The following is a 60948-nucleotide window of genomic DNA, read 5'->3' as shown; positions in this document are numbered from 1 at the left end:
GCTGTTTTGCATGGTGTGATCAAACTACAGATCTTGAGATTGTTCAGGACTGCCCAGCTGTGCCCCGTGTAAGCCCGGGGGTCTTTAGAAGGAGGCAGGGAAGCTGACAGTAGTGGAGATGAAAGGACAGAAGCCCATCTCAGTGGAGAAAGGCTGCTACCTGCTGGCTTTGGCCTTGGAGTCGAGTTTCCAGGAACATTTGGACAAGATCCGTCCTGTATCCTTCCTTTGCAGGGATCCCTTCCAACACCCTAGGAGGGAGTCGGGAGATGAGTTCTCAGGGCCATATGCGTCTGTAAAACTTGTAAACTTGACTGCAGTGATGGGGGTGCTGTCCCTTTGTGCTCAGACTTTTCTCTGGATAACAGCACACTGGGGTTTGGCCCATATAGAAATGCAGTTGGGGATACGTTGGTTTGCACGTAGTGGGATATCAGCAACACCCGAGTTGCCGCATACCCCAGCTGATAGGAGAGACTAGGGTTATGAAACAGACAAAACAGACAACGCACAGTGGGACATTCTTATGAAGAGAATGCCGATTTATTCAAAGTCAAGCCGCATCTTTTATAGTCTGCTTGGCCCGTCCCAGTATTTTCCCAGTGCTCAAGCAACACCTAAGCTCCTCCAGGGCATGTAAAAAGGGGAAGCAGGGAGGAGGGAACTTGCAGTCAAGCAAGGGGCTAAATGTATCAGGCCGGTGATTGCCCATCCTGTTACACCTTGAGAAACAAGCTAAGCTGTGGAGTTAACCCTTGGGAGACCAGAGCCTACAGTGGGACACATGCATGGGCTTCATGGTCGCTTCCACACAGCAGTGCCTTATTGCTGGAGAGTAGGAACAACTTCTGTGAGTGCTCCTAACAGCCATGGTGTCAAAGTCCCCAGGTGTGGTAACCCCAAGGACTCATAAAACACCTGTGGTCTAAGGTTCATCTCCTCAACCATATCGGACAAAAAGGAAATATATATTTTGAATTGAACAAGATTAAATAATCCATGAAGATGAAGAGATAATCTGAAGACAAGTATTGGCGAGGCTCTCAGGTGAGTGCTGGGAAATGGTTTCACTTCCTGACTGATTCAACACAACTGACATGCCTCATTGAGGATGATTTAAACTCAACACACGATTCTCTGGAGGATGCCAGTGAAAACCTGGCTGATAAATAAATCCAAAGAATAATAGGTGTTGGGGGTCGACGTGATGGCTCCCCTGGATAATCCTCTGTCTGCGGGCTCTGGTATCCCATAGGGGCACCAGTGTGCATCCCAGCTGCTCCACTTCCTATCTAGCTCCCTGCTTGCAAGCTGGGAAAGTAGTAGAGGATCGCTCAAGTCCTTGGGCCCCTGCACCGGCATAAGAGACCCAGAAGAAACTCCTGGCTCCTGACTTCGGTCAACTCAGCTCTAGCTATTGCAGCTGTTTAGGGAGTGAGCCAGTGGATGGAAGATCTTTCCCTCTGTCTCTCTTTCTGTCTGTAAATCTGCCTCCCCAATAAAAATAACTAAATAGACCTTAAAACAAGGAGTAGTCGATGTTATTAGTTACAGCACAAGAAAATGTGAAATAGTCTGAGATCATCTAACTCTTAAAGAAATTTGGAGGACTGTATAGTGGTTCAACAGGTGAGTCCCCTCCTTGCAAGCTCCAGCATCCCATGTGAATGCTCTTTCGTGCTCTAGCTGCTCCAGTTTCAATCCAGCTCTCTGCTTGTGACTGGGAAAGCAGTGGGGTGGGGGGTGCACCCACGTGGGGACCCAGAGGAAGCTCCTGGCTCCTGACTCTTGGCTTTAAATGGACTCAGCTCTAGCCATTGTGTCCATCTGGGGAGTGGACCAGTGGATGAAGAATCTTTGTCTCTCTTTCTCTCCATAAATCTGCCTTTCCGATAAGAATAAATAAATCTTTTATTAAAAAAGAAATTCGGCAGAGCGTTCCTTAAATTTGACACTAATCCTAAACCCTGATATGACATCAGCTATAACAAGCTCTTAGACTAGAATAGATGGCTCTTGAATGAATGGTTGAGTGGTGACAGAATTCACAGGAGACACTGTCATTGGGCAGGCAGGGGAGGCCACACTGGCTATTGGGTTTGAGTTGGTAAGCTTAGAAAAGGGAAAAAATCATTTTGCATGAAAGTTTCAGTAAACTGGCTTACCCATTTTTTAGTTTTGACTGAATCCCCGTGTCAAAAAGGCAAGGAAATCCTACAAAGTGGAATGTAAATAACTAAAAAAGAAAGAGAGAGAAACTAAAAACTCAGGATCACGGTTTAAGGTGAGGTCACTTGGGTTCCGTCCACCTTAGCAGCCGGTAACTATCATTAATTGAGGATTACATAAGCCAGTAAACCCGGCCTTGCCTTGGAGGCCTCCACTTAGCGGAAGGGATGGGATGCACATTCCGAGGAGAAGGTGCGAACCAAGCCAACGCTCTCGGGAGTCTGCGGCTTGGAGCCGGCCCAGCCGCTGTGCGGGCCGCCCACCTGCAGGGGGCGCGCGCCCGCGAAGGACAGAGGCGGCCGCTCTGGCCTCGGTGGCCGCCCCGCCCGCCGCCGTCCCCGCCGAGGCCCCGAGGCTGCGTGGCCGCCGTCCGAGTCGCAGGTAGCTGGGCCGGGCCCCTCGGGGAGCCCCGGGGCGGGAGCCAGTGCTGCCTCGGCTGCTGGCCTGGACCGGAGAGCCCGGCGGCTGCCCGAACGAGCCCCGGGGCGCGGGTACCTGCCCTGCGGCCGAGGAGGGGATGCTGAGGGGGCGGGTGGCCCGGGCGGCGCGGGCTGAAAGACGCGAGGTGCGGGGCCTGTTTCACACAGTGTGGACAGGAGATGCGGTGTCCGAAACGCCTGGGGTCCCTGAGGGTGTGGGGGAGGCGTTTGGGGCGTGTGGAATAGTGGATGAACTCTCGGGGGAGGGGGGCTGGGCCCCAGTGGTTGATGTTTGCCGTATTCCCTACACCTATAACCCCAGGACCATTTTGTGCAGTGTTTTGACAGCATCTGGACTCGAGGCCAGGGGTGGGGTTTTAGTGGCCTGTGGTGGCATCCTGTAGAAGCATCCAGATCTTGAAGCACTGGGGATTTCGGTTTAAGGAGTAGCTCTCCGGCGTGACAGGTGGTTGTCGTGCATCGTGTCCCATGCTTGACATCACTGGGGATCTTCTGTGGAATCCTTGCAGCAACCTTTAGCCACCATGTCTGTGTTACAGGTGGGGAAACTGAGGCTGGGGGCGTCTCACTTGCCTGAGATTGGACGGCAGGCCGAGGGTGAGAGGAGCCTGTGTCTGCTGTCTGTCAGCCCGTGGCTGTCATCTGCCTGGTTGTGTGTGTGTGTGATTTATAGCTGTTTTTCAAGCATGCTTCTTAGGGCTGTACACATGCCAGCCTCTCCATAGTTGAACATTGAAGAAGTATTTCCTCATTAGGGGTTATAGACAGAATGAAGTTGAGTAAGGTCCTCCTTGCCCCATGGAATTGATTTGAAATAGAGCTGAGTTTGGGTGTTGGCTCTCATGGAGACTTTTCTTCCTTTTGCCCTCATAGTGTTATGCAGCAGCATCGAGGGGAATGAGACATTTTTGGATGGTAATCAATTCTGTAGAGCAGACTGAGGCACCTACTGTGGCAGGTAAAGGCTTTCCAGGGCTCCTCTCATTCTTAGAATGGAAATTTCGTATTTCCCATTGTGGAAAGAGCTGGATAGTATAGTGTCCCAGAAGAAGATAGAGGTGGAGGTGGAGACAATAAACAAAATAAATTTAAAAAGTGAAAATTGCATTAGGGGCTGGCATTGTGGTACACTGGGCTAAGCCTCTGCTTGCGAGCACCAGCATCTCCTATCTGCTGCTTCAGATCCAGCCCCCTGCTGCTGTCCCTGTGGCAGAGGAAGATGGCCCAAGTGCTTGGGCCCCGGGCACCCACACAGGAGACCCCGACGGAGTTCCTAGCTCCTTGGCCATCAGCTGGGCCCAGGCCTGGCTACTGGGGCCATTTATTTGGGAGAGTAAATCATCTATTGGGTAGGTGTGTCTCCCTCCTCTGTTGTTCTACTTTTAAAATATATATATGTCTATATATTTTTTTTTCTTAAGAAAATCAGTTAAAAGGTAACCAGTCATCTAGTGAGTTACTGAGAAGGTAAAGGAGTGAGGGGGCACAGGGAAGGAAGACTTGTGCTTCTAACAGGGGAAGCTTCTGGTCAGGCCCCCCTGAGCAGAAGGGAGGGAGAGTAGATAGTGGTGGGGGGTGCGCTGCCCAGTGTAGGAGACAGGCAGGCAAGTGCAGAAACTCAGGAGGACTCAGTAATGCAGGTGGGAGCTGACAGTGCTAGAGGTACTCTGGCCCCTGCTTTATCCAGAGGGGATGTGAACCAAGTCCCCCAGGAGATGCCTAAAACCACAGCAGGTAACCAACCCTGTGTACAAAAGTCCCTGTGTGTCCTATATACATCCCGGTGATGACGTGTGCACCAGGACAGTGACAGGAGCCTCCTGTACTACCAGGGTCATTGGTACCTGCAGGGGCACTTTCAGGAGAGAGCGAGGGAGCAGATTTGATGGGTATGGTTTCAAGAGTAAGTGGGAGAAGAACTGGAGATTGCTGGACAACTGCAGGGAGTTAGCTGCGGCTTTTTCATGTATGTGTTTTGCGTGCATACACTATGTATTATGTACACATTTTAAAGATTTACTTATAAAGAGGGACAAAGAGAAAGGGAAATACAAGTCTCTCATCCACAAGTTCACTTCTCAGATGGCCACACAGCCAGGCCTAGGCTGGGCCAAAGCCAGGATCCTAGAACTCTCTGTCCAGGTTCCCCGTGGATGGCAGGGACTCAAGTCCTTGGGCTGTCATCCATTGCCTCCTCAGGCACATCAGTGTGGAGCTGGATCAGAAGCCAGCACACTGAGAAGGGATGCCGTGTCCCAAGTGGTGGCCCAACGCACGGAGCCACAGCGCCCTTCTGCATGAACTGTTTGAAAGCACTGCAGTCAGTCCCCCCAGAAAATGGTCTTTGTTTCTAACTTTAGCTACTTAGCAGTTAGATGCGGATTATTTTATCAGGGACCGATGGAAATGAAACAAGCATGCTATTGTTAATAACAGTGTGTAATTAGTTTTCCAGTGCCCAGCGAAGCTCACTCTTTTTGCACAGCACATTTCAGGGCTCATAAAAATGCCCCGGTGATTATGTAACGTTGAGACTTAACCTTTGTTCTCACCTTAGCTTGAAAACTTAACTTAGAGCTGCTGCCAACTGCATTTTTAAAAACATAGCACGTAGAATAAGGAACAGGATTTATTTTGAAAGTTGCTTTCTCAGTAATACCGAGAACTGACAGTGCTTGTATGTTACATCTGTTGTAAGAATTAAGAAGTAACAAAATAAAACCCTTTGTCTATAAACATAAAGACTGAAAGTCTTCCAAATAAGTAATGGGGCTTACATTGTGTAGTTTAAGAGTGGTAAAGTGGATAAGAAGAGTATAACTTGAGATTCTTGCCTGTCGTCTGAGAGCTACTGCCCAGCTCCACACATGGAGTAGTGCAGGCTTGCCGACTCTGCCCGAACCGTGGGCATCGGGGCCTTCTCTGTTGTGCCATGACGAGTTTGAGTGATTAGACTGTTTCACAGCTTGGAGTTGTTTTTGCTGATTTTTTTCCAACCCATTCATTTTATCTGAAAGATGACAAGCTCTTCAAGTTTTCACTAGAAAACTAGGGGCCGTGTGTGTGTGTGTGTGTGTGTGTGTGTGTGTGTGTGTTGTGGCTACCCAGTGGCTGTCACAGCTGTCACCTCACACATTCATTCCTTTCTCTTCTGCATTACTTCTTTACTGAGGGACTTTGGTCATTGGTTTGATTTACTGCAGTTTTTGTTCAGGTCCTGCAATGGATAATTTGGATTTTAGATTTCTGATCTGTGTTTGCTTAGCTTAACAGTCTATAAAAACCCAACCTACTTAAAAAAAAATTCTTTTTAGGAGTTAAGAATTTTTAACATTTTTGCATATTTATTTCATATGGTTACTATTTACATATATAACATTTTTATTTGAAAACACTAATATCAAAATGCGGGCATGGCAGTGACTGTAAAGTAGAAGAGTATATGGTGAAGTATGTGGTGGGATTCTGTGAATCATTTATAACTACATGCTAAATAACATGACAGTCACATCGTTTTGTACTCTGTAAACTTCCGCAGAAAAGAGAAAACGTGGCATTTGTCTTTCTGAATCGGCCTCATTTTACTTAGCATAATGATGTCCTGTTGTAAATTGTACATGTTAAGATTTCATTCGTTTTTTATGCCTGAATACTGCTCTGTTGTGTCGCATGTGACATTGCTGTGTGTGGTCATCAGTGCGCATCTGGCGGGTCCTGCAGTGAGCTGGGGTGCTGGAAGCATGAGTGTGCATTGTGTTTTTCAGGTTCTGATTTCACATTCTTTGGCTATATTCCCCGAAGTGGGATACCTCCTTCCAATGGTAGATCTGTTTTCAGTTTTTTTGAGGAATCTACACACTGTGTTCCATAATGGTTATACTAATTTGCCTTCCCATCAGCAGTGTATTAGGCTGCCATTTTCTCTACAACCTCACTAGCATTTGCTAGTGTATAGACATGCACTCTTGCCAACACCATTTGTCTTTTCTTTAGAGAATGTCTCATCTACTTTTTTCCCCCTGAGTTCTGAATTTTTTGTGTGTATGTGTGTATTCCTAAGCTCAAAATACTGCTTTTTTCTGTATTTTTTTTAATTGTAATTTTCAGTGCTTTTTTTTTTTCTAATTGGAAAGAATGTACATCTCACAGTACAGAATTTTCTCATTGATTCCAGGGTCTCAAGGCTTTAGGCTATCCTCGACTGCTTTCCCAGTTACAAGCAGGGAGCTGGATGGGAAGCAGGCCGCCAGGATTTGAACCAGTTGCTCATATGGGGATCCTGGTGTGTGCAAGGCAAGGACTTTAGTCACTAGGCTACTGCGCTGGGCTCTGAGAGGTCTTCTGTCTGCTGATTCACTGTCCAAGTGGCCATAATGGCCAGAGTTCAGCTAATCTGAAGCCAGGAGCCAGGAGCTTCTTCTGGGTCCCATGACACATGAGTACAGGGTCCCAGTGCTTTGGGCCATCCTCCACTGCTTTCCTAGGTCATAGGTAGGGAGCTAGGTGGGAAGTAGAGCAACTGGGAAACAAACTGGCGCCCATACGGGATGCCAGCACCACAGGCAGATTGTCAGAGTGTTATGCCACCATGCTAGCCCCTAGTTTATTTATTTAAAAAGCAGAGTTACAAAGGAAGAGCTCTTGCATTGGCTGATTCACTCCTCCAATGGCCACAACAGGGCAAGGAGCCTCACTCAGGCCTCCCACGTGGGAGCAGGTGCCCAACGACATTGCTGCCACTGCTTTCCCGGGTGCATCAGCAGGGAGCTGGATCCAGAGTGGAGCAGCCAGGACTCAGACCGTCACTCAAGTGGAATACTGGCGTGCAGGTGGGGGAGTCACGTGCTATGCTGCAGGGCTGACCCCTGGATTTACTTTTTGGCTTTTTAAAATTTCTTTCTTACTTATTTTTAAAATTTGCTTATTTTTTTTAAATTTTATTTTTGATGCTGTCTACATGGTTGAGAAGGATGCATACCCATGTAGACCACTGATAAGCTTGGTAAGGGCTTAGGAATAGGGGAAACTGAATGAAATCATTGTTCACAGTTTTCTTTTTCTTCTTCCTGTGTCTGAGGAGAAGCCGTGCCCAGCATCCTAACCGTATTAGCACCCAGGAATGGGGGTCAACCACATGATGTTATCCCAGGGTCCTCATGTGGAGCATGCTCCAAGGGTACTCCTCTTGTGGTTTTGATAGTTCTGAAATGCTGTTGATTTTATTGCTACAAGGATGAGGAAATCCTTTCAAGGTCCATTGGCTGACCTAGTCTACCTTAGAGTCTGTTTTCCCAGATACTTCCTGTCAACACTTGGCTGTGAGAGTTGTCCAATTTGTTCTGCCCAACATGGTACTAGATGTCCTCTGCAGCCCTCAGTAAACTGGTTGTCATGTGCCCCATGTGCATCTGGGCATGCTGTCCACTGCACTGCCTGCAGCTACCGAGGAGGTCCATTCTGACATATTCACTCCAAGTTCAGACCGCAGATCCTGCGGTTCCCCCCATGGTTGGGGTTCTGAGTTCAGCAGTTCATTTGGGGGCAAAGTCCCCAAAGAAACCTCATCTGAGGTGTGACCCCCGACCTGACTCCTGTGTGTGCGAGCCGGTGCAGGGCCTGGCTCAGCCCATCACCCACCTCAGTCTACACACACTGGAAGTTGCAGTTGCTGGGTCAGTTCTGTCTCCAACCCTGTCTCTTATGCAAAGCAGTGGATGCTGTGGCTTAGTCCAATCCTGCCTACCACACACTTGGCCCTCACATATACCAGTGGGAACTGCAGCCCAGTTGGAGCGACCATAGTAACCCCTACCAGGCCTACCCCCAGCCCTGGTTGCTGTGCTTGCCAGTGTGTACGGTAGACTGGTCCAGTCTGTCCTGCATCCCATTTGACTTTTGTATACACCAGTGGGTGCTGCAGCCCAGCTCAGTCTAACCAACCCCACTATCCAGCCCAAACTTACACTGTCAGGTGCTGTCCAACCAGGTGCCCCCCAGCCCTGTGGGAGTGCAGCCAAGTGGGAGCTGCAGCCCATCAATGAGGTGCCTATTTTTACTTCTTAAGCTCAACATGCTAAAACTTAGCCAAATAATCTGTGTTTTCTCTCATTACATTAGGAAGTCTTTTATTTGTTCAGCCTGTTTCAGTTCTATAAGTGTTCTGACTTGACATTATTGCACTAACTTACCTGCTTTGAACTGCGGTGACATTGTCCGACCTACCATCTTTTTTCCAGCAGCCAAGTGGCACTTCTTGAAATCTGTCCCTGGTGCCTCCTCATCTTTTGGCTCTGCACAGATGACAATTTTGCTGAATTTTTCCCCCCCTAAAATCAAAACCCTTGTTTGCTATCAGAGTTTCCCCCCAGCTCAACTTCACTTCACCTCTTTCTCTAGGGTATCCTTGCAGCTGTATTCCCTGGTCCATTCTTGGAGTTTATCCAGCTCTCTGTCAGTTTTCAATCTGTGCTGTTCCCCTTAAGCCTGTGACCTCCTGGGCGTTAATTCAACTCCTCCTCCAGCCGAGTTAGCCGAGTTAGCCGTCACAGCACCCCACCCTTCCTCTGACCTGCAGCACGCTTCCAGCAGTGAGAGCATAGAGGGGCCATGCTGGGAAAGCCTCCTCTTGGGACACCGGCTTCAAATGTTGGAGCGCCTAGGTTCAAGTCCCAATTCTGCACCCAGTTCTAACTCTCAGCCCAATGGAGCAAGGATAGCTTTTTCAACAAGTGAAGCTGTAACGATCAGACATCCACATGCAAATAAAATGAACTCGGAGCGGGTCACAGACCTAAATATAAAAGACAAACTGCAAGAACTGCTACCAGGTAATGAGGGGGCCAGGCAGGCGACTGGGAATTTACCAGCAGCTCTTACGACAGGACACCGGAAGACTGTCAGTGAAAGAAGGGCTTGTTAGGTCAAGCCTTATTGAGATTAGAAGCTTCTTCTCTTTGAAGGATACCATCAAGGTGATGAAGAGCTAAGCTGCAGACTGGAGACCCAGCTGGAGGTGCTGGTGAAGATCGTCGCCAAAGAAATCTCTGCGGGGGATGGCCTTGAGCTGCCACTTGCAATGGTGGCAAACTGTATGGAGCACAGGTTTGAATCCTGCTGGCTCTGCTTTTGCTCCAACTCCCTGCTGATGCATTGGTGTGGAACGGAGAACAGTGCTGTGGTACGACAGGTAAAGCCGTGGCCTGCGACACCAGCATTCCATATGGGTGCTCAGCCATGTCCTGGCTATTTCGCGTTCAGTTCAGCTCCCTAATAATGGCCTAGGAAAAGCAGTGGCAGATGGCTTAGGTGTTTAGGTCCCTGCCAGCCACATGGAGACTCAGATGAAGTTCCTGGCTCCTAGCTCTGACCTAGGTCAGCCCTGGCTGTTCCCAACTTTGTATTTCAAATAAATAAATAAATCTTGTTGTTTTAAAGACAAATCTGGTACTGTAGTGCAGCAGGCTAATCCTCTACCTACAAGCACTGGCATTGCATATAGGTTTGTGTTCCAGCTGCCTCAGTTCTGATCGAGCTCTCTGCTCACGGTCTGCGGTCTGCAGAAGCAGCAGAAGTCGGCCCAAGGCCTTGACCTTGTACCTACACGGGAGACCCAGAAAAGGCTCCTGGTTCTTTGTATTGGCTCCTCTTTGGACTTTGTGTCCATTTGGGGAGGAAACTAGTCGATGGAAGACCCCTCTCTGTCTCTCCTCCCTCTGAAAATAGGCCTTTCAAATAGAAATAAGTAAACCTTTAAAAAAAAAGAAGATATCTGGTAAACTTCAGTTACTTAAGAATGCACCAAGAACTCCTAAAAATGAGCAATAAGACAACTTGATTAAAAACATAAACCTTAACAAACACCTTACCAAAGAAGATAGATAGCAAAGACATGTTATCTGGTCCTAAGAAAATTTAAATTGAAAGAGTGGTGAACTGCAGCCACACACTGGTAAAGAACATTGGCAATGCCAAATGCTCACAAGGATGTGAGTCAGCAGAAGGTCTCGTCTGCTGGAGTCCAGTTCCAGCTGAGTTCGGAACTCGAAGGGTGAGTGGATGAGGTGCAAAGAGAGAGACGGACCACTAGGATTCCATGATCATTGTGGACAGTGCGAGAAAGCTGTCCACTTTATTTATACAGAACCCAGAACCAGTCAAATTCTGGCTCAGACTTTTTACACCATGGTCAAGTGGGTGTTTCTAAGGATAATTCTGCCATTTGTTTCACCTTAAAGCAGGATGTTATCCATCTGGTGCCTTGGTTAGGAATTTCTCAATAGATGGCGCATATCAATCAGTAACGCATTCCTGCTACAATCCTCATTCTCCAGCCTAGTCTTGAGTCAGTTAAGGGAAGGAAAGGCATCACAGAAGGAGGGACCCAAAGATCAAAGAAGGAGGGAAAGAATAGATTCCCACTACACTTGGGGACAGAACACCCTTGATTAGCATATGGTCAATGGGGGCAGAGACAGCAATAATAAAAGGCCTTTTGGCTAAAACATTATCAGCAACATCAACTTCCAAGCTCTCATTGGTAGTAAACATTAACTCCACAGAGGCAGACAATGCCTAAATAGATTTAAATAGATTACAGAAATCTCAGCGGGATTGTCCGGTGTCCATGCAAAGGGAGGCGGAGCTGTATTCAGGTGGTTGTAGAGAGGTCCGCAGGGCCCTGCCATGCAGTGGGAAGTTCCTTGCGGCCCTGCCTGCAATGGAACAATACTCTTCACACCTTCCTGTCTTCCACACCCATCACACGGACTCCAGCACTCATCCATTGCTGGCTGGGTTGCAAAGCAGTGCAGCTGCTTGGCAGGAAGCTTGGTGGTCTGTACACACTGTTGTGTTGGGAATTTGTTTGTAATGCATGAACTTAGACTTAACCGTGCCTGCCGACCCTATGCTCGTGGTCTTTGTTTCTGTACATGGGTGGAGAGTTTGAGAGGCGTAAATGAGCCATGTTTCATCAAGTCTGTGGGAGAGCAAAGGCAGAAGGCCCTGAGCTAACTGGTGTGTCAAGAGGTGGAACCAAGTCCCGAGTGTGTGCTGTCCACGTCAGTGTGGGGGAAGGAAAGGAGAGGGCAAGACTGTGACATTCAGCAGTTTCTCCTGTGACAAGGGACACATTGAAAACCATCCAGTAAAGTGTCATTTACAGTTAAAATTTGATGGGATCAGGATGGTGGCCTAATGGGTTAAGCTGCTGCTTGTGCTCCTGGCATCTCTATAGGAGAGCTAGTTCAACTCCCTGCTGCTCTACTATCAATTCAGCTTTCTGCCAGTGTGTCTGAGAAGTCTGGAAGATAGCCCAAGTGCTTGGGGTCCCTATTGCTCCTGTGGGAGACCCAGAAGGAGTTCCTGGCTCTGGTTCAGTCCTCAAATGGCCACAGTGACCTGAGCTGACCCAGGCTGAAGCCAGGAGCCTCATCTGGGTGTCCCAAGTGGGTGCAGAGGCTCCTGGCTAGACTGTCCTTTGCTGCCTTCGCAGGTGCATTGGCAGGGAGCTGGATGGGAAATGGAGCAGTCGGGACTAGAAACAGCACCCATATGTGATGCTGGCAGTGACTTCATGTGCCGTGCCACCATGCAGCCCTCTCCTCTGCCCCCATTTTTTTAAATGAAAACACTGTTAATTGCCAAGACGTTTCGTGGAACATGGCAAATGTGGAAGAGCCATTTGTTATTAAAACGTGTGCTCCTTAATCACCAACTGCTGTTGATCACAATGGTCTCATAGGTCTCTGAGCAGCCTCTAAATGAGAGTGGTGGAGAAGTGATTCAGGGACGCTGGAGCCCCAGCTCCATTACAGATCCCCTAGGAGTCTGAGTATGGCAGAGTGAACTGAACCAACCCCCAGACCTGTTTAGACTGGTGGCCGGTGGCAGTCTAGGAGCTTTGCTGAAGTGTTGCCTCAAGATCCCATCAGGACTGCTGAGCGCTGGTCTTCAGGTCTTCAGCGTCTTCAGCACATTGGCTTCCCCTTGGTGGGGGGCTTGTTCTCATCCCCACAGCAGAGCCGGTTTGGGGTGGAGAGGGGCCCTGGTTTTCTAAGCACATACCCCCTGCTGTATTTTCCCCTGTTATCAAGAGGTCTGCCTCCCTAAAGTTGTTACCCTCAGCTCAGAGGAGGGGCTGCAGGACAGGAGTCAAAGGCTCCCTGGCAGCCTTGAGGAATGCGAGCTCTAGAAGTTTCACTTTCTTCCCTTCCTAGCAAAGGGCTCATCCTTCAGTCTTGTTTCCAGCAGGTCAGAGGAAATGTCTGCTACCTCCTGCAGTGACTCGTCATGCCATTTGTTGGTTGTTTTTGTGTCCGCAGCATACACATGTCCTTTTTCAAACTGTTGGCTGAGTGGGTCCCTCAGTCTACTTTCCAGTTGCATTGAGTAAGAATATGTAAGGAGCGCTTGAATTTTGAGGATCTGCCTAGGGCATAAATGTAGGCATTGTAATGGAGAAAGACTACAAGGATTTGCATAGCTTTGCATGCCATCAGACCACACTGCAAGGAATTCACTAGGTTCTCTCCGGAGGGGCTGGCCCAGGGAGGAGGCCCCTTGTCCTCCTGTGTATACCTGTGTATCAGGAATGGTGTTTCACGTGAAGGTGTGCAGTGCATGCTGGAACCCATTTAACACATGCATCAGAGTGTGCACGGAGAAGAATCACAGTGGAACTCTGAAAAGCAGCGTGATAAACTTTGTGTATGAATTGTGACTCATGAACAGGACTGGGACTTTGTGGGTGTGGCATGCCAAGTGTCGGCCTGTCTGCTTCCAGTGTGCTTGATCATAAAATAGTGAGCTTGGGTCACATGACCCAGGATGGCCCTTCCAGCTTTAAAATTTTATCAAAGAAGTTAAATTTTCCTAATAACTAATCTTGTGCCTTCATACTCTTTGAAGTGAAATCCAGCGTAAACTTTATGGATGATTTAGAATATTTTGCAAAAGTTGTAGTTCTTATACTTTGAAATAATGCTGAATAAATGGATATGATTTAAGTGTCTCTTTATATAATTGCTAAGGGGAGTTTAAGGAAGTTTAGATTTCTGGAATCGTATTTATGCTATTTTCTTGTCAAAATTTTTAGAAGGAAAAATAAGTTCATTTCAACTTCGGATTTTTTTTTTCACAAATTTGCAAGGAGAATAATAAGTGAAATGAAGAGAAGCGTAACCTTTGGTCTTAGACCAGTGCTGGACGCGAAGGTGAGCTTGAAGCCTACACAGACCACAAGGTGGCGCCATTGGACTAAGTACACCTGTAAAGTGATGGTGTGGTTAGGAAAAAAGGTTCTTTTAAAAATTGAAATAACTGTTTCATCGCAATGGAAGTGTATGAAAGACTGTGGATCAACCCGCTGCTGCTTATTTAGTGTCTTTATTAGGTAATTATTGAATGTAAAGGGAAAGCTTATTGGTGAGGAAGTTCTTTAAGATTTTGGAAAATGTTAAAAAGATATTAAGTATCCAAAATACCCAGTAGTTCTTTGGTGAAGCATTTGTTTATTGTGTTTTCTTTTAAACTGCTTTCTTTGAAATAGACTTTAAAATGCAAAAAACATAATTAAATGACGTAAATATTCCTGGAAGTATAACCAAAATCATGTTTGAGATTTGATTTCCTGATGGAGAAAGAGAAATACTGGTATTTCCAGCCCAACCAGTAAGAAACACTTGGGATTAGTCAGACTAGGCATTTGTTGCTTCCTGTGCAGTAGAAGGCACTGGCAGATATTTGTTTTTTCACGGATTTTGAAAAACTTGCTTTATGTGAGGTGATGGCAGAGCTATCTTAGAAGATGTGTGCTAGATTATTTTCTGTAAAGTAAGAAACATATCTGGATATTTATCATTCTCCTGCAGTTTAAGAAATTCACTTGGATTTTTGAGGTTGTAAGGAGTTGAACTGAAATGTGTACGCTAGATTAATATTTCCTTTCAGTCGACCATTTTTTTGTTGCTCGTTACGTAAGAAAAGAATCTTGGGGGATGAATTTGGTCTTCTCACTCACACGTGCAGGCCGTGCAGGTGCTAGCCTGGCGGGGTTCCGTGAGGAGTGGGTGAGCAGTGCCTGCGGGACGAAACTGAGTGGACAGCCATGGTGTGGGCAGGTGCGGGGGTAGGGGGCTGTGGACAGCAAGTGCCCTGTCCCCTTCTCGTCAAGCTGAGGACCCCAAGAACATCTTGCTAATGAAGCCTGGCCAGCCTGTTTGAATGATTACATGAGCTTAAATGTAATGAACTGGACTTTGTTTCAGGATCATGCAGCGTTTCACATTCCCACATTTCAGTTTGACCTCATCTTTCTGTGTTACTCAAGTTTCAGTTACGATGTCATTCCTGCGGGGCGTTCTAGGGATGGGTGTTTGGCCTAGCCGCTGAGAGACTGGTTAAAATCCACACTTCCCATATCAGAAAATCTGGGTTTGAAAACCAACCCCCGTTCCTGACTGCAGCCTCCTGCTCACGCAGACCCTGGGAAGTAGTTGGGTTTCTGCCACCCACATGGGACCCCTTCACTGAGCTCCCAGCTTGGGCGCAGTGTATTGTCAGCCGAGAGGGACATATGAGAGTGAATCAGTGGGTGTGGGCTCTTTGTGTCAGCCAAATTATACTAAAATACTGGAAATACCACAAATGTGCATTATACACACATTGAACTATAAAATAAAAATGTGTCTGTAGTGGATCCAGATGTTTCTAAAAACTACTTTTTGTCACTTAATATTTATGTTTGAGCCTTGGAAGTAAGAGAAGCTTCTGTTTAAAAACTTTTCCCTCCTAAGACTTTGCTAGTTCTAAGATGGTGCTTTCAACAGCGACTTCCTTGAAGTTCTTTCTTTCTTTATTTTCTTCTTCTTGAGATAATTTTATGTCTTAGAACTGTAGGTTTTTAGGTGGATAAGAATAACCAAGTGAAATGCCAGAATCCAGACTTGGGGAGTTCAATTTGCTAGATATGCATTTTCCAGTAGAGAGGACAGGCAGTAAAGATTTGACCAAGTATTTCTCCAACTATGTTATTTTTTTTACCTTGCATTTTGCTAAAGTAAATGGTGCACTAAAGTCTGGTGAGAGTTACTACATAGCCGTGTTGTAGTCTGTTAATTTGCACCAGATGGACAATTAACACACTGTCTTCTTTTTCAAAATAACTTATCAAAATGAAAAATGGTAAAGCATGGGGCTAACACAGTGCGGTAGTGGTCTAAGCTGCCACTTGCGAGGCCAGCACCCCATCTCAGAGCACCAGTTCTAGTCCTGGCTGCTCCATTTCCCATCCTGCTCCCTGCTAATGTTCCTGGGAGAGCAACTGAAGATGGCCCAATGCTCAGACCCTTATTGCGCAGCCGCTGTGGTCACTGGGGGAGTAAACTAGAGGTTGAAGATCTCTCCATTTCTTTTGTTTCCCTGCCTCTCAAACAGATAATAAATCTTTTAAAAATAGTAGTAGAATTCCAAATACAATGTATGCTAAAATAGAACATATTCTGTCCATTAGTTTTGAAGATTTGTTTATTTGAAAGACAGATTGGCAGGAGGTAGGGGGTCACAAGATCTTCCATTTGCTGGTTCATTCCTCAAATGGCCACAATGGCCAGAGCTGAGCTGAAGGCAGGGTCCTGGAACTCCATCAGGATCTCCCACATAGGTGACATGACAGGAGCCCCAGTGCCACCTGCTTTTCCAGGTGCACTACAGAAGCAGAGCAAGTAGAACTGGAACCAGCACTAGATGTGTGATTCTCCTGTCATGGCGGTGGCTTAACCCATCTGTGCTGGAATGGCAGCCCTCCTCCTTATTTTGGTTCATAACCAGCAAGAACACTAGTTAAAAAAAAAAAAAGAAAAGATGATTTATTTGAAAGAGAGGCTAAGAGAGCCATTTTCCATGTACCAATTTACTCTGCATATAGCTGCAATGGCCAGGGATGGGCCAGGCTGAACTCATGAGTCAGGAGCTTTCTGTGGCTCTGCCATATGAATGGCAGGGACCTAGGTACTTGAGCCACATATTGCTGCTTTTCCCATGTCATGAGCAGGCAAGAATATGACCTTATATATTGTACTTGACCTTAGTTGGAGGGTCCAGAGCTTGAGGTGCAAATGAAAAGGAACATTAGCTAGAACTTCAGTGACTCCTGAGCTCCCACTAGCACCTTGTTTGAGGTGAGGTTGATGTTGGGACGCTCTTGTTGCCAACATCTTGCAACTGCTTCATTCCAGAGGGCAAAGGACTCCCTCCCCATAGAGTGTCTTGGGTTGTGTCACAGAGCGTGTCATGAGTGAGCGAGGACTTGGCATGTTGGGCTGTGCCAGCTCCCTGAGATCTGATGCCCAGAGTTCTGGTTTTCACAAGTCCAGGGAATCTGCCTTGGAACTGTTCCCTGGACACTGGACACTGGACCCTGTCCGGATGAGTGCCTTGTGTGTCTGCCAGGCCCTGTGAACTGGTAACGGGCTCACAGGGGCGAGGTGTACCCACTGTTGACATGGCTCTGGGCCATGTGGTTTTTCTGTTTTTGTTTTGTTTCATTTCCTCCTGCATGGACCAGTTTTTTCTCTTTCCTCGAAGTCTTCCCTGCCCACTAGATGTCAGCCCATTGCTAGAAACTGCTGTGTTAACCTGGAGGACCCAGAGCAGCAGAAAACTGGGTTCAACCTGAGAAGGCAGACTTGCTATGGATTGGCTGCCTAAGTTACACATCCGGGAAGTAGGTGAGCTGCTGCAGGTGCATTCTTGGTGTGGTCGCCACACCCTCCTGAGAGCCCCCAACAGTGGGAAACCCCCCGCCCCACCAGGGAGGGTCCATCTGTGGGGCATCTCTCCTCGTCCTGCTGTCCTGCCCTCTGAGGGCAGCCCTGCTCCAGAAGGGAAAGACACCAGGTCACTGTGTTCTTACTGGTGCCCCTCACTCTACTTCGGCAGTGGGTCTCAGTAGACAGTCCTTTCAGTGACCCCAGGGCGGCTGCCAGTCTCTTCCCGAATGCTTGGCCCTACAAACCCTTCTTATAATCACTTGACCTCACAGATGATTCCAGATGTGATCATGCTTGCACACCTGGGGAAGTCAGGAGGCACCTTCAAGCTGCCCAGTCTGTTATTCAGAATCCTTAAACATCTCAGCAGTTCATTCCTGGGACCAGCCGTCCCAGGAAAATGAGACCTTAAATTCATAGAAAAATGTGTACACGGAATATCCTTTAGTAGGTGGCATGTTACATAAACTGTTGTATGTGCATACCATGGGCCTTACTCAGAAAAAAAAAAAGACAAGTTAAGATACACATTAGCACCTGGGTAGACGTCAGAACATTACGTTGAATTAAAGAAACAGAGCCAAGGTCCCATGGCTGGTTGAATTTATACAGCAGTCTTGAAGGACAAAATTGTGGAGATGGAAGGCAGTGCTGTGGTTTCTGGGGATAAGAAAGGGTTGGCTGTGAGGGAAGTAGATATGAAAGGGTAATGTATGAGTGAGCCTTCTGTGTCTGTCGGTGTCAGTATCCCGGTGGTGATGCTTAACCTTACTTCTGTGAGGTTCCTGTTGGGGCAGGCTCCATGAAGGCCACTCCATGTCTGTTATTTCCTACCATGACATGGGAATTTGCAGTGCTCTCTGAAAGCTTGATTCAAAAATCCAGGCTGAGCACTTGGTCAAGTGGTTAAGGTACCACTCGGAATGCCCACATTCCATATTGGAATGCCTAGGTTCAGATCCCAGCTCTGTTCCCAATCGTACATCCCTGCTAAGGCACCCCCTGGTTGGCAGCGGGGGATGGCTCATGGAGTGGTCCCTGCCACCCATGGGGAGACCTAGAGTGAACCTGTGGCTCTGGCCTGGCCCTACCTTGGTGACATTTGGCCTGGCCCTGCCTTGGTGACATTTGAGGAGTAAACTACTGATGGAGAATTTGTTTCCATGCCTGTATCTCTCCTTGTCTCCTTCCCCCCCCCCCCGCCCCGCTCGCTCTCCTCCCCTCTTTCCTTTGCCTTCTCTTGCTTTCCCCTCTGCCCTTCAAATAAATCACTTTAAAAAATATTAGCTGTTAAGACCCTGCTTGGGACACACATACTGCCATATCAGAGCACTTGAGCTTGAATTCTGGTGTGGCTCCCAACTGCAGCCTACTGCCAGAGAACTCCTGGAAGCAGCAGGTGTTGGGTCACGGAGGGGTGTCCCCATAGGGTTCACAGGGTGTTTGTGGTCTCCTGTGCATAGAGGTGTGGCTGAGTAGGCCCCTGTGAATGCAGGGGTGGAAGGTGAGGAGGGTAGCACCGCACATCTGGAGGGGCAGGCTCTGAGGGACTGGACTGGATTTTCCCCCTTGTTAAGAAAGGGCCCATCTCAGAAGAAATTTAAATACCAGTATCTGAGATAGAGTAGAGCTAACTTTTCTTGAATGTATCCTATTTGATTTAAATAGAAGTCTTGCATGCTTTTACTCACCCCCAACCCCCGCCATTATGAATGGTATTTTATTTCTAAAAACTGCTTCTGTATGCCCGTCTGGGATGTAGCCCCCATTCATCATGTGAAAAATATGCATTCTGAAGGAATTCCAAGCAGTGAGTGCAGTTGGTTCTGTGTTGACGGCCCGCAGTGTGATCCTTCTCTCTGTGCCCTTCTTGCTCCTGGGCAGCAGAGCTGTTCCTCAGGAGGCCCTGCTGTGCTCCTGTCCATGTGCACCTGTCCAGTCCCTGAGTGCGCTCCTGGCAGGGGCCTCACCCACTGGTGCCCGCCCGCCGGCCTGTCTGCATCCGCTTAGAACAGCAAGTCCCCTTTCCTGCCATGCCCTTGTCATGGCTGCATTTCCTCTTTCCCATAGACACATAGCTGAGTATTCTCGTTGGCGCGTCAGAAGAATTCAGAGAACACTGCCAGGGCAGCATCGAAGGAAGGCTCTAATCTGAAGGCTGACGTGTGTGTTTTCTACGTGGCCTTCCTCAGAACATGTGAAACTTTCAGTGAGCTGTGGTTTACAGATTCCGTTCTCGATCAAGATGAAAACTTGTCTGTCACTGAGCGTTTCAGGTGTGAGGAGCAGGGCAGCCGTTTCTCAAGGACAGAAAGAGACAGACAGGCATGTGGCCCTGACTCTGACCTACACAGCAGACGGAGAACCCTGTGTCCTGCCTGGGCCCGAGCAGTCAGGTACCAGCCTGCAAACCACAGGCCTGCGTCACTGCATCTCACTTACTGCCTGTTGTCACTCAGTTTAGCTAAACACACGGTCCTTTGGAAAGCCCTTGGTACCTGGTGTTTCCTCTGTGAAAAGGCTTACGAACATTTTGTCTCTTTCATGGCCCAAGCCAGCCATTACTGTAGGAGAACAATGGGGAGCTTGCCCTCAGCCAAAGAATTCATGAGGGTTTTAGTGATTAGGTGGTTCTCGGTGAGTTCTTTAATCGGTGTGTAGGCCCCTAATGTGCAGTTTGTTTTCACCAGGCTGCCTGTAGTCCTTAATCCCAAGCAGATTTTTTCCCCCCTTATGTGGAATCATGCTTAATAGCTCTTTGCCCTCCATCGTCGTTGAGTCCTGGAGTTGTGTCTAACTCTCTCTTCCGTGTCACAGTCCAGCGTGTGCCCTTCTGCCTGCCACTGCCTGGGATTGGGTTCTTGTCATTTCTCGCCTAGATCACAACCCTGACTACTCCTCCATGTGTCTGAACTGAGTTGGCATCTATCTCTTTCAAAAAGACACGTGGGACTGTGCTACGGCTTAGAACCCTTCAGTACTCCCACTGAAGTTCAAGTGTAATAAATCTTACCAGGGAGTTGTTAGGACAACTAAATCAAGTTCAAGAACACTTCCTGGTGGAGATCAGCCCCCTGACAGCCTCACGACTCGGTGGAAAGCAGCCTGAGATAGGGAGGTAGGAGCTCTGTTGCGGAGCCGGGCTGAGAGCACCCGAGCCAGGAGTCAGGGCTGGCTCTGCAGCCACGCCATCCTCAGTGCCCTGCAGGTACCATCCAGAGCATGCTGGTCCAGCCTGCGGCTCCACCCCGTGTTCCCAGAAGGAAAACTTCTCAGTGCCCTGCAAGCCCAGTCCCGCCACAAGAGCTGTTCCGCTAACTGCGGCTGCCTCTACCTCTCTGCCCGTTTCCTAGTAAAGTTTGTTTTGACAAGTTTTAACTTGTTCTTAAGTGGACCAAGGAAAAGAGAGAGTGCCAGCTGTTTGTGCTGTTCCAAAAGCTCAGGCGGACCTGTGGGCTAGGCTGTGTCAGAGCGGTATGGGCACACTGGCGAGCCAGCACAGTCCGATGGAGTGTTATAGTGCATGGATGCAGCTGAGGTTGCCTCTGCTGTCCCAGCCCGTGTCCCCAGACGTGCCTGCTCTTCCTCATCACTCAGTCTTGAGAATTCATCTCTCAGACAACCACAGAGTGTGGCACATAGGATCAGTGTTGTAAAGGGAAGGCTCATCTGAACTGGTTTTTTATTATTTCCCAATTCCAAATTCAGTTCATCACTTTCCTTTAGCTTTCTTCTTTCTATGAGCACTTGAAATTTCTTCTAGTAAACACAGCATTTCAGCAGGTCCTTCCTGGCCACAAGTTATTGTTTCCATGAAGGCAGTTTTGTTTATCAGCTCAAGAAGTTGCAGCAGCAAATATATGAATTACTTTGTGCTAAGGAATTTCTACCAGAAGTAACATTTATACACATGTAATTCTTTGAAGTTCTAAGAGCAGGTTACTGTGTCTTTTGACAACACAGTGAACTTTAATCTCAATAGTGTTCTTAGTTTTTACTTTATCTTATTTTTTACTTTTGTTTTATTTGAAAGGCAGAGAGCTCTTCAGTGTGTTGGTCCACAACACTTGGGCATCCCAAGCAGTGACACAGCCACAGCAGCAAGTGGTCTCACCTGCTCAGTGACACGCCTCTTCATCGTTTACATGGTGAAAACCAAAGTGGAACTTCTTAGTTATTTGTTTGCACTTTTGACCCAGCAGACATGACAAAAATAAAACATTTTAACGAAAAATAAAATACATGAAACTTTGTTTGGTAGCATATTTTATTAGAAGAGGTGAACGGCAGGGAAGGATAAGAAATCATGTGTTTGTAAATGGCTTCTCTGTCTGGCCGTAGCTTGGCTTCCTCCTCCACTCTCACCTCTCATTTCATTACAGGCTTATTCCCTCCGCCACGTCAGAGCAATGTCCTACGTTTTTGTTAACGATTCTTCTCAGACGAACGTGCCCTTGCTACAAGCATGCATCGACGGAGACTTCAATTATTCCAAAAGGCTTCTCGAAAGTGGCTTTGATCCAAATATCCGTGACACTAGGGGCAGGACAGGCCTGCACCTCGCCGCAGCCCGGGGCAATGTGGACATCTGCCAGCTGTTGCATAAATTTGGGGCTGACCTTCTGGCCACAGACTACCAGGGGAACACAGCGCTTCACCTCTGTGGCCATGTGGATATTATCCAGTTCTTAGTGTCCAATGGACTCAAAATTGATATTTGGTAAGTCCTCTAGGGTTTTTGAAGTATGCTCATTTCTCCCTGTTGGCCCCTCGACTCATCATCTAATCTCGGATTGCACCAATTTTGTTTCTGGTTGATCGATTGTACTGACAAGCTCAGAAAGGCACTGAAGGCAGCGGAAGCTTGTTAGGTAAGCAACGAAGGGACCAACTTCCAGGCTCACGTGACGCAGTAGACATTTTGCTATGAAAACAGTGGCCAGTTTCTGCTAATTAATATCCAAGATGACAGAAAAGAAAGCCAAAAGCTAGCATTTGTTAGAAATCAGTGGGTAAACCCACTTAACCTTGAACATGAGTACCCTTGTGGTAGGTGTTATCTTCATTTTACAGATGAGATAGTTGACATAAAAAGAATGAAATAATGTGACAAAGATCACACAACTTGTAGGTGACAGAATGGCAGTTTGAAACCGGGTGCAGCAACTCCTAAAGCTTGCATGCCTTCTGTCACATCATATACCAGCTCCAAAACCTCTCCGAGACAATTTGGGGAAGTCAAAGGTTGTTTGTTGTTTGTTTACTTTTACCCCATTCCTTGAGGTCACCTCTAAAACTGAGTGTGGCCTTCCAGTTACAGTTCTGTGCTGCTGTAATTTATCATAGTGCTGTAGCGGCCATGAATCTGACTGAGCAAGGCAATTTAGGTTGAACAGCAGAAATCTGGAGTGCTCCAAAGTGCAGAACTTTATGAGGGCCAACCTAGTGCCCAAGTCTCACATCTTGGAGCATTGCATATTAGGCCTGCCAATCTTGTACGGGCCATAAGACACCCAAGAATCTGAAAATGCACAGTCTTAAAAGCAGTTCTGATCCCGGGCTTTTCACGGGAGGAGTAATCAGCCTGTAAATGCTTCTGTGGCCGTGGGATAAAATGCAGCAGGGTCCTGCGGCGTTCAGTGGACTGGGTGCTCTTCTGTTATTAGTACTGAATAGCTGAGTGAACCAAATAGGCCTATTTGAGTCTTTCAATTTGTTGTTATTGTTTCCATGGTCTTAGGCTTGGCTTATGTATACTTTCCCATAAAATGTAAAATTGAGATCAGGGTGAATCCTAAGCCAGTCTTTCTAGATGATCTCTGAGAAGATGCTCTTTGACTTACTGTCATTACTCCACTCCCTGTATATTTTCACTTTCCTTTTCCCTGAAAGAAGCAGAGAAATGCCTTAATTCAGAGTTCAACTTCTGGCTTAAACTTCGGCTCTGCTTTGTGTTCTAATAGGCCCCCTCTCTTCTTCACCACATATTATGCAATTGTGCACTAATGATACAATATAATTGCTACAATGACCTCTTTATTTTTACTTGTGTTTCAGCAACCATCAAGGTGCTACTCCTTTAGTTCTGGCAAAACGCAGAGGAGTGAATAAAGATGTCATCCGACTGCTGGAGTCTTTGGAAGAACAGGAAGTAAAAGGGTTTAACAGAGGAACCCACTCAAAGCTGGAGACCATGCAGACGGCTGAGAGTGAAAGGTACTTGAAATACCATTTCTAAGGAGTGAATCATGTGGTCCACGTGGGTCCTCGGCGTAGTCTCTGGACTTTGTGTTCTGTTGCTTTCAGTTGTGGGTCTTTGATTGTCTCTCTGAACTTGACATGGGTCCAAATGGCTTCAGATCACAACTGATAGTTGGCATGTGAGAAGCTACTAGCAAAAAATACCATGTACCCCTCATCCACAGAATGTCCTAATAGCTACTCACTGCATGGCAGTATGCTGGAAAAGAGGTAGTTCAGAGGGGGAAGGAAAGAAGAGTTTGAGAATATTAAATGCAGACTACAAAACGAAAGACATTGCAGAAAATGAGGGTGATACATAAGACTGGAAACTTGAACAAGATTGGAAAAGACTAAGACAGTAGTTTCAAGTAGAGGGCAGTGGAATGCTAGGACACACGAGGAAGGGCAAGGAAGCTAAGATTGTGCACAGTTTAGTAGCATGAATGTGGAAGTGACTTTGACAGGAATTAGAACTGAAGAAATTTGGGTTCCTGTAAATAATTGAAACCAACATGTTGTGGCTGACAGTGTTTCAGGTGTCTCATCCATTTTTGTTCAGAAGCGGGGGAGAGCACAGTTCAGGACACTAAAAAAGTGGCTGTCCATCTTTCTTCTCCAGCTTCCCTGGCTCAACAGGTAATGTCAGTAGGCCAGGCTAGTTTTATAGCATTTAGCTTGGTGGACTGCAAGGAGTTTCAGCCTTCCAGATTACATAGGCAAGGTCGGAAGGTGACTGTGATCTCTACCCCAAATTCCTAGCAGGAAGTAGAACACCAGAGACCCACATCAGTTGCTGACCCGGTAGGTGATTGCTCAGCCCTTGGCCTTAGATCCCGAAACACCACTTGGAACAGTTAGGCCTCTGATGGGGCTGGTGGTTTTTGTGGTTCTCCAACCTCTCCTTTTCATGACTTGGTTTGCTTGGTTCTCCTGTGCTCATGGTCACTTCCCTCCCTCCTCCGTTGTATACTGACTGCTGTACTCCTTGGGTCGTATTAACTGTGTTTTTAAGGTTTTGCCTGTTTTATTTAGATACATGAAAGCATTATTATTGTCCTTTTTTAAAAAGCAAGAATTTTATTTCTATGATAGTGCTTGTTTTCTCCCAAGTCATCACTGAAGCTGGTGAAATAAAACAAGCAGGAAGTCAGAGGTGGCGCTTGCAAGCCCAGTTCCTTGTCTGTGTACCTAGGGTTGACAGAATACCATCCACATTTAAAAAAAAGATTTATTTATTTTTATTTCAAAGGCAGCTTTATTTACAGAGAGAATGAGCGACAGACAGGAAGATCCATCTATTAATTTACTCCCCCAGTGACCCTACGGCTGGAACTGAGCCAATCAAAACCAGGAGCTTCTTATGGTTGTCCCACGTGGATACAAGATCCAAAGGCTTTGGGTCATCTACTGCTTTCCCCGGCCACAAGGCAGGGGGCTGTAAGGGAGGTGGAGCAGCTGGGATATATACTGGCACCCATGTTGGATCCTGGCGCATGAAAGATGCTAGGCTAGGCTACTGCGCATGCCCTGCTTTTGTTGCTGTTATTGTTAACATTTGTTTATTTATTTGAAAGGCAGAGTTATAGAGAGCAGGAGAGACAGAAAGGGAGAGGTCTCCCACCTGCTGGTTCACTCCTTGAATGGCCACAGTGACCAGGACTCTGCCAGGCTGAATCCAGGACCTGGATCTTCTCCTGGGCTCCCCATGTGACTACAGGGGCCAAAGGACTCAGGCCATCTTCTGCTGCTTTCCCGGCTGTGGTAATAGGGAGTGAAATCGAAGAGTGAAACACCTGGGACTTGAATTGGTGCCCATGTGGGATATCAACTCTACAGGCTCCGTTTACCCACTATGCCACAATGCTTATCCTGCCATAAACGTTTTAATAACACTGAGCTCTTATTTCTTAAAGATCATGTTCCTCCAGTAGCCAAAATCACTGTGTGATTGGTTAAGCTTCTATCTGGGACATCAGCATCCCATATGGGTGCTGATTCAAGACCTGGCTGTTCCATTTCCCTTCACACACGTTGTTAGCGACCTGGGAAAGCAGCAGGACCTGGCGCAAGTCCTTGGGACCCTATACTGAATGGGAGACTCAGAAGGAGGTCCTAGCTCCTGGTTTGAGGTTAGCTCAGCTCTAGCTATTATGACCATCTGGGGAGTAAACCAGTGGATAGAAGGACTCTGTCTCTCCTTCTCTCTTTCTCTGTGACTTTCAAGTTAAATAAATAAATCGCTAGTAAGATAGAACAAAAAAGATCATGTTCATCCAAAATGAATCTGCATTTGTTTTCATTTTTTTGGATAAAATACAAAGTAATATTAAATAACTGTATTTTAAAAATGTTTATTTCAAAGGTGGAGATATATATCTACAGAGAGACAAACATTGCTTAGTTTGTCCACAATGTGGCCACAATGGGCAGGGCTGGGCCAGGCCAGAACTAAGAGTCAGGAACAACTTCCACAGGGATACAGGGACCCAAATACTTGGATCATTTTCCCTGCTTTCCCAGGCATATTAGCAGGGAGCTGGATCTGAAGTGGAGCAGCTGGCACTGACACTGGTACCATATGGGATGTCAGTTTACAGCAGTTTTGCATGCTGTGCCATGATGCTGACCCCCTTAATTTTTTTTTTTTTTATGATCTTGACATAATTAGGGTAAAAAGGTTCAAGCGCTACAGGAAGATGGGCAAGACAATTAGTTCCGTATTGTTTCCTTAATATATCTGATATAAAAGGGGATTTTAAGGGAGAAGCTCCACCGTCTCCCACACACCCCAGGTCCCGGATGTGGGGCATGCTCTGAGGGTCTTGATCAAGTTTTAGTAGTTTAACAGTAATGAATTGCTGCCACTCTCACCACCGAAGCACGATGAGGTCATTGAAGAATCCGCTGATTGACGTAGTCCGTCGCAGTCTCCGTTTGCCCAGTTTTTCACTGCCAACATATAGCTGAGGTGGTTGATTGACTTGTTCTGTCCTTTGTCTTTTGATGGTTAGGGTTCTGAGTCCGGAAGCTCAATTGGGGGATCCCCAAAGAAACTTTGTCTGAGTTGATCCCAGACCAGGTTCTTGTACGTACTAGCAAGCACAGGGCCCGGCACAGTTCATTGCCCTGATCAGCTGGTGGTTGCAATTGCTGGGTTGGTTCTGTTTCCATCCCTGTCTTCCACTGGAACTAATGGGTGCCGCAGTCCAGCCTGGTTCTGCCCAGCACATACTTGGCCCTCACATAAACCAATGTTGACTGCAGCCTAGTTGGAGCGACCCACAATAATCCCCACCAGGCCCGCCCCCTGCCCAGGTTTGCCAGTATGTGTGGCAGACTAGTCCAGTCTGTCCCACATCCCCTTCTGCTCTCATACATGTCAATGGGTATTAAAACCTTGTTCCATCTAACCAGCTCACTAACACCAATGTGACCATAATAATAATAATAGTAATAATAATAGTAATAAAGCAGACCATATCAGCTGTTAGAGAATGTGGAGAGGTGAGGAAGTCTTAGCTCTTGCCGTGGGGTTTGGAAACCAGTCTGGCAGTTTCCCTGAATGTTACACGTAGAGTTACCATCTGACCCAGCAATTCCTCCTCTAGATCTATACTGAAGAAGTTGAAACCCTAAGTTTACACAGAAACTTCCACATGAATGTTCATAGTAGCAGTATTCATAATAGCCCATACATGGAAACTACCTGAAAGCCCATGAACTGGATGAATGAATGAGTAAATTAGCAAAGTGTCAACCTCCCATCCAATGGGATGTTACCCTACCCTAGAAAGGAGTAAAGTCCTAGTGCAGGCTATGATGAGGATCCGATGTTTTTCAAGATTTATTTATTTTTATTTGAAAGGCAGACTTATATAGAGGAGAGACAGAAAGATCTTCCATCCGCTGGTTTACCTCCCAGGTGGCTACAGTGGCTGGAGCTGAGCCAATCTGAAGCTAGGAGCTTCTTCTGGGTCTCCTGCGTAGTGCAGGGTGCCAAGGCTTTTGGCCATCCTCTACTGCTTTTCCAGACTACAAGCAAGCTGCTGGAAGGGAAGTGGAGCAGCTGGGATACAAACTGGTGCCTATATGAGATCCTGGCACACGCAAGGCAAGGACTTTAGCTACTAGGCTACTGCGCTGTGCCTGATAAGCATACATTTTGAAAACATGTCAGTTGTGAAAAGCTGACAGAAGGCACAGAAGACCACCTACTGTATGATTCTGTTTATGTAGAATGTTCAGAATGGGTTACCGGAACAGGTGGGTAGGGCAGTGAGCAGCGACTGCACACAGCTACAGAATTTCTTACAGAGCAAGTAGAAATGCACTGGAACTGCATAGTGGAAATGGGTGTATAAGTTTGTCGGTATACGAAAATCCACTGGATCAGAGTTTCAAAAGGTAAATTTTATGATACATGGATTGTGTCAGTAAAAAAAAGTAGGAAAACATTTAAGAGGATTGGAAAGGGCCTAATGTGCCCAGAGCAGATAAAGCAGGGTCACAAAGACTTTTACTTTAATGTTTTCCATTTCTCTTAGGATTCCCTGACACATAACATAACATCTGTCAGCCTTATAAAGATGATTAAATCAACTTGATGAAAAGGATTTCTCCACTCTCCCATATTTCTGAAATTTGCCTTAATTTTCTTTCTTCTTTTTTTTTCTTTTATTTTATAAGAAACAGGATGACACACAGAATAGGTGAAACATGTTCTTTTTTTTTAAAATTTATTTATTTTTATTGGAAAGGCAAATATACAGAAAGGAGGAGAGACAGAGAGGAAGATCTTCTGTCTGATGGTTCACTGCCCCAGCGGCTGCAATTACTGGAGCTGACCCAATATGAAGCCAGGAGCCAGCAGTCTTTCCGGGTCTCCTATGCGAGTGCAGGATCCCAAGGCTTTGGGCCATCCTTGACTGCTCTCCCAGACCACAAGCAGAGAGCTGGATGGGAAACGAGGCTGCTGGGATAGAGCCAGCACCTATGTAGGATCCCAGCATATTCAGGGTGAGGACTCTAGCTGCTAGGTTACTGAGCCAGACCTGAAACATGTTTTAAAAGAAGAAAAAGGGGCCTGGTGGTGTGGCCTAGCGGCTAAAGTCCTCGCCTTGAGTGTGCCAGGATCCCGTATAGGTGCTGGTTCTAATCCTGGCAGCTCCACTTCCCATCCAGCTCCCTGCTTGTAGCCTGGGAAAGCAGTCGAGGACGGCCCAAAGCTTTGGGACCCTGCACCTGCGCGTGAGACCTGGAGGAGGTTCCTGGTTCCCGGCTTTGGATCGGCGCAATACCGGCTGTTGGGCTCACTTGGGGAGTGAATCATCGGATGGAAGATCTTCCTCTCTGTCTCTCCTCCTCTCTGTATATCTGACTTTGTAATAAAAATAAATATTTAAAAAAAAAAAAGAAGAAAAAGATTATCCATAATCAGACCATTTTGCCAGAGTCTAGAAAGTAGAAACCATGTCACTGGAGAAAGACTAGACATCCCTGATTGGCAGGGCTTCATGAGCTTCTAGAACCGTTGTGAGGAACCTTTTTTCTGTCAAGGGCTCTTGTCAGATCCACTCAAAATTGGCAACACAAAAATTAGTCTGCTGGGGCCCAGCACAGTAGCCTAGTGGCTAAATCCTGACCTTGCATACACCACAATCCCATTTGGGCACCGATTCATGTCTTGGCTGCTCCACTTCCCTTCCAGCTCCCTGCTGGTGGCCTAGGAGAGCATTAGAGGATGACCCAAAGCCTTGGGACCCTGCACCCACGTGGGAGACCAGAGGAAGCTCCAAGCTTCTGGCTTTGGATCAGCTCAACTCTAACTGTTGTAGCCACTTGGGAAGTAACTATTAGACAGAAGATCTTTGTCTCTATCTCTCCTTCTTTCTGTAAATCTGCCTTTCAAATAAAGATAAATAAATCTTTTTAGAAAAATTAGCCTACTGGGGCCCAGTGTTGTAGCATAGTAAGTGAATCCATTACCTGCAATCCAGCAGTCCCATATGGCACTCGTTGGTGTCTCAGCTGCCTCTTTTTCACACCTGCTCCCTGCTAATGTACTTGGGAAAGCAGCAGAAGGTGGCCCTGAGCTTGGCACCCATGTATGAGATCTGGAAGGAGTTCTGGGCTCCCAGCTACAGGCTGTCCCAGCCCTGCTCCGTTAAGCCATTTGGGGAGTGAACCAGCAGATTTTCAAAACATAACCTAGTAGGAATGTATTAAATCTTGAGTCCTGGCTGTGGATACCTCGGCAGGGCCAGACCAAAGAGGCCACATGTTCTTCACACCTTTCAAGTTCTCAGGTTTCGTCTGCTGTCTTTGAGTAGGAGGGCTGTGTCAAACCAGGCACAGGGTTGAATTCAACTGTCCTGAGTATGTGTGGTTTAGGCCTTCTCAAAATTATGATATTAGTTTTGAGCTTACTGAATTTTCTTCAACATCTGTATTTTGTAGATTCCCTCCAAAAAAAATGCCTCTTCCTCACGGAATAAGCATCTATTTAATATTAAAATAATCTTTTGAACATTAAACTGAGCAGCCCAAGAGGAAGTCAGCCTGGCATGATTTAGAGATGTCAAATTTTGGCAAAGGCTGTGGGACCTTTGGCTAGCAATGTCAAGAAGTAAAACCAAGTTCTAGGTTTAAAAACCCCGCCCGTTTGTGTGTGCTCCTGTGTTGTTCCTGGAGAGAATAGCTCCGATGTCTGATGCTGCTTTCGTTGGTCTGTGCAGACGGCTGGCAGAAGAGAACAGGGGCTTGGGAGGAGGAGAACAGCTTCTGTAACCAATAGATACTTGGGGCATATGATTATGGTTATTGTGGTTTTAATAACTATGAGTCTTAATCCCTTAAAGCTTCAGTTCATCACTTTTTCCTTGTGGTGGTTGTATTTCTCATTGCTAGGGCTCCGAAAGCCAGGATCAGTAGGTCTTTTTTTTTTTTTTTAAGATTAGTTAATTTTATTGGAAAGGCAGAGAGAAAGAGAGACAAAGAGCTTCCATTCCCTTGTTTCTCCAAGTGGCCTCAACTGAACTGGAGCTGAACTGATTCTAAGCCAGGAGCCAGAAGCTTTTTCTGGATCTCCCACATAGGTCCAGGATCCCAAGGCTTTAGACTGTCCTTGACTGCCTTCCCAGGCCACAAGCAGGCAGATGGAGGAAGTGGAGCAGCTGGGACACAAACCAGCATGCATATGGGATCTATGCTCTTGCAAGGCGAGGATTTAGGCACTAAGCCACAGTGCTGGGCCAGGATCAGTGTTTCTGTAGTGTGTGTGCTACATTGCTTTCACCTACACTTAGCCTTTATGCAAAAGAAGAACAAGTGTGTTCTGTAATAGTATGCAAGATAAACTAAAACCAAGAGGAGAAAAAGAATTTGTAGTGACTCAGCCAGACCCAACATAGCATGGACTAAGCAATAAGCTGCCCTGGATAAAGGCTTGAGTGTAAGCAAGGAGACAGATTTGGTCTGATCATTTTAACGGATTAATAGGAACTCCCTTTTAAGGCCCGTGCCATGTGGCCTAGTGGCTGAATCTTTGCTTGCATGTACCAGGATCCCATGTGAGTGCCAGTTTATGTCCTGGCTGGTCCAGTTCCCTTCCACCTCCCTGCTTGTGGCCTGGGAAAGCAGAAGACAATGACCCAAAGGCTTGGGAACCTGCACCGGTGTGGGAGACCCCGGGGAAGCTGCAGGCTCCTGGCTTTGAATCGGCTCAGCTCCAGTCATTGCAGCCACTTGGGGAGTGAATCAGTGGATGGAAGATTTTTTTTTTCTCTATCTCACCTCTCCTCTCTGTAAATCTGCCTTTCCAATAAAAATAAATGTCTTAAAAACATTCTCTTAACTCCAAAACTTACACATTCTATAAAAGCAATTGTTTAGATTTGGCTGTCTTTGTTTATTTTTACAATTGAATTCCCCAACTACAGACTTTCCTTTTGAATCTTGTCATTTTGAAATGTTCAAATATGTTTTGGTTTAGTGTCTTGATGGAAACAATGCGTTTTGCCTCTTTCAAGACTTTCAGGATTTTTTTAATGAGATTTTTTGCTTGACTCTGCTAGATTCCAAGCCAGGAAACATAATTGTCAGTTTAGCAGTTAAGAATTCAAGGTTGGTTATCCAGACACAAGTGGGTATCTTATATCAATCGATACAGATGCATGTGAGAGCATATGGAAGTGAGTTTTTTTCTGGCAGGTGTTTTGTGATAAGGGTGGTCTCTTCTACATTACACAGCTCCTGTTGGTTGTTGTTGTTGTTGTTGTTGTTTTTGAGCTGGGTGAAGTGTGCTATTTCACACCTCTTTCTTTCTCTTTTTCCCCTCCTTTCATAGTGCCATGGAAAGCCACTCTCTCCTCAACCCCAACCTCCAGCAAGGCGAAGGCGTCCTGTCCAGCTTCCGCACCACTTGGCAGGAGTTTGTGGAAGACCTGGGCTTCTGGAGGGTGCTGCTGCTCATCTTTGTCATTGCTTTGCTGTCTCTTGGCATTGCTTACTATGTGAGCGGAGTGCTGCCCTTTGTGGAAAACCAGCCTGAGCTGGTCCACTAAAGGCGCTCCTAGGAGGTGAGGGGCAAAATACTATTTTCCTGGCACCCTTTGTGTATTCTCAGTTTCTCAGAGTTCTTTAGTGCAATACAGTGAGGGCTGTACATTTTCCGTTTTGCTTTTCTACCTGTCGTAATCCTTTGAGAAGAATGATGTGTCCATCTGACTACACACATAACTGCAGTTGCGGACGCTGCATCCCAACTCTGCGTGTTCTGACCTGCCTGACCTGGACGTACCTGCCCATGGCCTTGTTTGGTACAAACACGGAAGTGAGCAGGGAATGGGTGGGAAAGGAAGAGTTTAGGATGTCCCCGCAGTGAAAGTCTCCCTTAGAGTTGACCGGCTGAGGTGTTCACAGAGACAAGATTTTGCATGTGATTTTTTGGGCTGGTAGCTTAGATTTTGATTTTGTTTATTTTTTTGTGGCGCATCTTCCATTTTTTCCCGTTTTGTTTATTTTCTCTGGGGATAGGGGAGAAAATGAAGCATTTCAGATTAAAACTTTTTTCAAGTGCTATACAACAAATTAGTATTGTTGGAGCTTTTGTTTGGTTTATTTTAATATTTTCAAGATTAGCCACAACTCAAAAAGAACTCCTAAGAATGAGGTATGTTTTCTTCAAAAATGTTTGACTTGATCTCATATTTATTTGTTTTCAGGATAATTTTGATGCTTTTGTAAACTTCTTTGTTAATATCAAGAAAATAAGCTTGAGGGAGTCATTTTGGTCTCTGTAATTTCTGCTTGTGTTTATCCAGAAGACATCCTGTTCATCAGAAAGTCAGGACTCCCCACCCCCTTTAATTGAAGAGTTAGTAGGGAAAGAGAATTCTGATTTTGAAGTATCATAAATCTATCGTGTTATTACCACAATGAAAACAAAATTACTCCTATAAGCTTGCTATGTTGCCACATTTTATCTCCCTTTGTAATTATTTCATGTGCAGTTCTGTTCAGAGGCCCTGTTAGACTTTTCCTAGCAATCCCATCCTTATCAGTAGTTCTCTGGTGACAAGAACGGGTGGGTATTTCTGCATTAACATGGAATCAAGAAGTTACAGTGAAAAATTGATGGTTTTACTTTAAGACAAAGGGACCTGAGCTGCTGCTAAGTGACTTGTTACCCAATTAGAAACTAAATGGAGAGTAGAACTGGCATTTCCATGACTCTTTGACTTCATGGTGTTTTTTTCTTCTTTACTTGTGTATCTAACATTAAGGCTTTTTCCTTCCTATGACTTTATTGTCATAAAGAGCTGTGACTTCAGAATTAGCTTGCAGAGTGTTGCTTTTAGGTTCAAAATAAACCTGATTATATGTGGGGCAAAGTTGACAAGAAATAGCTGGCTTTCAGGAAGAACTCTAGAACATGGATTTAGAGTGCTTCACAATGAAAGCTTTGGGATCTGTGTGACTTGTTTTTAAAATAAATACACAGACAGTAGGTGGAAATTGTTCATTGTTTTGTTTTGTTTTACGATTGTCTCCTTTTAAGTGCAGATTTCCTTAAGGTCTGTGCCCTGCATTCATCTTTCAGTAATAAAACCAATAAATGTATTTATGAATCCCTAAATCACAATTGATTTTCTTAGTGTGTCATTTCACGACTTTTTCTTTTAAGTTGGGTATTTTTAGTTGGATTGAAATAGGTTATTTTTAAAAGAAAAAGCAAGCTTTTTATCAAAGCTAATATGAGGGGTGTTTTGGCTTTCCACGTTATGTTTGCCTTGTCATTGCTCTGAAACCGATTTGGGTGATTGTAACTACCATGATGAAGCACCTCCCAATTACACAAGTCACTTGGTGTGCTTCATCTCATTTCATCCTCACTCCCTGCGGCCCAACACGTCCCCATTTCGTAAGATGAGAAAACTGTCTTAGGGAAGGTGAAGTAACTCATCCAAGGTTGAACGGCTAGGTCGTGGTGGAACAGGCATTCCAGATTCAGCCTCTGTCCCAGTTCTGTAAGATTGCGTCTTCCTCCTGCCCGCTCTGTGTCGTGAACCTGGCAGTGGGACCATGTTTATCTAGGGCCTGGCCTGCTGTACTCCCATGCCCATTCCTTCGTGCTTATTTTCCCTTTCTCCGATGTACTGTGTGTGATATCCTCCCCAGGTTGCAGCCTTTAACACCGGTCTTGTCAGCTATATAGGTGGACAGTATTCACCTTTGGTAGTGGTGGTTGGTTTTGTTTTGTTTTAATGGGCCTCAATCTTGATTCGTGAGATTGTTTATGTATATAGCAAGGTGCTTTCAGCTGCAAAAAAACAACATCCAGATTCAGAGCAGTCTAGACCATGGGAAATCTACTGACTTGTTTCTCAAAGGGCACGGTTTAAGAGACTCCAGGAGGAACAGTACAAGGTCCTTAGTTCAGGTTTCTTAAGCTTTTAGAGCTGTGTTCCTGGTTGGCTGACTGCATCTTCCAGCTGGGACCGATGTGAGGACAGAATATTCAAACATCACATCGTTTTGTAACTATGTAGAGATGGCAGGACTAATTTTCCTATAACTCCCTCTGAGGAGGTTTTGCTGCTAAGTCCCCAGAAACCTTCCTCTGTTTTTGGCTGACTTTACTGCTGTCTTCGACCTGCATCGCCGAGCCACTTCGTTGTAGCAGTAGGAGGGTGAAACGAGTATGATTGACTTGGACCAATGGTTTCCAAGTGACTGAGACCCCGGCTGTTCTCAGGCAGGACTGTAGGTGTGTTATGAGCTACGGTTTAACACAACACAGTCTTGTTACACATTCTGCATGATTTCTGAATGTCCTATTGGACATACCCGTGTTTCAAAAAAAGAAAACTTGCAAATTTTTCTGGTGTAGTTTTAATAGATCACAAATTTTGTAAAAAGACAAGATTCTGTTTTCTCTTGGTCAAAACTTGACTAAGAAAGGGTACTTGTTTCCGGATTCTTACTGCTGCCAGCAGTGTTACCAGTGATAATGAAGTCACCAGCCTGCTTCTGTTACATACTGATGGCTTCATAGTTTCTTCACTGTCATTGTGTCTGGACACAAACCTATTGAAATAAGCGCTTTATTATGCTTTTTCTTTATCTTGCCCTAATATTACATGATTTATGTGAACTCATTTGCTTGATATTTAGCATTTGTTCTCTCCCTTCTATCTGTGACCCATACTGCAGCTTATTTTATTCAGTTATCTTGGTGTGTTTTTCCAAATAGTTTACCTCGAAGGGTATACCAGGAAGCAGTTGATTGCAAAATTACTAGGACATGGTAGAAAGGGAGATGAGGCCAGCATCATCTGGATAAAAATATAAAATAAAGCAACAAAGAAACAAAAAACACCAAGGTCAGTGTGATGGCTCAATGGTTAAAACCTCACCTTTCAAGCACTAGGACCTCATATGGGCACCAGTCGTGTCCCAGATGCTCCACTTCCCATCCAGCTCCCTGCTTGTGGCCTGGGAAAGCAGTAGAGGCTGGCCCAAAGCCTTGGAACTCTACACCCATGTGGGAGAACTTGAAGAAGCTCCTGGCTCCTAGCTTCGGATTGGTGGCCATTGAGGCCACTTGGGGAGTGAACCAGTGGACAGAAGGTCCTTCTCTCTGTCTTTCCTTCTCTGTAAATCTGATCTGCTTTTCAAAAATAAATAAATCTAAAAACAAACAAAGCAAAAAAAAAAAAAAAACCTTGCCTTTTAAAATTGTTGCAGCCCAAGCAATCTCAGCTCTGCTAGATGATTAGAGCAAGTTCACTCCCTTGTGCTCTGAAACAGATTCAGGGATGTCCTAGGAGGATCTTGGCCATGCTGTGGATATGCCCTGGAATTCCTTCAAAGCACAGAGGCTGGCATTCTGTTTGGTCGCTCCTCCTCAGGCTTTTACCTCACAGCCCGGGGCTGTGGAGTTCCCGTTAATGTGGGAGCAGAGTCACCAACTCTTCAGTTAGGCGTCAAGGACTGCAGTTAGAAAGTTTCTTAATGGAAATGCTTTGAGGGACTGGCCTTCAGCATGACAGTGGCCAGGGTGATGTTACCATTGGTTTCACTGGTTAGTCATAGTACTTCTCTGATTGGAAGAGCAACAATTTCTTCATCTCATTGCTGCATCCTTGTAAATTCAAATTAGAAGACCAGTGGATGCAGGAGCATTTGTCACCTTAAGCCCTGGGGTTGAAAATGCCTCCCTTGGTTGCTTTTTAAAAAAGAATAGGTCTTTCACGGTCTTTTTCTCTGTTGTGCCAGAGATACCCATAGGTAAGGGAGCTCTCCAACATGGCTTCCATTGGAAAGCAAGTGTGAAAAGGTGGTGAGCTGTATGTGGACCTGGAGTAGCCTGCAGTCATTGTATTTGAGAATTATTTGTTCCAAGTTGTTTTAAAAATTCTTCTCCTCCCCCCTTTTTCCTACATTTATTATTATTATTAATAACATTTTTTATTATTTGCTTCTTTTTAACCTGTGATGATTTTGCATATCTGAATTAGTTTAAGAATCAAGTTACAAATAACCTCTGACTAAGAGAAATTTTAGCTTGAAGTGCATTATGGTAAGTCTGAGATTTTTTTTTTTAAATAATATCTGTGGAATTTGCAAATCAGTATTGTGTGTTTTTCTGAATAGATACATTAAAGCAAATATCTATTATTTCCTTCTCTTTCACGGTACCCCTTTATTTGTGTTAAAATATGCCATACAGCTCTAATAGAATGCTCATGTGTTTATCCATGTTTATAGGCCAGAGTCCTTTTTTAGAGTTTCAAGAATAGTTGTTGGCTAATTCTGCTAATTCTCTGGTATCTTCATCCTGTGAATTGCAAACATTTAGAAGCGTGGCATAGCAGAGATAGTCACTTCTGTAAGTGGGCAACAAGGAGACATTCTCTGTCCTAGCAAGTGACTCCCTTTCTTTGAGAATTAATTTCTAAATTGGAAGACTCTGGGTCAGAGTTGGCTGGAGTGCGTTTTGAAATAGTTTCTAGGTCACTGGCACAGAAAGCTGGCAAACAACTACAGCTCGCTTTGAATAATCCCAGTCAGCACAGGCTGTCTTCAGTCTGCAGTTCAGGCTTAGGAGGAAATAAAACATGGGGGTCCTCCAGTGCTGGCAGAGGCAGAACATGCATTGGCATTCCTGGTGGGTAAGCATAGGTGTGGGCAGTGCTCCTGTATGTTAGCAGACCCTGACCCCGGAAGGAGAGAGGAGGTATATTTAATCATTGTATCTTTCATATTATTGAACAATCTGCATTTATCAGTTATTTTAGGTAAGTTCTAATTTTGGATCAGACAGCAGAGGCTGTGGTTACACTGGAAACCAGGCCACCACAGGCTGGCAAGTTCTAGCTCTGTTGCATATGAACTGACCTTGGGCAAATAAACTAAGCTTTCTACACGTCTGTTTTCATGTGTCAGCAACAACGGTAACCCCACAAACTTCTTAGAGGACTCCCAACCTAGAAATCAGAATCTAAGATGCTCCAAAGCCAGAAACTCTTGAAGGTCTCACCTGGCCAAAGGCTGTGCAACCGAGAAGTCAAAAACCCAAGTTCTGTAGGTCTCTTGCAGTCACCCGGGAGGGTTGGCTTTCAAGGCAGAATCCATCTGACTCCCTCCATGTGACATGCTTCACCATTGCGCCACTCACAGTGTCCCTCCTGTTATGAGAGACACTGCATCTAAAACTACCTAGGACTTAACAGGGACTCTGGTCGGCTCTCAGCAGAATAAATTACTTGTTTTAGAATTCTAGCATTTCATGCTAAACCTAATCTGCATACTATTACAAAACCTTTGACTTGGTGAGGACATCTTATTATATCCTTAAAAAAATTTTTTTTTTATTGTTTGGAAAGGCAGTTACGGAGAAAGGGGGAAACACACAGATTCACTCCCCAGATGGCCACAACAGCCAGGGCTAGGCTGGATCAGGCCAAAGCAAGGATCCAGGAGCTTCTTCAGAGTCTCCATGTGAATACAGGGCCTCAAGCACTTGGCCATCTGCTGCTGCTTTCCCAGGTGCATTAGCAGGGATGTGGATCAGAAGTAGAGTACCAGGGACTCGAACTGGTGCCCATATGGGATGCCATAACTGCAGGTGGTCACTTTGCCTCTATACCACAGAGTCAGCCCCTTGTTAGCTACTTTATTAATTGCAAATCCTGTCCATGGTTTTTCATGGCAGTGGCCTTTCTTATCCATTGGGGAAGAATGTATAGAACCTTCCACCATCATCTTAATTCTGGCAGCCCCTACTCAGCAAAAGGGGCTCTGTGCCCATCAGTGGAGCCTGCAGACCCCTCCACTGATGGGAAAAGGAGGATGAGCAAACTCAGCCTCTGAACTGACAAAACATGGGTTTATGTTGAGCCACAAAGTGCATACTTAAAAAAAGAAAAACAGTTTTGAAGTGTTAAAATGCCAAATTCATGTCCTGTAAGACTCAAGAGAATGATTTCAGTCAAGTGCTTTGAGCAAAGATTCAGATATTTTCTGTAAAGGTTACTCCTCCAGTAGAACCACTCTTTAGAGCTAATAGAGTACTTGAGAACTGTAGAAGCTTTTATCTTCTTTCTGGCTGAGACTTGCTCTTCTGCTTAGGACACATCAAGCTTTTGCTCATTGTTTCTGTATCTGTGATTATGTTGGCCGATCATAAACACCTGCTGTGCTTGTTACAGTTTCCTAAAAGTTATATGCCGGTCACAGGAAATCCTCAGCCACCAGAACGTCAGCCATTGTCCAGTCCTCACTCTGGTATCCCCATTCTGCAGAGTGGAAATTCTGTCCCATCCTGCTTCGCTGTTGACAAACTGCACATTCTTATAAGACCTGCCTTGCCCCAGCTCTGAGTTGAAGTTGGAAGAGGGATGTGGGTGGTAAAGCAGTGACCTGGTCTCCTGCCCCTTGCCCAGAGCATGCCCTGAGTGGGGGTCCTGGAGCTCCCCACACTCTGATACGACAGACTTGAATGCTGGCCCTGCAGAGAACACAGCCTCAGTTCAACCAGCAGGCCTGTCCTTAATGAAAAACAATCCCCATCCTGGAGTCACGTGGCTGAGCTGCTTTCTCCTGCTGGTTGAAATCCTTTAGTGTCTTTAATGGGATTCTAATGGCTCTGCAGTCAGCCTGGCCGCTCTCTGCTGCCAGCTGTGCTGACAGAGGTTCCAACTGTGGAATAGATACAGTCAAATGACTTCAGCGACAGCATTTCAGAATAAGGCCTTTCTCAGCCATTTAAGTTGGATAAAATAAGTTTGTGGCAACAGAGCAGTACAGTGCTTCTGAGCTACAGGAATAGACACAAAAGGATGAGAAGAGACTTCCCCTTCGCTAGCCTGAGGGAAGCACACAGCTCCGTCTCCGCACCTCACCATCTGGGAGATTCTTATGAAATCAATTGGACAAGCCATACATCTTCACGGACACCCCATTTTGTATCTGGTGGGTAGAACAGAATGGAGGTAAAAAGCACAGGGGCCTTCCAGGCAGGCACACCTGGGTTTGGGTCCCAAGCCTCCCATTACAGTGGATTGGTCTTGAGCAGGTTACCTGCCCGTTCCTGTTTAGTCTGAGGTTAAATATCTGTTAAATGGGAATAGTAACACCAGTCAGAGGATGGAGTGAGGTCAAATTAAGATCTGAAATGTTCAGTACAGGTCTTGGGGCACAGTGTGATCATGATCACATGGCCTTGAGACCAAGCACTACTAAACTTACTCTGTGGTAGGAGAAAGGTGGGACCGCTTCTGTTCTAATACTACTGTCCAGGCCCTCAGGCACAACCTCATCAGGCTTTCTGGACTTTCAGTAAATAATGGCTTAGTCATTAGCCTGAAAGGATGCCAGACACAGGTCCTGCCCATCTTCCCAGCGTTCCCCACAGGAAGGCAAGAACATTTGAAGAGATGCAGAATCCTGTCCTGTGAGTGGTGAGAGTGAGCTGGGGGACAGAGGTGGATCTCTCCTGGCTGTGTTTGTTGTGTCTCTAGATTTAGTTGAAGTGGATTTTTTTTTTTTTAACCTGCTCCACCTTCATAGAGAAGGAAAAAGACTTGGGAACATCACAGGGCAAGCCGGAGCAGAAGCCAGGCTGTTTAGCCAGATCAGTGTCCCCTGCACATGGCTGCTATCATCCAGCCTGAGAGGCCAGGAAACAACAGACACAGAGGTAGCAGTCCCTAACAGCAGGTTTTAGGCAGGGGATGGGGAGGGAACAGTCCTCTTTACCACCTGTGACTCTGACCGTCTTCTTTGAAGCTCTCTAACTAGAGAGAAAGCAGAGGGAACTGCTGCTGCCGGCCCGGTTCCTGCCCTGCAGGCAGCCCAAGCACCTGCTGCTGTCCTCCTTGCCTCCCAGGTCCTTGAGCTCAAAGCCCCACCCTCTTCTGCCCAGGCAGGATGCCACCTCCACAAGGCAGAATCACATCCATTTAAACTTGAACAAAAGGCTGCACGCTGGTGTCTGAAATGACGCTCCCAAGCGGGTGATGTCACGCTGTTTTGTTTGTCTCCATGGACTGTGGGGATCCGATTTCAGTTGTGAAGAAAACGGTCTGGGGAAAAGAGTTACTTCATGCGGAAAATTCCATGAAGCCGTAAATACAGTTTTGCAGCTGATGATAGCTCCCTCGCAGGCAGACAATGGCACCGGGTAGGAAAAGGGGATCTCATCCCAGAGGCAGAGCCCCTTCACCCAAACGCACAGCCACTGGCCACTTTGCTTCTTGGAGCAGACCCAGGTGTGCTGACCCTACAAGAGCCTGCTGGGCATGTGTTTGCCCAGCTCAGGGGCATCCAGCTCAACCCCACCCTCTTCCCTTCTGGGAAGAATTGGCTTGCATTTCTGAGGCACTCCTCTGAAAGCAAATGAAAAATAACATTTTGTTTTTATAAATAACGTCATGTCTTCTAATCTTTCCAGCTTTGCCATTGCTTGTGAATCCCTTTTATGTTTCTTCGTCTTTTCCTTTTTTCTCCCCCTCTAGTGAGAAAGAAACAGAAGTGGGGAAGGTGTGGGGAGTCGAGAGAGGGGTATAAATTCTATCACACTTTTCATAAGAACACTTGGGGAGTACAATGCCCAGTGCAAGGTCTTCAGTCCCAAGTCAGGAAGGAGCAGTCACTGATGTGACTAGTCATTGCTAGGAAGAGTAAGGGACAGAGAGCTCAGATCCAGCACCTGGCAACTGATGTGGTAGTCCCCTCCCTGATTTTTTCTTTAATAATAGCAAAGCAGTATGGCAAGATTACAGAATTTGGGAAGATGGGTGGAAATCTTCCTACCCCAGCCCCTCCTGCTGGTCTTCTGGGTCTTCTGGGTGCCTTGTGCCAGCCCGACTCCCACCTCCTGAGACTCTTAGCTTGGTGAAGGCACCCTTCTCCCCAGCGGCCTGGCCTCCAGAGTGTCCCAACCCCACTGAACTTCCTGGGCTCAGACTTGGTCCTTCCCAAAGCTATCCTATTGCCTCTTCTTTGTACCCACCAAATCAGACCCTAGGGTCAACAGGCCGCTTGCATTTACTCTTAAACTCCAAGCCCCTTCTTCCAAGCCTACAAAGCAGGCGCATCTCTGAGTATTTGTTATGCAGCTCCAGTGCCTGGCAAGTGGAAGGTAGAACTTTTCCTCTACACTCTGATATACCACAGATAGGGGCTCTTTAAATTAAGCAGAACAAAAGGCCGATCAGCAAAAAACAAGACCGATTCCTTTTCATTTTTATAGGTGTGTATGTGGGAGGTCACCAAAGAAAAATAAGTAGAATTTAGGACTCAAGTGCCATCTTACTATGGAAGGGGGAAGGACAGAGGTGCGCTTCCAGAGGAACAAAGGACTTGGGAGAGAATTCATGGGTCCTTGGGATAGATGAGAGACAGGCTGGTTTTCAGATACTGCCTAGTCTAGGTGATTTCTTATCTAGGTCCTGGCTTGTGTTGACTTCTTGCCAGTGCTAAGAGTCAGTCTTCTATGACTGTAAAATTTCCAGGGACCACGTCTATAAAATTGTGATTCTTTTGGGAATCTTTGCTTTTAGGAAAAACAAAAGTTTGGGGCGGAGGCAAAACCCTGTCTTCCTGCAACTGTTGGTTCTCAGATGCCTTCAGGCCCTGTGACATGTGCTGACCATCGTCATGCTGGATTTCCCCCTGGAGCACCCCACAGTCTCCTAGTCTAGCTGGCTAGTAGAGGGGTCTGAACTTAGGACATCCTGCTCCTCTTCTGTGCCTGTGCTAGGGCACTCCCGCAGGCATCAGCAGCAAGCAGCAGCAGCCAACAGGCCCCTGGCTGCCCACATATGAGCCTCAGTAGGTAACCTAAAGGTGTGGTGGTAGGTGGAGTTTTGGGAATGGAGGCAGGAGCTGACCTTGTTTAGCCCCTGCGTCCTCCACTCCTAACCCAGTTTCTGGCAGATTGTTGATGTTCAAAATGAGGGGGAGAGAATGTGGAGGAGATGTTTTTGGGGGGAGGCTTTCCCCTGCTAATGCACACAGCGTGGGAGGCAGCAGGTGATACCTCTGCCACCCAGGTAGGACATCTAGATTGGGTTCTGGGCTCCTGACTTCAGCCTAGCCCAGACTGGCTCCTTGCAGCATTTGGGGAGTGAACTAGCAGATGGACCATCTCTCTCTCTCTACCTTTGAAATAAATAAAAAAGGCTGACTATAGGCTTAGGAGTTATAAACAGTAATAAGAAACAGGTAAACTTATTAGTATATTTTAATCCAGTATTTTCAAAATAATATCATCTCAACATATAATCAATATTAGAATTTTTTAAATTTATATAAAGTGAATAAATTTCATATGTCATACCATATAGATATAGAAGCAAAGGGGCTCCTCCCTGCCCCCAGTATTAGAATTATTGATGATACTGCTTTTTTTTTTTGTATTGTCTTTGAAATTTTACTCTTTCAGCATCTCAATTTGGACTGACCACGATTTCAAATATTCAGTAGCCATGTGAGACTAGTGACTAGAGCACTGGGCAATGCAGTCATGGACAAATGTCACATAAGCTCATTTTTCTGTGGTACGCAGTATTGCCTGTGAGTCTGGACTGCAGGAAGTGGGCAGCACCTCTGAGCACAAAGGTGCAGCCTGGCACACCAGAGGCCCCATCTGCCTGAGGTCACGGGCACAGCACAATTAATCCAAGAGGACTCCAGAGCCCGAGGCAGGCCTCCCTTTCTCTCCATAGTCACTTGAGTCAGGTTGGTCAGGCCTGGGGTAACAGACCAAACGTAGAAGTTGGTTCCCTCTGGTAAAGTCTGATTAATTCATTCAGTAACACTGGGCAAGTACAACATGCCAGGCACTGTTCTACGACTTGAGGTGCAGCAGTGAACAAGACAGATTCTTGCCCTGAAATAGACCAAAGAAGTAAGACATCAAATGAGTTTGTCTGAGTGGTATGTTAGAAAGTGGCAAGTGCTGGGCCTGGCACGGTAGCCTAGTGGCTGAAGTCCTCACCTTGTACACGCCCGGGATCCCATATGGGCGCCGGTTCTAATCCCGGCAGCCCCGCTTCCCATCCAGCTCCCTGCTTGTAGCCTAAGAAAGCAGTCAAGAATGGCCCGAAGCCTTGGGACCCTGTACCTGCGTGGGAGACCTGGAAGAGCTGCCTGGCTCTGGCTTTGGATTGGCTGAGCTCCAGCCGTTGTGGCTGCTTGGGGAGTGAATCATTGGATGGAAGATCTTCCTCTGTGTCTCCTCCTCTCTGTATATCTGATTCTCCAATAAAAATAAATAAATCTTTTTTTTTTTCATTGGAAAGGCGAATATACAGAGAGGAGAGACAGAGAAGAAGATCTTCCGTCCGATGATTCACTCCCCAAGTGAGCGCAACGGGCCGATACTATGCCGATCCGAAGCCAGGAGGCTCTTCCTGGTCTCCCACGCGGGTGCAGGTTCCCAAAGCTTTGGGCCGTCCTCTACTGCTTTCCCGGGCCATAGGCAGGGAGCTGGAAGGGAAGCGGGGCTGCCGGGATTAGAACCGGCGCCCATATGGGATCCCGGGCGTGCAAGGCGAGGACCTTTAACCACTTGCGCCACCGTGCCGGGCCCAATAAATCTTTTTTTTTTTAAAGGTGGCAAGTGCTATGGAAACAAGGGGGAAATGGGACAGGATAAGGAATAAGACAAGGTGAGGGTGGGGCAGGTTATATTACATCTGTTGATCCAAGCTGACCCCCTTGGGAGAGTGAGATTTGAGCAGGTCTGTGTGCCAGGAGTTGAAGGGGTTGAGGAGGCTGGCCAGAAGAACATTCCAGACTGAATGGCTAGAGCAAAGGTGGCCCTTGTGTGGGCAGGAATGTGTGCAACATCTTTGGGAAAGTGCAGGGAGATGGAATCATAGAAGTGAGGCAGGTTTTGGGGAGTGGCGTCAGTTAGAACCTCACAGGCCTTCTCCAGCACACTGGCTGGAGTTGTGAGAGAACTGAGGAACTGCTGTGGATTTTGAATGCCGTGACCTAGCAAATGTTCGTGGGATTGCCCTCTGCAGTGCTAATAGAGTATAGGAAAGTGAGAGCAAGGGCAGGGGATTGGTTAGAAGGTTGTGCCAACAGTCCAGGTGTAAAAGGATGGAGATTGGACCAGGGAAAGTGATAAAGAAGGGATGAATCCTGGGTGCATTTTGAGGATAAAGCCATTGGTGTGGAAAAAAAGAACAATTGTGAATGACTCCTTAACTTTGGGAGGAGGAGTTGAGCCAATGAATGGTAAGATGTCGTGGCCATCTACAGAGACAGTTGGAACAGATTTATGAGGGGAAATCAGGAGTTGGTTTTGGATATGTTAGGCTTAAGATGCTATTGAACACATGTGCGGCATTGGGAATCATGAATGTAGAATTTAGGAGAGAGTCTGGGTCAGTTTGAGAGTTCTCAGCATGTGCGTGAGCCCTGGGATTCAGTGCGGAGAAGACAGAACCTGGAGGCACTCCGACTTCAGGAGGCTGAAGGGATGAGGAGAACCAGCAGAGGAGACATCGGAGAAAGAGTCAGGACACAGGGGAAACCCTGAGACAGTCATGTCCCAGAAAACACAGCAAGGTGGAGTGAACCTTTTGGAAGACTCTTAGGTCAAATGCATGCCCAAAAAATAGCCCCTGGGTGAGCAGTGTGCAGGTCACTGTCTGCTCTGAATGAGAGCATGAGGGCAACAAAAGTCAGGTTCAGGTTGGCTTTGGCAGGAATATATCGGGTAAAACAGGACACAGTAAATAAAGACAAACTCCTCCTGGAGTTTTGCAGGGGGTGAGTCATGAAGAAACTTTAAAAACAACTTGATTGGAGTAGGTGTTTGGCACAGCAGTTAAGACACTGCTTGGGATGTCCACATGCCATATTGGAATGCCAAAGTCTGAGTCCTAGCTGCTTCCCAGTTCCTGCTAATGTGCACCCTGAGTCCCTGCCACCCATGCAGAAGATGCGATTAAGTTCTGTACTCCTGGTTTTGTGTAGTTGGCAGGCATTGGGGGAGTGAACCTGCAGATGGAAGATTCTCTGTGCTGTTCTTACAGTTTCTCTGCCTTTTTTTTTTAAAAAAAAAAAGATTTATTTATTTTTATTGGAAAGTCAGATATACAGAGAGGAGGAGACAGGGAGGAAGACTTCAGTGTCTGATGGTTCACTCCCTAAGTGGCCACAATGGCCAAAACTGTGCTGATCTGAAGCCAGGAGCCTCTTCTAGGTCTCTCACACGGGTGCAGGGTCCCAAGACTTTGGGCCATCCTCAACTACCTTTCCAGGCCACAAGCAGGGAGCTGGAAGGGAAGCAGGGCTGCTGGGATTAGAACTGGCACCCATATGGGATCCTGACTTTTACAAGGTGAGAACTTTAGCCACTAGGCCACTGTGCTGGGCCCAGTTTCTCTGCCTTTGAGCGAACTAAAAGTTTTTAATAGCCAACTTTGTTGAGGCACACTTTTCATATGATGTATTTGAAGTGTGTGGTCTAGTAAGTTTTGACAAGGGTATGCATTATGTAGCCACCACAACAATCAAGATATGTATCACCGACACCACCCCCAAAATTTCCCTTTTGCCCCTTTATAGCCTATCTTTCCCACTCCTGTCACCCCAGTCCTCAGCTCTGGGCAACCACGGATCTACTTTTTTGTCTCTGATATGAGTTTTGCCTCTGCAGAAATTTCGTGTGAGTTGAGTCATAGGATGTACTGCTGCATATCTTTTGATCAGCACTTTTTTTTAAGATCTATTCATGGTGCTCTAAGTATCAGTGGTTCTATCTCTTCTTGTGTTGAGTTGCATTTTCAATATACTACAGTGTATTTGGATATTGTTTCTAGTTTTTGTCTGTTATGATTAAAAGTGCTATGCACATTTTAAAAAGTTTTTTATTTATTTTTATTGGAAAGTTAGATGTACAGAGAGGAAGATCTTCCATCTGATGGTTCACTGCCCAAGTGGCTGCAATGGCTGGGGCTGAGCCAATCTGAAGCCAGGAGCCAGGAGCCCTTCCTGGTCTCCCATGCAGGTGCAGGGTCCAAAGGCTTTGGGCCATTCTTGATTGCTGTCCCAGGCCACAAGCTGCCTGGGAAGCGGAGCCGCTGGGACTAGAACCGGCATCCATATGGAATCCAGTACGAGCAAAGCGAGGGCTTTAACTGCTAGACTACTGTGCCGGGCCTTATGTATTCAAGTCTTTATATGTGGATAAAAGTTTCTGTCCTATTGGATTGATAGCCAGAGTAGAATTTGTGGATTACCTAACATGAATTTAAGTTTATAATAGAGTTTTGGATTCTCACCAACAAAGTGTGAGTTCCAGTTGTTCCAAAGATTTACCAGCACCTGATACTGGGAATATTTAAATTTTAAAGGAAGGTTTTATGTTTTTTTTTAATAGACTTTTCGTTTTGGAATCATTTTAGATTCATAAAGTGGCTTAAAAGACAATACACAAGACTTTCGGTTGTTCCTTCTCTCAGCTTCTCTTGGTGTTGCCATCTTGCGTAGCCGTCGCATAGTTGTCAAGACTAAAAAACTGGCATTGGTACAATGTGACGCTCCCAAAGAGAAACTCGGCGGATGTGACCACTTGTGTAACGTCGTTTTTCCTCCTTTTGTTGTCATGTCTTAAATCTTCCCAAACCATGGTCATTTCTCAGTCTTTCCTTGGTTTGCATGAGAGATACTGACCAGCTATTTGGTAAGCTATCCCTCTGCTTGGGTTTGCTGCTTAACCAGGGTTATGATGTGGGGAAGGGAGTCTCACAGGAAGTGACACCTTTCTCATTAGATTTGATCAGACTGTCGCTGATAGCAGCGTGACTTGCCGCTGGTGCTGTCCACCTCCACCATCTGGCTAGGATGGCACCTCTCTGGTTTCTTCCCCATAGCATTTCTGTTCCCCCCTTTCCCACTCAGCAGCGAGTCACTAGAGAGAGGCAGGATTTAAGTTGTAAGTCCTTGGGTGTAATGAGGGGTGTCTCTATTTACTGTTTAGGATTCCATTGGGGAGATCCTTGCCTTCTCCTTTATTCGTTTGTTGAATCATTTATAGAGAAAGCTTTTTTAAAAAAAAACTGGGAAAAGTGACAGTTTTTTCTAAATCTATATGTTTTTTAAAAATTTGTACGTTGATGAAAATGATCCAACAAAAGCAACATACTAGAAGGCAGTTTCTTTATTTTAAACTCATCAACCAATATTGACTTTTTCTTCACTGTCAGGCCATGTCCACCACACTTTTTCTTGTCTTTTTAAAAAAACATGCTTTTCCCTGCAACTTGGGTTCCTTGGATCCCTTGGGAGGTCAGAGGGCCTGGTGAGGTTGAAACAGAGGTTTTGTAGACACCCCCCACTCTGGAACTAGGTGGTAGGTATGGACTCAAGCTCTTGGTCCTTGGTGGCCCGGGACATAGCTGCACTCAGTCCTCATTCTTTGTACTCCTCAGCTACAGCAGCACAGTGCATGCAGGGAGATTTCAGAGCTCATGATAAGCAGGTGTTTGCAGAGGACTTGGAAGTCTGTTTTGGGGAGCAGGTGCAGCAATAGCCCTCAGGGTATCTGAGGAAGAGTTCCTTGGCTCCAACTCAGGCCCCACATCAGAGGATCTTGTGTTTATTCTGTCCCCTTGATAGGAGGGTGGAAGTTGTGATGGCAGCCAGGGTGTCTCAGAGGAGCAGTAAGGCTGAGCCCCTCCGGAGCCCAGGGGCGAGATCTTGCCAAGCTGAGAGGCATAGGGCAGAAGATATAACCCAGGAAAAGGGTCCCCAGTCCCACCCTCCCAGACACCCTTCTCAGACATGCCTCTCAGGGCATCTGAGCAGGCCTGCCACTGCAAGGAGGGGTAGAAGGCATGCTGGTGAGCAGTACAGCGGATCTCTTGGCGGTGTTTCACCGAGACCAGCAGTGATATGACCAGTATGATATCTGTGCGGATGGATATATTTGTGTCTGAATCAACCCACACGCTGTGGTGACACTAGAAAACCCACCACCATGGAAAGGAAGGTGGTAAACTCCCTGTCATTCAGAGAAAACCTCTCCTCCACCAGCTGCCCACGGGTTTCTCACCAAGGCAGCAACTCCCCGTACCAGGGCAGGGAGCTCACTGTATGGAAATCCCCACTTCCATGGAGAACCATGTATATAGAGAGGAATTCCCCATGTCCCTGTGCATTGCTACCATGCCCCCTGACCCAGCCCAGTACCAGGACCTCAGTCCTACCACACTGTGACCTCAGACCACTTGACTGGGTGGGGGCAGATACACTGCTATGTTGACCCAGCTTCTACTTCTTCAGTTTTCCTCCAGGGACAGCGGCTCTGCTCCCCTCTGTGTCCACGTGCCAGGTCAGAGCCTGTCAGAGCTAAGTCGCCAGCCCATTCCATAAGCACCTGCCTACAGTACCCTTTGTAGCCACAACCAAGGACCTATCTTCTCCTTGCTTTCTTTGCTTCTTTCCTCAGTTAAACAAAATTAATAAGATCATCTTTTTTTTTTTAAGTGTATTTATTTGAAAGGCAGAGTCAGTGAGAAAGATTTTTTTTGTCCCCTGGTTCACTCCCCAAATGGCTACAGTAGCTGGAACCGGGCTGGTCTGAAGCCAAAAGTCACTAATTTTCCTCCAGGGCTCCTACATGGGTGCAGGGACTTGAGCCATCCTCCAACTGCTTTTCCAGGCACATTAATGGGAATCTGGATTTAAAAGTGGAGCAACTGAGACTCAAAGTAGCACCCATATGGGATGCCAGCATTGCAGGTGGCAGCTTCACCTGCCACCAGACCTGATAAGATCCTCTTCTCTGTCTGGAGCCCTAGAAGGCAGCAGAGAGAAGCTGCAGCTTGCTGCTGTGCCAAACACCCCAAGGAGTGAAGAGACCTTGCAGAGCTGAAGACCAAGATCCTGAGAAAGAAGCTGGCCCAGTTGATGCCTCAGAAGCAAGGAGGAAATGGAATGGTGGCCAAATGAGGTCCTAGCACACAGAACACAGGCTGTGGACAGCTGTACCAAGGTGCCAGTGCTAGGCTGCCAAGAAAAGGTGGCTATTTCCAGACCCCTGCAGGTCCCACCCTGGTATTTGGCATCAGCCCAGCAGTGTTGTGCTATGACTCTAAGGGGCATGGCAGCTGCTCTGCTGAATCTTCAGGGGCACCTTTGAGAAACCCAGCCAGGCGCTCGGGGTTAGGATGATGTAGTGTGGCTGGTGGATCTTGCCTCTGTGGGTTGCATGAGGCCACACTAACCTGGAGTCTATATAACCTGGGCACAGCATGAGCGGGAAGAAGCCAATGGACCCGAGAGATAATGCAGTGAGCCCTTCATCTCCTGGTAAATGCAGTGCCCTCTGCATGACAGAGTTGATTACAGAAATCCAGACTGCTGGATAGCATCTGCTCCGGAAGAGCCAACAGCTTCCGGCAGCCCCAGGACTGGTCCCTGGGTGTGGAAGGAGGACCACCACCTGCTTTATGGAAAGGGGAGGTGTGACCAAAGGGGAGACGAGCCCAGCAGGCTCGCTGGAAGGGTGACCTAAGTTGCCCACCTTGGTATTCATGTAGTCTGATCCATTATTAAACAGAGATTGCTTTTGAATGAGGAGGGAGTAGGGGGAGGACAAAAAAATCATAAAATAAAAATTTAGAGAAAGGTCACTGCTTTTGACCAAGCTCCTGCTCCAGGCCAGAATAGACCAAACCAAGGTGGAGTGATTCATGCCCAAGTCTTATCCTCACCAAACTGAAACCTAGTTGCTTATCTTAACTTCCCAGGTCAGCAGTGAGCGTAAGCTTGCTCTGTGCCCTCTCCTCCAGGCTGGCCTCCTTTGTGTAGCCCATTATTAGAGTGAGATTTCTGTGGTTTTAGAGGAGCTGCTACTCCAATTCCCAAGTCACAAGTAAAACGCCATTCAATGATTTAACTACATGCCGTGCAATTTTTGTCTCTCTCTCTCTTTTAGCTTAGGGCACTTTGGGTTTTGTTTATTTGTTTTTTGTCTCAATCATTAAATTATTCCAACAAGCACCCAAATGCACTGTCACCTCACATGCCTGCCTGTATGTGATGTTATTCCATCATCCCAGCCATGGTCTCCCAGCCCCTAAAAGTGTAAGGTAAGGACATGTTTTTAAGAAATGAAATACATACACTTTTTACTATATAGATCACACAGATATCTATATGTCTGTGTGACAGAAAGGAGGGAAATGGTTTAGCATCCAGCTAATATCAAAATGCAGACCTCTAGTTTTCTGTTTGAGAGAAGGGGGGTGGGTGATGCTCATGCAGCAGGTGTGAGTGTTCTAGCTCATGACTTCGCGGTTGTTCCATACACACCTGAGTAGTCACGCCCTCGTGCACTTGCAGCTTATGCTGCTGTGATGACGTCCCCAACCTGCAGGTACCGCCACAAACACTTCCCTCTTCCCACAGGAATCTCCACTTTCACTGGCTCTTTCTAGCAGAGGTGGAGTCATCATTGAAATGGGAAACAAGTGTCGTTTACAACACTGCCCCCACACGCGTCAAGCAGTGGCTGTGACTAATGAACCAGTGGGCCCTTATTTCTGGGAACCTGGTGTCCCTTATCTGGAATTTTGTTTCTGCTGCCTGTGACTTGGATTCTGTAGGTTCTCAGGTGAGGGCTTCCCCGTGACCTCTTGGAGCCCTTCAGGTGGGAGCATGGCCCACATGAAGGAATATGCTATTCAGAACCGTTCCTGTGTGGGCATATTTAAGTTCATGAAGCCACAGACACATTTAAGTCGTAACTTCCGGTCTCACAGTCATTTACCAAACACCGAATCATTCATGCACCTGTGATTTTTCAGAAGGCTCTGCTGTTCCCGGGACTGAGTTTCCAAAGGGCATATGACCATGGCTTCAGGCCTAACGGCTTGGGAATCCCCAACTTGCCAAAGCCTAATTGAGGAAGATGTGAGTGAGGTTTCTTTCACTCTTCTCCCACGCCCTGCCTTCCAGTGGGTGGGTGGTGTGGGGGCATTAAGGGAGCAGGCCTGGGGGTGAAGGCAGCAGAGGAACCTGCAGTCCGGTTTCGTATTCATCACACATTGGGGAAATACAGCATGGGGGTAGGCTCAATGATGACTCAAAAGGGCCAAGGTTCCGGTCCTCTGCCGGTGTTCATCTCCATGGGGAGATGAACACAAACAAATTCCACCCAACCTGTGGATGCATTGGGAAGAGGAGGGTGCAGGCAGCCCGGGGAGCCCAGAGAACACTGAGCCGGCTCTAAGGGCCCATAGGAGGCACCCTGGAAATAAGCAACCAAGGGTGGGCCATAGAACAAAGGCACATCAGCAGGGAGCTAGATCGGAAGTGGAGCAGCCAGAACTTGAACCATTGCACATTTGGAATGCTGGCATCCCAGCTGGTGGCTTTACACATTATAACACAGCGTTGGCCCCAGGGTCCACACAACCTTAGTTACTGGGAGCCTCTTAGAACTCTGTTCCTAATGCCCAGTGTAGAACCAGCACTGGATCCTTTGGGGATTTTCAGTCCACCACAAGTAGCATACTAAGGGCAGTGAGTTTGTCTCTCTGCCTACAGCACCACCAGTTACTACTCCCCTCCATCTGATTGAGGCAGGTACATGCAAACCCAGCCACCACCAGGCCCCACCAGTTGACAAGGACAGTGTCGGTGTACAGACTCAGGTTCCTGGAAACAAGAACCTACGCTGCAGTGGCTTCAGTGAAACAAAAGAACCAGGAGCTTCCTGAGTCCAAGTGTTTGCAAGCACTTGTAGGTCTTGGGCTTTGGGCAGGTCAGTTTGGAAAAGGTATAAGGACACAGGGCTTGCCTGGACTGGCTGCCACCAGGAAGCAAGGCACTCGGTAAATGTCTAGAAGGATGGATCATACTGAGGATCAAGTTCTGGCAGTTGAGAAGCAGCTTTCACCGCATCAGCCAGAGTGGGGCGTGTGTAATATTTGGTTGTAGTGTTAGCTGGGCTGAACCGCAGTTAGGAAGCAGTCCAACTTACAGATTAGTAGAATGGTCTAGTCTGATTGATGGCCCTGGGAGAAAGTGCAAGGTCCTTCCCCAAATGTCAGGGACTGCTATCTGTGTTCTCAGAGCCAACAGTTGAGAGTTAGTGTTGTAGTTTGTGGCTTTCTTTTTTAGTGTGACCTCATGGGCCAATATAGTTTCTGAGCTCCAGCCATTACATTAGGGCTCTGACAGGGTACAGGTGGGAGAGAAAGAAAAATGGAGAGGGCAGAAAGCATATTTCTCAGATCTATCTGTCTACGTATTTACAAAAATGTATTTTCATTGGAATGACTGATTTATAAAGAAGAAAAGATGGAGAAAAAGATTCACCATCTGCTGGTTTACTTCCCAAATGGCTAGAGCTGGGCCAATTCAAAGCCAGGAGCTTCTAGATCTCCCACATGGGTGCAGGGACCCAAGGCTTTGGGCCGTCTTCTACCACCCTTCCCAGGCCATTAACAGGGAGCTGGATCAGAAGTGCAGTAGATGGGACTTGAACTGGCACCTATATGAGATGCCAGTGCTGCAGGAAGAGGATTACCCTTCACACCAACCCTACTCTCAGATTCCTTTAAAAATAAACTTTGGGGAACCCATCTCCCCACCCACAATGGGTCACCTTTGTACTTTTTTGGCTGTCCCTGGCTTCAAATGCATTAGGAAATGTGAATATGGTCTTTTAGGTAGGTATACTGCTGCCTCCGCTAAAACTCAGACACTCTGGGGAAAGTAGAAGGGGAATTTGGGCCTAGGGTGAGTGACTGGCTGTCTCTACTTGCAAACCTGGAAGCTGTGTCTCAGGAATGGGGAAGTGCCAGATGCCAGTGTGTGGGAAAACTTTATCTTCGTTTCCTTGTACTGACAAGGAAAGAGCTGGCCAGAGCCTTTGCAGTTAAGAAAACAAAATAAATCTGCCTGTTTCCAAGGTTTTCCAGGAATTCCTGTAAATTAGGCTTTACCTCTCGCAGGTGTGCAGTTCCAGCATCTGGGAAAGGAGGGGGAACCCAGTCCCTGGTGCTGAGAGCCAGGTGGAGGGGTTGGCTGACTGAGTTTCCATCCCTTGTAGATGATGGACACTGGGGTGAGGACCCCCTAAAACAGCAGTGAGAGCCAGGAAGAAGGGACTTGGCCAGGAATCCTGCATGGCACATCCCACACACTTCCGCTGGAACTTGACTCTCTTCTGAGTCTGCCCCCATCATTCCATGGAAGCCCCCAAAAGGACTCCCCGTATGTCCCCTGCTGTTCTGTGCCAGTTGCCAGGTGCATTGCCTTAGTTCACAGAAAGTCATTGTGTTAAATGACAAAAGTCTGTTCAACTCCATGTCCCCAGAAGGTTTTTGCATCCAGGCCTGAAGCCCGAGATGTATGCTTACCTCTGCATTATCCAGTTATTGCAGGAACCCCCTTCTCCAACATCACCCTGGCACCACCAGGCAAGGTCTGATCACCCGAGCCTGCAGTCAGCAAGCATTCTGCTGAATCAGCTTCGTCAGAATCACCCCACAGCTCTTGTGATTCTCCCCACCTCCAAACTATGGCATCCGGCATTAAGAGAAAGCAGAAGTAACAAGTTCTGTTTGACCCTCTCCTGCCCTTCTCTTCCTTGAAGTAACCATTCTCTGACCTTCCTATAGAGTTGGTCATCAGATTCTCCTTCCAGAGCAATCCCCCCTGTATCTTGAGGAAAGAAATGCAAAGAGAGATGCCAGGAAGCATCTGAACAAAGAGATCTCCCGGTTTACTACCATTAGATCATATCCCCTTTCATCCAGTGCTCCTTCTGCATGCCTGGCTGTAAACATCAAGTTTCAAGGCATGGGAGGTGAGGCCACTCCGTATCGGAATGCCTGGGATGAAGTCTTGCCTCTGTTTCTGCTCCAGCTCCCTGGGAAAGTAGTAGATGATGGCTCCAGTGTTTGGGTTCCTGCCACCCACGTGGGAGACTCGGATAGAATCCTGGGTAGAGTGCCCTGGCTATTGGGAACGTTTGAGTATAAACCACCAAGTGAAAGATCTCTCTGGGTGTCTCCTTCACTCTGTCACTTCCTTTCAAATCAAGAAATCCTTTAATTTAATTTCATTTTATGACACAGTTTAATAGGCTCTGGGATTCCCCCAGACCCTCCCCCATATTTAATTCCTTCATATTGTTACAGTAGTACAGATCATAACCAGTCATGATTCCTTCAGTGCGGGTATGGACCATGTGAAGAGTACAGCATCTTATTGTCCAGACAAATTCAACAGTTTTATTGGGAGACCATCCTTGGCCTGAAAGTAGAGTTGGCAGGATATCATCCCCTCCAATGAAAAGCCTCTACACAACTTCAACAACAGGAAGAAACATGGAAATTAACAACATCATGAAGCTGATTAACATGGTATTGAGTGATCAATATGTTAGAACATGCACTTTTTTAAAAGATTTATTATTTATTTTTTTTTTACAAAGTCAGATATACAGAAAGGAGGAGAGACAGAGAGGAAGATCTGTCCAATGATTCACTCCCCAAGTGGCCACAACAGCCGGTGCTATGCCAATCTGGAGCTAGGAGCCGGGAACTTCCTTCAGGTCTCCCACACGGGTGCAGGGTCCCAAGACTTTGGGCCGTCCTCGACTACCTTTCCAGGCCACAAGCAGGGAGCTGGATGGGAAGTGGAGCTGCCTGGATTAGAACTGGTGCCCATATGGAATCCTGACACATTCAAGGCAAAGACTTTAGCTGCTAGGCCCCTAGGCTGGGCCCTAGAACATACAAGTTTTTAATCACATCCTGTAACTACTTCCTCAAATCAAGGAATCTTTAAAAGAACTAGTCTTCCCTGTTTCTTTGTATCTTCCTTTTTACGGACTTCAGCATTATGTAAAACATCTAGTAAGTTTGTTTTTCTTTTGTCAATCCATCTCTTGTTCGAGGGACTTCAGCTGTGAGCCTAGTGAAGAGTGAAAAAGATTGTCCCTTTTCTCCGTCACCCACCTACCAGTGCCCATCATGCTTCTGGGCTATTTGTTGTAGCCTCACCTCTTTTCTTTCCTACCACAAAAAATCCTGTTGCAGTGTCCCCTGCACCACTGCGCAGCCAATAGCCTGCCCTAACATTCTACAACCAGTACCACCGGGCGATGCTGTTCTCTAACACTAGGTGTGGGTATTGCAGCCCTCAACACCAGAGGCCTGTCACTGATGGGGGAAGCACACCTGGGTGTAATGAATGCCCTCATGACTGAATTTGCAAATGCTTTGGTGCAAATGATCCAGCAGTGACAGACCCACAGGAGACACTGCAAGCTTTTAAAGTGGCCCCAGCCTCGCAGATGATAAGCTCCCCTGCTTCCTTCAGGTCCTTATTCAAGGACCTTCTAATGTGGGACCTTCTCTAATGTCCACCCTCTGGCTCCCTTCTGTCATCTTGGTGGCTTCACCACCTACCATTGTACTCTGATTTCTTTGTTATTGCTTTTGTTTTTGTTTGTTTTCTCTCCTTCCCTCTTCTGAAATGTGGTTCCATGCAACCAAGGGAGGTGATCTGTTTTGTTAGGGTCACCACATGATCAGACTTCATTCATGTGAGCTAGACATGAATGAGTGAGAATGAGAGTGACAGTGAGGGAATGAGTGAGAGTGAGTGAATGATTGGGCGGGGCAATCTGGGAGGACCTGGGCTTGAGGACTTGCTCCTTGCCCCTCACAGTTAACTGGAAAGCGAATGCTGCAGGTGGTTGAAGGACATTCTGGAGACACATCCCTGGCCATTATTGGCAGAGTGATTTTAGACAGAGCCAAGACTTGGGGTGTGGGGGGGAGACAGTTGGAAGGTCATTGCAATGGCTGACAGAAAAGTGGTGCCTGGGTCATATAGCTAAATGTGGCAAGGGAAGGGAGTAGGCAGGTTACAGGATTGTGGAGGTGGGCCCCATGGCACTTTGTTCTGTGCTTACAGGGAGTACTTGTGCCTGACCTAGAATTCTGGCCTCTGCCCCTTCAGCCAGGAAGACCAGGCATGGGGGAAAAGCTGAGGTTCCCTCGAGGTTGTGCTTGCCTGCACTCACCCCGACCCAGTTCACCAATGCCAGCTACTCTAGATGCTATCTGCCAACCCGAAGCTTCACACCGGACCATGTCCACCCAGGAGGACCGATGTCTGGTCAGGGCTAACCCAGAGGTCCTGGGAGGAGCCCAAGTACTGCCAGACTCCATGCAGAGGACAGAACTGTGCCACCCTCTGCTCTGGTCCTCACAATCTCACCTCTAGAGCCTCAGAGGGGGCCAGGTAGGCAACAGCAGGTGCCCACAGCCCCTCCACTATCCCCACAGCAGCCTGGGGGCATGTTGAGCTATACATAGTGAGTCAAAATAGACTCCTGGCCCAGGAGATGGGGAGCTATCCAAGTAGCTATTCCTCCCAATCAGGTGACCCATCACTAGGCACTCCAAGTCCCTACAGGGGTTTGGTAAACTCACAGGATCAGCAAGAACTTGCCAGAACCCTGAAACTGGTTGGGGACAGACTTGGTGAGGCTCCGTCTCCAAACCTGGAAGAGACAAACAGTGTCTTGCATCAAACCCCCCATGCCACGGACTGAGCCCAAGGTTTGCGATACTCTCCCGCTGCCTACCAGTCTAGCAACAGGTTTCCTTGTACTCCAGATCCATCCCGCTTCTTCCTACTCCTCCTCCTCCAGAAGGTTACCTGTTCTTTTTCTGTTTCCAGTATCTGAAGCATCTACGAATTTATTTTCGCCCCATCCCCCACCTCACTTAGCATGGGTAGCTGTAGGTTTCACCTCCTGAACTGAATCCCTCCTGGCCAGAGAGCAGGTGTTCAGTGTTTGCAAGTAGCAGAAGAAAGTCACTTGCAGATCCTACTGCCCGCACAGGGCTTCTGGCTGGGAACCGCACCTTCCTTGGCCTCCTTGGTAAAAGAGGATGTGAGGCTAGCCCAAGAGACCCCTGGGAGGATTCAGTGAAGTCCCACTTGCACCAGGCCGGGAGCACAGGCACCACCATAGGTCTCCTAGAATGACGAAACGCCACAGGAGTGTTCAGACACCAGGAGGCCCCAGCACATGCTCTGTGGCTACACAGGGTGACACTGTTGTCTCTGGGATGCGTTATACATTAGGGCATTTGGGTCTGTTTTCCTGTGGATTTATGTCACATCGGTAGCACCTGATTGACACCTCATTTCACAAGAGTCTGGGACCAGCAAAGAAATGGTGGGTCAAGGCACAATTTAAAAGCCCCTTGGGGGTCCTCTAGGTGCTGAGGACTCATTGCAGGGGTGAAGGTTCCATTGGAAAGAGCCCAGGGAGGGAGGGCCTCAGGCATCTGTGCTCGCTGTGCCATCTCTTGTCAGCCCTGTCCTTGGCTCCGGGTTGTGGGCCTGGCATTCTGTATATGTTCATTAGCTCCCCTTCCATCCCCATGACAAACCCATTCTGAGGATAAGAAAACTGGAGTTTTGCAAAGTGTACTTTGCTCCAGCACACAAACTAAGCCAAAGTTTCCATTCATCCGACCTATCCCAGCTGCTGCTCCATCCCTGGCCACTCCCTGTTGTGATGGGGCAGGCTCTGGCCTAGAACTTGACAGCACAGCCCTGAACCAGGTGATCAGTCCCAGGCCACCACCCCAGGGTAATGACTTTCTCCATGGCGAAACAAAGGTTCAGCCTCTCCCCCTGCCCAGGTGAGGGTTTTAGAGCGAAAGCAAGAAGACAGTAAATACTGAAGTGGAAAAAAAAGTGTATGTGTGGTTTTTTGTTTTTTTTAATTTAGAACTAACCAAATGGTCTCCTGGCAGCCATTTATATCCCTTTCTCCTAATTGAGGCCACTCTGAATGCAACCAAAGCATTCAGCTGTTACAAGAGTGCCGCTTAACTCATTACAGAGAACGATTCTTTTGAATCGATGAGAATTTTCTGGAAGTCACATGTTGTTTTCACTTTCACCGATTAAAAACCTAAGCTTACATTTAGCTTTTTTCAGATTGGCCTAGCGGGGGCGGGTGAGACAATCAGCAGGTTAGGGAAGGTGGAGGGGAGGGCAGATGGCGTGGGCAGCAGGGTTTTCTTAGGTCTGAGCGAGGGGTCCCTGTTAAGTGGAAGCAGAGAGCTTTCCCTGCAGGCTGCTGCCTTGAGCTACAGCCTGAACTTAATCTGAAAGAAAGAGGCCTGCAGAGAGGTCAGAACAGGCCGGAAGGAACAATCGCCGTGTGTTATGATTTCCGGCTTAGAGGGGTGGAGGCTCAGGATGGGGGGAAGGGGAAAGGGCAGCAGCCAGGAAACCGGGAGAGGAAATGAATGAGCCAGTGTTGCGTGGTGCAAGCGAGATCATGCCAGCTAAGGCATATTAAGGAGTCTTTATTGACCAAGCTCGGTGATAATAGGGCCCACTAGAAATAGCAAATCACAAGTACATATGGCAACCCAATCAATTGTAAACCCCAAGAGGAACAAAAGGTCATTACCCTAAAGTCCATCTGTTAAGCTGAAGACCTATGTCCCAGTTCCCCAACAACATAAGTTATCCTAAGAGACATGCAATGAATAACCTGGACATCCTAACAATGCTGCAGACATTCACCTTTCCTTGACTTCTCTGTCCACATCCCATTACTGCTAGGCCTCCCCTCTCCTGGAACTCCTGACAGTACACAATTTAGAATTACAAAGCATCTCAGCATTGTTATCTTCACTGTCCCGCCCAAGCAGTGAACAGAGGATGAGGAATACAGACACACAGGGGCCATGCTCAGGGAATACCTGTCCTCGGAGGTACTGGGCAGGCCAAGAGTCGGAGTGGCAGAGCAACAGAAGCACAGGACCAAGAGAGTGAGCCCCTCTTTATCAAGAACCTTTATAGGGGCTTGTGAAGAGAGTGGTTACACAACAATGCCATACCGCCCCCTCTCAGGTGATGGGCGAGAGTCACAGGTGGACAGGAAGGAACATCCAGATGTTGAGGAAGTGGTTTCCAAGCTCATGACCGTGAACTAGCTGCCCGCCTCACCACACCAGGAGGAAACAGAATTCCCTGGCTGGCAGGGGGCCGAGGGCTGGATGCGACCCTCTTACACATCTGCATCCCTGGCTTCTGCCAGGTGGAAAGCAAATTGCTCTGGGCTGGGAGCCAGAGCCACCTGGAAGGGATAGCAGCTGAGCTCGTAGCCCAAGTATAAAGCTTGCTGTTGTAAGGATTCAGTATTTCTGCAGCTAGGCTGCCTGGTATCCCCCGCCCTGTCACGTTAGTGGGAATTTCCATTGAGTAGGTACAGAGGAACCACCCTGCCCAGGGCTACACCAAGGGTTGGGGACAGGGCGTGCATGCCTGCAGTTTTGGGGGAGTGAGAATATTTGCATAACGTGGATGTCTTTGCAGATACCAGACAAACAGGAAGTTTCAGACCTATGCAGTTTCCTCTCCCTGTGAATCAGCAGCAGCTGGCTTCTCATACAGCGGTGCTGCCAGTCACAGGGGGTTGGCATGGACACGGGGGATGGGTGAACTGCACACAGGCCTCCAAAGGCACCTGCTCTGGCCAAAGGCATCGCTGTCCATTCCCCCTCCCTCAGTGCCCTGATGTCTGCCTACCAGCTCTCTAGAGTGTTTCCAAGTGTGTGGGTCCTAACCCTACTACACACATCAGCAAGGCAGTCTCTGGCAACCCCACATGTTACTCTCGCAGAGGGGAGCAAGGTCCAGTCAGGAGCGTGGGAAGATCACACCCTCTTTTCCCCTGTGGGGTCAGTTACCACAGAGAGGCACTGCAGAGTAGTGAGCATGCCCTGGACTTGGCATTGGAAAACCTGGGGCCAGAGAGACCTTGGGAAAGCCCTGTGCCCTCTGGGCTGAGAATGGCACAGGATTGAGGGGGAAGTTGGCATGGTCTACATAAGGGAGGAAATGAAAACATGGACTCTGGCACTAGATCCCTTAGTTCAGATCCCAGCTTCACTGAGTATATACTACCTGGCTCACCTTGATTATTCCAAGTCTTGATATCCTCATCTTTAAAATGGACATAGTAAGAATATCCACCTGCAGGTCTATTCGGAGGGCAGAAGGATGTAGTTACTCAGTGTGGAGCACAGAGGCTCATGGAAAATTTTTCAGTAATGTAAATCAGACTTATCACCCTCCCTGACTAACATCAGAGCCTTGAGTGAGGAACAGCTGGTTGACTTTCACACCCCAAGTGCCCCACAACTCAGCCTCGCCACACAAAGGCTTCCTAC

The 60948-nt window shown here is 47.0% G+C and overlaps 1 protein-coding gene across 2 annotated transcripts; it reads left to right on the top strand.

The window, feature by feature from the left end:
- Window positions 1–2559: 2559 nt before the first annotated feature.
- Window positions 2560–33821, top strand: ANKRD46 (ankyrin repeat domain 46). Of its 2 annotated transcripts, XM_040972646.1 has the most exons (5): window positions 2560–2610; window positions 3209–3266; window positions 21820–22157; window positions 23495–23653; window positions 32025–33821. In XM_040972646.1, the coding sequence occupies exons 3-5, from the start codon at window positions 21847–21849 to the stop codon at window positions 32239–32241; spliced, it is 687 nt and encodes a 228-aa protein (XP_040828580.1). In that variant the 5' UTR covers window positions 2560–2610; window positions 3209–3266; window positions 21820–21846; the 3' UTR covers window positions 32242–33821. The 2 variants fall into 2 exon arrangements, with proteins under 2 accessions (XP_040828580.1, XP_040828581.1); XM_040972647.1 differs by lacking the exon at window positions 3209–3266 and having other exon boundaries at window positions 2575–2610.
- Window positions 33822–60948: the final 27127 nt, after the last annotated feature.

The sequence above is a fragment of the Ochotona curzoniae genome, unplaced genomic scaffold (genome assembly GCF_017591425.1).
Source record: "Ochotona curzoniae isolate NIBS_2020 unplaced genomic scaffold, NIBS_Ocur_1.0 contig_2318, whole genome shotgun sequence".
NCBI lineage: Eukaryota > Metazoa > Chordata > Mammalia > Lagomorpha > Ochotonidae > Ochotona > Ochotona curzoniae.
Note: the sequence above shows the minus strand (reverse complement) of the source record. Positions and strands in the feature narration are given on the sequence as shown.

Coding starts and splice junctions, on each gene's coding strand:
- ANKRD46 (XM_040972646.1), top strand. CDS start 21,847: ATGTCCTACGTTTTTGTTAACGATTCTTCTCAGACGAACGTGCCCTTG. Junction 22,158..23,494: donor GGACTCAAAATTGATATTTG/GTAAGTCCTCTA, acceptor CTTGTGTTTCAG/CAACCATCAAGGTGCTACTC. Junction 23,654..32,024: donor CAGACGGCTGAGAGTGAAAG/GTACTTGAAATA, acceptor CTCCTTTCATAG/TGCCATGGAAAGCCACTCTC.